The sequence below is a fragment of the Hydra vulgaris genome, chromosome 09 (assembly GCF_038396675.1).
Source record: "Hydra vulgaris chromosome 09, alternate assembly HydraT2T_AEP".
Lineage (NCBI taxonomy): Eukaryota > Metazoa > Cnidaria > Hydrozoa > Anthoathecata > Hydridae > Hydra > Hydra vulgaris.
Window position 1 is genome coordinate 35,253,792 of NC_088928.1, and position 60,948 is coordinate 35,314,739.

General features: G+C 28.7%; 2 protein-coding genes across 2 annotated transcripts; one reads left to right on the forward strand and one right to left on the reverse strand.

Annotated features, from left to right (window-relative positions):
• Positions 1-17,254: 17,254 nt before the first annotated feature.
• Positions 17,255-53,602, reverse strand: LOC100197924 (atypical kinase COQ8B, mitochondrial). The gene is made up of 13 exons (XM_065805518.1): positions 53,163-53,602; positions 52,713-52,779; positions 49,055-49,123; positions 36,931-37,047; positions 32,259-32,344; positions 25,593-25,733; positions 25,385-25,466; positions 24,875-24,968; positions 24,564-24,705; positions 20,493-20,600; positions 17,910-17,975; positions 17,738-17,824; positions 17,255-17,544 (listed from the first exon to the last, which is right to left on the reverse strand). Exons 1-13 carry the CDS (start codon positions 53,358-53,360, stop codon positions 17,272-17,274), a joined length of 1,530 nt encoding a protein of 509 aa, XP_065661590.1. The 5' UTR covers positions 53,361-53,602; the 3' UTR covers positions 17,255-17,271.
• LOC136084747 (uncharacterized) lies at positions 27,473-30,206 on the forward strand. Its single transcript, XM_065805519.1, has 4 exons — positions 27,473-27,523; positions 27,857-28,097; positions 28,775-29,780; positions 29,918-30,206. The coding sequence occupies exons 1-4, from the start codon at positions 27,507-27,509 to the stop codon at positions 30,175-30,177; spliced, it is 1,524 nt and encodes a 507-aa protein (XP_065661591.1). The 5' UTR covers positions 27,473-27,506; the 3' UTR covers positions 30,178-30,206.
• Positions 53,603-60,948: the final 7,346 nt, after the last annotated feature.

The window sequence follows — 60,948 nt, forward strand, 5'->3', positions numbered from 1 at the left end:
TCACTGATTATTTATTTTATCAAACATAATCACTTTATTCGTTTTGCTGTTTTGAACATAACCACTTTATTTGCTTTGTTGTTAACTATTTATTTGTCGAAACATAAGCACTGAGTTTTATTATTCGCTATAAAATCACTTGATGCAATGTATAGGGTAGATTAGGGTAATATGAGCACCTTAAGCGAAAATTGGAATATTTTCGAAAATAATTATGCTCGATCCAAAACTTTTGCGAATAAACAATTTTTAGGGATTTCTTTTTATGATATACCTAGATATTTGAACACCCGAAATTTTTTCTTAAAAACACAGAAGTTTTAAAAAAGTAGCATAAGTGCTCATATTACCCAGACCACTTGATAATATGAGCACTTTAAATTAGCTCAAAAAAATAACATTAATTAAGTAAAAAAATACCAGCCAGACAACTAGAACTAATTTTTGGAATATAATGATTCGTTATTAACAAAACTTTTAAAAACTTATAAAAACTTTTAAAAGATCAAATTTTAGGCCACTTTTTGTTAAAACAATGCTACCATGTTTTAACAAAAAGTGCAATTTTAACAAAAATTCGCGAAAAAAAAAATGAGTTCATTATTTTTTTCAATTTTATTAACTCAAACTTTTGAACGATAAAAATTCCAATTTTTTGAATTTAAATTACAGAAAAATATTTAGTATTGTTAAAATATTAAAATTTTTTACTATATTTTGTCTTTATTTAAAAATCAATTAAATCTACTACTATTTTAGGACTTTAAACTAGGTTATTTAATAATCATAAGAAATAGATCTATTTCTTATGACTATGGGAATTTCAATGAAAAATACTGGGTAATTTGAGCATGCTCTTATTACATAAAAATGACATCTTTAAATAAAGTCAAAACTAAATGTTTCTATGCATTGTTTTTTAAACAAAAATGGATTAGAGTTTTAGCTAACATATTTTTCTTAATGAAAAAATTAATTTTATTACTTTAGCACCAAAATTTCGCGCCACTTGTTTATTCATGCGTGGTGATATGATTTTAATAACGCAAAAAATTTAACAGCGTTTTAATTCGATGATAGCCGCCAAATACTGCAAATAAATTTACGCTAATTGTACTGATTCCTATTATCACCACATAAAGTCGATTCGAAAAATACAAAGCAACTTTAACTTCACTTCTTTCATCTAAGAAATTTTTATGTATGCTCATATTACCCTAATCTACCCTATCACATAATATAATCAATGAATACTACCATGAATATGTTAGGACATCTAAATACATTTCCAGGTTGTCAAAAAGATTTTGAAGAAAAAAACTAAAGAGCCACACGAATTACCAAACATTGGTGCGTTTATGCTTCCGACGACAAAAAAAAAACGCTAAACAACTGCCAAAGGATGGTTCACCTATATATATTTGTAGATTTCACCACCCACCCCGTACTTTTTTTCGTTTTTTTTTTTTCATTTTTTAATACTACATTTATATTAAAAAAAATTTTATTACAAAATTTAATGTATGTTTTATATTAAAAGTATATGTAAAGCTCGTAAAATAATGTTATAAAATGAAATAAAATAAAAACGAACATGGCAAATAATATTTAAAAAAGTAAATATAATAATTACAAAATTTAAATAGAAGAAATATACATTTTAATAAATAAGCTTGGTAAATAGTTGAATAATTATTCGGTTAGTGGAAGGTTTCATTAGTTGAGCATTTTAACAGTGTATTGTTTTTTGCGGCGAAAATATAAGATTTATATTTATTTTTGAATATTATCACAATTTAGTCTTCCCTCTTAAAGAATATAAATGTATAGTTCATTTAAAAAAAAAAATCTTAATACCAAAAATTGCGTTATTTTCAACACACCCAATCATCTCATCTTGGGAAAACTGTTTCCTAAGATGAGTTTTTTGTTAATGGATCTCAAAAAAACTCAAAATAACAAAAAAATAATCACAAAAAAAAATTAAATAACAATGTATCTTTAAGGACTATAATAAAGTAAATAGTAATTATCTCAAACTCTAAAAAAGTTTATACTATACTATACTATTTTTTGAAATACTATACTCTACGATACTATACTATACGATACTATTTTTTGAAAATTTTTTTGCCCTTGAAATACCAAAATAAAGCTCCGTCAAGAATAACTTTAAAAAAACGCGCTTTTCTTAATAAAAAGCCGCATCTCATCCTAAGCGTCTCAAAACATATCGTCGTTAGCGACTTCATTAAGTACTATCATAATTTAAAAAGCATGACAACAACTTATGTACTTTCTCATATAATCCATGGAATTAGCAGTAAATAAGCATAAAATGTTGAAAATGTAATAAATTTTTGATGATCTTGTTTTGTTCTGTCGTAATTACAAAACATTGAATAATGAAAAAATTATAGCGGAAATGGTTAATCTTTTTAACAATAAAACAATGAAAGGATATTAACTATACAACCGAGAAATTAAAATAAATAACACCTTCGAACGTGCATGAATATATATCGAGCAGCCGTGACGCAGTAGGGTGTTTCATTTCCGACAAGTTTTTGAAAATGGTTACGTTACCTGCATAACGGGGTAAATAATTGGTCAAAAAAAAGTCTGTAAATTTTTCAAAATTTTGAAATGTCTCGCGGTCGCCGTCTTGAAAAAGTAGCATTTTTTACCCTTTTTTCAACTTTAAATTACTTAAATAATAAGTTATTTCATGTTATGTTACTTGGTGTATGCAATAAAGATTATTGGATGAAAATTTGGTCAAATTTTCAAAAAAATTGGGTAATGTCTAGAGGTCGCCGTATTATAAAGTTTAATTTTTTTAACATATTTTTTTGCTAAAAAATTCCTTAAATGCTTTAAAAAACTTTAGATAAAATGAAAAAATTAAGTTTTGAGCATAATTGACCACTGAAAGTCGTTGCGTGATTAAACGGTTTGCAATATAAACATGGATGAGCAAATATTTTATTATAACGATGAACCTTAGAAAAAATAATCAAGATTGGTTAATTTGTTACCCTGAAACCAATAAATTATCAAGCTTCAGTCGCCTACGAACAAAAAACATGTGTTAGATAGATACTCTCATTTACATTTGAAGGCTCCAGGGGAAAAACGATGAGATTCCAAATTTGCCTGAAAAAATTTTGCTAGTGCCATCTAGTAGCATTTTTTGTCGCCTTTCAGAATATCGTCTTTCAAAAGGGAAAAAACAATGGCAATCCTACGATAAATTAACGTTAACGCATAACGATAAGTTAACGCACTTAATATACGCACACGTTTTTATCAGTTGTGAAAGTTTCTTTTGCTCATATCTCAAAATGAGATTTTCGGTTATCTTATCGTTTTTCCCCTGGAGCCTTCATTTATATTCAAGAGATATTTTTTAACTTGTTCTTGGTGAGCTTAAGGAAGTTTGGGAAAAGGCTGGAGTACCAATTTGATCAGATAATACTTGTCTTTCATTGCATACCAAATTGTTGGGGGAAAAGGTGAAAATAGACAAAATTGATCAAGCCAGTCGAAATGTTAAAGCTGGAAAAGAAAAAATTGTTAGATTTTGTAAAGAACTTGAGCAACTTTGCGACATTTCAGCAGTAAATGCATATGAACTGTTTTTAATATCACGTAGACCAAAATGGAAAGTTTTAAGAAGATCAAAAGAGTAGCAGAAAGTATCACATTACAGGTAGCATTTTAGAACGTCAAAAAGATAGACTAATCATGGATTTTCGGAGGTCAACCGAAAATCAAAAATATAGTGCCTTTGAAGTCAGTAAATTAGTTGAAAGTGCTGACGAAGAAGATCAAAAAGATACAGAGTTTACTCCTTTACCACCAAAGAAAAAAAGATGCCTTCAACAAATTCACTCAAAATATCAGCAAAGAAGCTCTCAGAAGTAACGGCATCTGGGACAGACCGATGTTGTTTATCAGTTCGCCAACAGCTTTTATTTCAATCCACTATCATCTGCAAAAGTGGAGGCAAACTTAATGATATGTCCATATTAGTATCAACGATGCATTGTCAAAGATAATATGCGCAGGAGAATATTGTTCTGTCGATTAAAGCTGACTGGGAGATAAACAAACCTAAAAAGGCCATTTTGCACTGGGATTTGAAGCTTTTTCATTTAGACATAGCTCATAATGAAGATAGATAATAGCAGTTCTTATTAGCGTATCTCTTAAGGTGGTAGTATGGTCAAAATTCTAAAATCGTTTTTTTTAACCAAACAATATTGATTTTTTAATACAATATTAAAAAAACTGCATAAAACAATTTTACATTTGGACCCAAGTTTTGGATCGCAAAACCTAAAAAAGTCAAAAGGCGCTGCGATAAATATTGAGACAATAGTAGGTGCAATAAAACTCAAATTTTCAGAGTTTACTAGTAATATATTAAAGAACTCATGTAAGCAAAATTATAAAATTAGCTTAAAGCACCAAGGAGATACAGTATATACAGCTAACAGGTCAAATTTTACCCCAAAACAGCCCCTTTTAAGAGCCCATAACTCTGCCAAAAAACAATATAAAAAAATATACTGCTTCAATAAGGTTATTATATATTATTGCTACTCTATAAACTTTTAAAGCACCATAACAAGTAGTTCTCAAGTTATTTATCACACCGTGCTCAAAAATGTCGTTCTGAGAAAACAGTAATTTTAAAAAAATAACATAGAAAAAAATAAGTTAAAACATAAAATAAGCTCTGATTTTATTTCTAAAAGTACCATAAAGAGGTTAGTATCCTTGTTAAGAAAAACATAAAAATTTCGAACTAAAAAAAAGTTCTTTTAAAAAAGTAAAAATTATGATAACCAAATTTAAATTTTCAAAACAAATCGTTATATCAATTGAAAAATCACTAAAAACATCCAGGGCCATAAGCTATTCTTTCACTTTCTTCATCTTGATCACTATAACCTTTTCGTTTTGCACTTATTTGTTTCAGACGTTGCTTTACTTTATCAGTCGATTTTTTTGTAATATTTTTAATTTTTTGACTATCTCTTTGATTGCAAAATGTAATACAGTTTTTGCCAGGATTTATACCAAGCTCTAAATAAACATTTAACATACCAGCTAATCCTTCATTAAAATTAATAACAGCTGATGCTGCACCTATTTCTAAAGCAGTTGCCCCACATAAACTTTCTTCGGACACCGTTTCCAAATTATTGCATTCAAGGCTTCATCATTGTTTTGAGTTATTCCATGAAGGCACTTTTTTAACAAGCATTTATCTGATAAATCTATGAATACTGGTTTAATTATGTCTCTGATAACAATAGGCAGTTCAGGTTTTTCTTTATAAACATTTGTTGATGATGCCTCAGAGCAATAAAATAATACAGCTCCTATAGCTTTTATTAGTTTATAAGCAGATTTCCCACAACATTGACGAATCGCAATTCCAAAATATTTTTGTAACTTGTTAATAATTTTGTCCATAAAACAACCAACACCCCCTAAGTTTTTACCATCACTTAATAAGCTTTTATTAGTTGCTTTTAATTTTCTTAGTCTTGCTCCAACTCTTTTTTGAATATGACCTACACATTCAGGCTTGGTTATTTCTTTTCCATTATATGTATTCTGTTTTTGAAAGTCTAAAAATTTTTCAGAGTCACCATCTCCAAGATAATTTATGCACCTTAATTTTATTCTAAAACAGAGGCATTATAACATTCAACAATTCCTGCTGCTTCCATAGATCCAGCAGATATGATTAAGGTGACAGTCCTTTTTATGTTTTTGCATAAACTCTTCATATTCATCAGAGTTAAACTTATCCTCCTAGAGTTCACAAGCTTTACATTTTTTTGTGCGAACATGATAGTCAAGGCATTTTCCTGTATCAACTGCAATAACAGTTACTTTACCATTTAAGAAGTTATGTCCTTGTTTCTGTCATTATGTCCATTGCAAGAAACAGTAATATCTGAAACTCCAGTATCATCTCTCATTTTAAACTCAAGAGCAGCATTAATCATTGATTGCGTTGCAGTATATTTATATGACAGCAATATTTTATTTTTAACATCATTAAATGTGGTATTTTGAATTGGAGGTGGTAAGTTTAAAAAAACTAAACAGTTTTTCTAATGCACTATGCCCTTTTCCAATTTCACGTATCACAACTACTGAACGTAAATTTATATCAAAAGACTTTTCAGAAATTTTGCTTGGAACTTTTTTACTAGTATGAACTTTGTTTTCTGTGAACACTTAGTGCAACTCAATAGCAACAAAGAGCTGAAACCTTTTTTATTTTTATGATCTATATTAATATTGATTGATTTGCTCTCACAGTAAGGACATGTTCCAAATAATGTAAGAATTTGTACAATTATATCAAGATCAATTAAAACATTATTAGACTCGATTTTATTACTTTGAGGTTGTAGAATAGGTTCATTATTGGCAATAACATTGCTAGTTGATGTAGTAAAGTTAGGTAAAATGCTTAAGTTATTTCTGTCAATTAACGACAATTCTTTGCTCGCAGAAGTATTTTCATTTTGGGGAAAAATTGCCAAACTTGATTTTTTTGAAGTGCTTTTTCTTTTTTTTTTAAACTCTTGAGACACCAATTTTTCTTCTTCTTAAAGCTTGAGTTTTCTTATTAATTGATTAGAAATAATAAATTTATTTTAATCTACAATAATTTAAAAACAATAATAAAAAATTATACTCTTTGAATATTAAACATCTGTAACTGAAATAGATAACATGTGCTTTTATTATGCAAGTCACTTAACAATCATAACCAGAATTTAGGTGATAACAGCTTATATAAGTGCTGGTTTTAAATAAAAGAAGCCAAATATCACTCAGTAATTTCTCAAAACTTACTATAGAAAATACTTGCTTCAGGCAGCTCAATAAGATTATATGCATGATGTTTACCTTTGTTGCTATGCCGTTGCTAAAGAGCAATATTTTCTGGTATTATTTTTTATATGAAAAAGAGACGGTTTTATATAAAATACTAAGGGTCTGCGTCTTGAAACTTTTCTCATTACGATACTATACGATAAGATATCGGAATGTGCGTATCGTAAGTTTTTTTATATTACGGTAATATCGTAACAAAAAAATTTGCACGATAAAGTTTTGATATTTATCGGTTCATTACGATATTTATCGTTCAATTACCATAAATATCGTAACTCGTATCGTAACTCAAACGATAACGATACTTATCGGTTCATTACGATATTACTTTTTCCGACTAAAAAAATGATTTTTTTAAAAACCTAAATAACTTTAATAAACTTACTGACAAGTGAACTATTTAATGTAAAAAAAGAAATAAACAAAACTTTATTTGCAATTTTGATTTTTTAATTTATTTAAGACTTAAGCTGAAGCAAAAAACAACAAAAAACAAAAAATAACAATGTTTAACTTGATAAATTGTTGGCTTGACATGTTTAACATGTTAAGGTTTGTGCTTGTGACAGTGTCCGGAAAAAAACAGTGTCCGGAAAACGAACATCCAAGTTTTCTACCAATTTTTGGTGAAACATTTGTGCTGTTGGTGATGCCCCACCAGCCTTGATGAAATCCAGGCATTTGTGCCTCAGTGTGTAAATGTTTGAGATAACGAGGTGAACGCTTATTTCTTCGTCAGCAGAGAAACATTCTGAAATCTTAGCAACTCTCCTCAGAATAGGCAAAACTTCATCATAAAGATTGAACTCATCTTCTGAAGGAATGACTGGAGCTAGTTTGGTGTCATCTTTTCCAGGAATGTCTCTAATGGAGCTGAGGATACGAAGCATTTTTACAATGCTTTCCAACATCATAAAAGTTGAATTCCAGCGTGTTTTCACGGGAGTGATGATTTTCACAAATTTTAACTTATCCTTGCCAACAACAGCACTGTCATCAAGCAACAGCTTTAGCAAAAAATTAAAATAGAATTATAAGAAACATAACATAAAAGGTGATTAGTACTATTTACTATTATTAAAAACTGATATTAACTATGTTATATGTTTTTACTTTTTAAGTGTTAACATTTTATCAGTTATTAATGATGGCTATCATTAGAAAAATTTTGTCACACAAAGTGTACTAAGAAGTTTATATTGCGCTTGTAATGTATTAAACTATAAACTAAATTGCTTTTAAAGCTAAAAAGGATGTTAAACTAAAAGCTAGTTACCTCTTTTTTAATTCTTTGCTCAGACAAAGATGACTTGTGGCATCTTGAACTTAATTCAGTTGTTCTTTGGATTGCTTCGTGAAGATCCAAACTGTCAAAACCTTTTGTTTCTTTGACAGTTGCTTCAACTGCCAAATTCAAAAGATGATCAGTACACAAAAGAGATGCATCTACAAAATTGCACTTGTTAATTGCCGCCTTCATATTAGCGGCTGAATCATGGACACACACAACGGACGAAACTCCATTATTTCCGGCCAACTATAAGACATTCCTGAAAAGCAAAGTAAAATTAGTTGTTTGCTTTTTGATATTTTAAAATACAAACTAATACTTTTGTTGTTATTTTAAATATAAATAAAAGTATTCATTTGTGCCATTAATTTTAAACTAAATGGCGGATTTTGCTTTTTTGTAAAAAAAAGTTATCATTATAAAAAAAAATTTATTAGGTTAAAATTTGTGTAAATTAAGTTAACCGTTTGAATTATCTAAATAATTCAAACGGTTAACTTAATTTACACAAATTTTAACCTAATAAAAATAAAATACTAAAACATACTTATCCAGACGAAGAGCAATGGCTTCAGCTGTATGTTGTTTGGAAAACGGAAAAACTCCAATCACAAACTTCTTTAACCGGAAGTCTTCGCTCACATAGTGCAATGTACTGGCTTGGTATGCATCATTGTTTCTGCTTTGCCAGAGGTCAGTTGAGATTGCAAATCCAGCGGTCTTTGGCAGTTCCTTCTTTAGAATGTCATCCACACAGATTTTCATATTTTTGTACAACAACGGCAACCTAAAATTAAAGTAAAAAATTAGTTATTATTGATATTTCTCGTTACATATCAATTTGGTTACCTATTAAGAAAACCAAAAAAAATTGGTGTGGATTGGTCTTTAAAAAGTAGCTTTTTAAAAATTTTTAGTTCTCATGGAACTCCCATTAAATTGACTCCCCACCCCAAAATAAAATTTATTTAAAACAATTAAAATTTTGCATACTTGAACCGGGAGTATGTTGTTGCAGCCTTCACATTCGTTTGTGGGTTCCAGTAGTGAACAAAATCTTTAAAAGCTTCATGTTCAACCAAAGAGAATGGAAAATTTTAACGGGCCAAAAACTTGACAATTTCAATGTTTCCTCTGAGCTGTTCACGGTCTTGTGGCTTGTATTTGACCCAATGTTTTATATTTTGGACCTTTTCTGCTGATGGTCCGGAAAGTCTGCCTTGTTTAACTTTACTGCCCAACACTAATGGCGTCTTATCATCTCGAACCTGCTCATAAGTCTTCATTGTAGGTCTAAAAATTAATATGAAACCTGTTAAAATACCTAATATTGAAACATTCTTCAGCATTTATTGAAAGTTATTGATATTTATTGTTATTTTATTATTTATCGTTAAATCTTGGTATTGTAATAGTAATAGTAACTAACACATATGAAAATAAAAGTTAATATTTAAATTAAAAAAGTAAAAACGTTTCTAAACTTTATTACACCTGTTCTAACTCATCAAAAGGAACATGGCGCTTTTTCTCCAGGGCTGCAAACTGAATAGGATGCTTCCTTGTCAAATGTGATCTCATGCCAGATGTATTTCTGTCTGTGAACTTGCAAATTGCAAAACAATACTTGCATTTTGCAGTAACAAGTCGCTCTTCATCAGGTGTAGTACTGACCTCTTCATCAAAGTGATTCCAAATTTCGGTCCTTGGCCTTGGCATTCTTCAAAATGTTGTTCAATTACAATTTTAATACTAATTCAAACTAAAATTTTAACATCTTTCCCTATAAAAAAAAATTTATTTTAAGAGCCTTATAATGTATATAGAGTTTTTAAAAACGTTTTTATTACAATTAGCTATTTAATTTTGGTTCAGTAGAACCGTAATTGAAACCGTAACCAAAACCAAACAAAAGTTATTTTTAAAAAAAGTAACCACGAAAAGAAATTAAACTATTCATTTGGTGATTTTAATTTTGATTATTTACAGTATCACGTCAAATACAACATTAAAGAGTTTTACAATGACTTATTTAAAAACGGAGCGTTTCTCTTAAAAAAAGGAATCATTTAATGCGATATCATTTAATGATTTTCCGATTTTTCCTCCATAAATACAGATCTGTATTTATCGAGAAAAAAATCTTTATTTATCGAGAAAAAAATCGGAAAATAGTATCTATACTAAATTAACACTAAATAAAAAAAATAGCTTTTGTAAACGCATTTATAGCAAAGCAAATTTAGCATCATTTAATGACCAATTATAAATGCTTCGTTGGCACTATATTGATCATTTTCAAGACGCCAACTTAACTTATAGCAATTTTCTTAAAACGTTCTATGATATTTATGACGCAAATTTTCCTAAAATTGAAATAAATCAAAAGCTTAAAAAAATAACATCCCCAAGGATTACCGATGTACTAAGAAAATCTTTCACAATTAAACAAAAATTACATATTAAGTAAATGAAACCTAAATCAGTTGAAAATGAAACCATTTACAAAAGTTATGCTAGAGAATTCGAAAGACAAAGAAAAAATTTCAAAAAAAAATACTATATTGACTTACTTGAAAAAAAAAAAAACAACTCAAAACGCACTTGGTAAGTTTTAAGAGAAATCACTGGTAAAGCTAAAACTAAATCAGGCGCTTTGCCTAATGGTATTAAAGTTAATGATAAAATTTTATATGCTTCAAGCAATATTGCAGTTGAATTAAATAAGCATTTTATTTTAGCAGGGCCTAACTTATCAAAAACTATTCCATTTACTGGTAATTCTTTTGAATTTTTACCTTAAAAAACAACAAATCTTAATTGCATTGAAATATCCTATAAGGAATTTGAAGCTGCTTTCAAAACGATTAAGCCAAATAAAGCAATAGGATTCGACGGTATCAACAGAAACGTTCATATAAGTTCATACAATATTCTATTTAAAATCTTTTCGTTTTGCTTTGGCCAAGGAGTTTTCCCTAATCAACTTAAAATTGCCAAAGTAACGGCAAAATTGCCAAAGTAAATAAATTTTGATAGTTGTTGCAAACAACTATCAAAATTATTAACATATATATATATATATATATATATATATATATATATATATATATATATATATATATATATATATATATATATATATATATATATATATATGATAATAATAACAATAATCTTCAAAAACTTCATAACTATGACATTTATTTATCATTCAAATTTGTTTGTATAAATAAAAATTTAAAAAAATAAAATAGATTTGTTTTTGTACTGATTTATGGGATATAAGGCATTTAAACGATCAGTATGTAACATGATTTGATAAAAAATAGAGCATGTGGAAATATTTTAATATTTGATGATCGCCCTAAGAATGATTTGAGAATAGTAACTTGATTCAATTGTCACGTGATTTCAAATTAAAATTACTACAATTATTGTAATTAAAAATTGATTTACCCACAATCGATTAAAACATCAAATGCTATGTGTGTTCTTGTACTGTTCTTGGAATGTTTTCTTCCATCAAAGTTCTAAATATAAGTCTTTGTTCCTTTAAATTCCATAATTGGACAGATTGTTTTAAAATTGCGGCGATATTGGCATTTAACACTTCGTTAGGGTGTGCAGTTTTAATTTTATTGCCCTCGATCATACATTGCAACATATTAATACCACATTGCTTGCATATTAGCCATATCTCACCAACAAATAAACTTTGGTTATTTATACATGGCAACTGAGTCATTATAATGGAGTAACATATGGGGTCATTAAGTAGCCTGATAAATAAGTTTAATTTGTTATGAATAAGAATGTTCGATACAGAGTCTACTTTGAAAAAAGAATGAAGGTAATTTTTACTATGCTTAAAAATATTAAAAAATGATTTTAAGACAGATCGTCCAACTTTATCAATATTCTGTTGAAACTTATTGTTGCAACCACCCAGTTCTAGTCCGTATAATAGCGTTGGAATAGCTAGGGAATTAAATAAATAAATAATCGTAGCAGGCTGGCAGAAGCGAATTCCGTTTCTTATAAGAGCTTTTGCAACAGATAAAAATTGCGTTATTCTTTCATTTATATTCGTTTTTTGGAGTGTTGCCGTATTGCATTTATGTATGCATTTGCCGTATGCATTTATGTATGCAATGCCGTATGCATTTGCCGTATGCAATGCCGTATGCAATGCCGTATGCATTTATGTATACAATGCCGTATGCATTTATATTCGTTTTTTGGAGTGTTGCCGTCATATTTTTGTTCTTATTATCCCAAAGGAAACCAAGATGTTTTAAATTGCTTTGAAACTTAATAGGAGCGTCGTTAACATAAATCACGTTATTGATGATCGAGCTTACTCCAGATATTAAAAATTCAGTTTTTTCTGCATTTAGTTTGATAAAGTTGGATATGAGATACTTTTGGACGATGTTAATAAGATTTTGAAGACCAGATATAGTTGAACTTTGCAAAATTATATCATCCGCATACGCAATGACACCAGTGTATACCCCATTTATTGAAGTTCCTACTTTGGATTCTGAGACAATTTTCTCTAATATATATCAAGTTAAAACAACAAAATTATTTCCGCAAATGTTTGTTTTATATATACGAAATTTGTCATTTCTTAAATTAGGACTTTCTTAAAGCATAGGACTTTGTTAGGTCACACCACGGTATGTTTTTATTTAAAAAACTTAACAGTTAGATTGTTCTCCTAACCGCCTGAGCCGTTTTTAACAGTTTAATCTAAAAAATGGCATTCAAAATTAGACGATTATTAATTTTTATCAATGCATATCGAAACCCAAACGAAATTTTATCGGAATCATATCGAAACATATCGGATCATAGCAATTCATATCGAAACCCGTTATCGTAAAAAATATCGGTTAGTTTCGATATTTCCATAACGATACGTAGATGCTTATAAAATACATTAAAAAATAAATAACGCTATTGTTTTCAGCATAAATGAAAATACCAAGAAAAGTTATATTCAAAAAATCAAAAAATTTGAAGTTTTTTACCATAATACATTAAAGGGTACTTATTTATTTATATAAATCCTATGTATATTTTTTATTTTTGTTTTTAAATAAACTAAGTTAACTTTTATTTGCAGGCCGAAACTTATTGGTGTACCTTTGACTAAAGATTCGACTGGTAAAATTCAATGTGATGCGACTGTGAAACTTGTGCAAGATTTGTACATTTTGGATAAACATTGTTGGTATATGCTTTGATACAACAGCAAGCAACACAGGTAATAAAAAGGAGCAGCAACTTTAGTTGAAATTGAGTTAAAGAGACCTCTCCTATGACTAGCATGTTGCCATCATCATAATGAGCTATACATCAAACATGCATTTACCGCATCACGAGGAGATAGCAAGAGTCCAAATGAACCCATTTTTAAACGTTTCCAAGCCGAATTTTCAAAAATTGATATTGATTACTCAAACTTTAATTTTTTTTAATGGCCTACTGATATCAAATCAAAAATATTTAATCAAGCAAGTTTAGTACTGAAATGGGCTTACCAATGCCTCGAAGAAAAAATATTTCCGCTAGAAGATTATTTTGAGGTAATTGAATTAACTATTATCTTCCTTGGGGAAAACTATCAGTGGACAGAATATTCAAAACTCACAAACCAGGTGCAATTTACAATCTGAGATTTATGTCACATTCTATATAAATTTTAAAAATGGAACTCTTATCTGATAAATTTATTATGTCCAATGATGAGCAAACTATGATCCACCGTATGGCTAAGTTTATTAGTCTTTTTTATTCAATGCAATTTCTTCGCTCGAGGATTTCCATATATTGTCAGAATTTACCAGAACAATAATGGCAAAGAGACTTTTTTCTACCCCAAGACCAAAAACTTTTTTAATTTGGGAAACCAAAATTTCGGACTTAAATTCTTCAACCTTTATTTATTTTTTTAATTGGACCACGGTCTTGGCTTCTTTTTGATTTATTAGGACTAATAAACAACCAGGAATGGCTCCAAATGAATCCACAAGAGTGGAAGTTTATCGTAGAATTGTACATCTATAATAATCAATTAATAATGTTTATCAAAGGGGAAGTCGTTCTCGAGAGATTTTTATCCTAGGTATTCCATTTAAGGTAACTCTTTCCTAAATATCTCTTCTCTAAATAGTTCTCATGTCGAACTTAAACTAGACATTAACTTTATAATAATGATTAGTACAGCTAAATATATAACAATATTATATATATATACAAAAAAAAAAAAATTTTTTTTAACATTGAGAAACTTAAAACCATTTTAGTTGAAGCATCAATAAAAAATTTTTTCGTTGGATTTGAAAGTTTTTGTTCAAGGTAAAACCTTGTTTCTTTAAAATCTTGTTTAAAATATCACTCTTCATTCAATACTATGACGATTTTTTAGAAACCAAATTTTAAACTACTTTATTATTTTATATACATCAATTAATGAAATCACACGCATTTTTTATTTTATTTATTACACATTGAAAAAAGTCCCCATTTTTTTGAATGGCTTAAATTATCACAAATACTACTGCAGATTAAAAAGAGCCTTGACACCAAACAACACTAATAAATATTACCTTTCTTTTGTTACCTACTTTTTTTCCATTTTTATAAATAGCAATTTCTATTATTTCAAATGAATGATCCCAATTTATTTACTCGTTAAATTACCTAGATAATCAAAACCGGCAGATGTTATTAAAACTTTTTAAAAACTACGTCAACCATTTTTTTCATAACTTAAATTTTTTTTAGCTGTTTAATTTAGCTAACTTTTTTTTAATAAAAAAAAGCATTGACACAAGTGAAGTTTTTATCAATGGTGTAAAAATCTATAAAACATCAAATAATATGTTTGGATTTTTTTTCAAGAACTTAAAATTTTTTAAGTACAGCATGAAATTACGGGGCTAAAGAAAAACATTACATTGAAAATGGGCATGTGAAGCTCCTTAGCCATGGAGAAGAATAAATCAGATACAAACCCCCAGTTGAATTACGAGTAAGGATGGAAGAAACTCGTTTTGCTTAAAGGTTTTTTAAAAAAACGCGCCTTCAGGCGACTCTGATAGGCTTCATTAGGTCGGGTGAATAAAAAGCAATTGCTCGGAGTAAATTAAAGCCAAAATGCAAGCGCTCACGGCAAAAGTAATTGCTCAAAAATATGTGAATTAAGTTTTGCTTCTCCTCGTATGGAGTTGCCTATAAATAAGTCACGCGATTTTTGACATTTTTTGACCCCTCCCTTGAAACACATTGTAACATTTCATTGACCCCCCCCCAAAAAAAAAATTATGCATTAACTTTGTCCCCTCCCCCCCCCCCCCCTTAAAATAAAAAAAAATTTTTTAAACGATTTCAAATATAATAGTCTTAAATTTTTTTAGTTTCTTTGAGTTAATTAGTTAGTACTTTTCAGTCCGTTTGATTTTTTTTTCCATCCCAATAGTAAAATTATATAAATTAACAGCGCTATCTTTAACATGATCCCAATTTTAAATAGCTATTTTTTCGGATATGTACATGCAAAAATATTATTTTATAAATTTAATTTTCTCACCTCTAACAGTGGTAGCGTGGCCGACTGAATCCCGCTAAGGTTCGTCTCTCGGTGTCGGAAGTTTTTTTTTAGTTAGCGCACAAAGCTTGTTTTTTTTGTTGCTGCACATTTTTGTGCACCTACTGACTAAAGTTCTGCACTCGGACCATATAAAGTCAAAGTGCAGAACGTGTACTGCACATAGACTGTTACAGCCGTAACAGTCCGTTACGGACTTCCCTCAGTTGATGTAGCCGTAACAGTCTATGTGCAGTGCACATTCTGCGCTTTGATTTTATATGGTCCAGTCGTAACAGTCAGTTACCACTACTATTACAGCTGTAACAGTCCGTTAACAGGTTGTAACTACTCCATTAACGGAGTGTACCCATCGACTAAGTAAAATTTAGGCACAGTTGATTTTACAATCAACATGTAGATACATCAACTGAGGGTTGTGGTTTGGTCAGATATTCTTTTAATTCAAGGAAAGACTATCTAGATTTAAAACTGAATAAAAAATGTTGCGTCATAAAATCGGAGACCCCATCCCCTTTGCAACAAAACGTCACAAAATTGCCTCCCCTCCCTCTCAAAAAAAAAAAAAAAGACTGACGTAATTTATGGACAATTATTAAGTCATTGCTTTCGCTAAGGAGTAAATGTTTATGCCGCTACCAATAGAAGCCGTTTGATTTTACTTCTGTTTAAAAAATGGCTTTTTTACAAAATGTTTTTTATCTCGGTTCACACTGGAGAAAAATATATTGTATTAAAAAAGATTTAAAGAAAAAAGTTTTGTTTCGTTTTTAATGTTATAAACTGTATAAAACAGCAACAAAACAACATACAGCATTTTACAAGAATAATTTTATACGCTTTCAAAATAAAACGTGTTTTTACGTCAGTATGAACGGAGTATTAGCTATAGATTTTTAATTCACGCGCTTTTCTCATGTGACCGCAATCGCTCAACATTTTGAGCAACTGCTCACGAGTAAAGCCTTTTGCGCAAAAATGAGCAATCGCTCAAAACTTTTATATTCCTAAAGTTGAGCAATTACTCCAAAAATGCTGAGTAAAAGCATTTGTTTTTTTTATTTACTTGACCTATAATCTAATAATTTTAGAAACTTAAATTTAATATCAAAAAAGTTTAATTTGCAAAATGTTAAACTTTGTTTACAAAATAAAATATAAAACTAATCAATCTATATTTTATCAATATTGTGTATATATATATATATACATATATATATATATATATATATATATATATATATATATATATATATATATATATATATATATATATATATATATATATATGTATGTGTGTCAATGTGTGACAAGAATATTAAGTATATATAATAAACGTAACTTTTTTCTTGGTTAAACAAAAACAAAAAAAAATTCTAGCTATAAAGAAAAACATTGCTATAACAATATAAAAACAAACCGAAGTTTATTTAAAATTGTAAGAGTCATAAATATCTCGAAATATGTTATAACAATTGATTTTTGCATTTAGCTTTGTGCACAACAGAAAAGCGCCGGAAAGTTTTCGGTGAAGCGAGTAGCTTTCTTCTGGTGGTGAAGTAAGACGATGACGCAACATTGTTGGTATGAGCTCTTTTATTTTATAAGTAATATCTTGCTTAGAGAAATCAAATACTTCATCATTTGCAAATGGTTTTCCGAGCGCCATAACGGCCTCGACATTTGCACTTATTAGAGCCTAAAAAATGAAATGAAATTAAAAAAATTTATTGCAATCAGTTTTAGTTTAAAAGAGATTTGTTTACTTAATTAGGTTTACTTTTATTCAGATATAAAAGGTTATTTATATGTTTACTTATATTTAGATATGACCATGAAGGTATTATAACTATTTTTAAGTCTTTAATAAAATAAAGTTTAAGAAAAAAAACCTTCGATTCAAATCCTGTTTGAAAACCCAATTTCGTAAGAAGTGATTCAACAACACGAGTATCATAACGAGCGGCTCCATCAATAACCTGTTCAAAATTATAAAACCGTCATGAGAAAAAAAAAAAAAAAAAAAATACTCTAAAGAAAAAATAAATATTAAAAAAAAATTACTTTTATGTAAACGTCCACAAAGCTTTTATTATACGCACGAGATGCACCAAAGTCTAACAAACATAACTAAAAATAAAAAACTAAAAATAATGCAAAATAAAAAAAATAAGTGGATCTGGGATTTCCCAGAATTTAAATCAATCAATAAGATTTCCGAGTATATAAATTTTTTCAAATTTTGCACTTGCCTTCTGCAAGCCACATAATTGTCTAAACCTGTTAAAACTTTAAATAAATAAAAACTTTTTAAAAAGAATTTAATTTTTTTTTCTTTATTTCGTTAAGTGCTCCAATGAGTCTTATCGCATAACAACGCGGAATAGCATTTAACCAGGAATTTCACGCCTCCTTCCTTACCAATGATGCATATATGGCTAGAGCCAGCTTCGAACCACGAACCTCCAATTCTGAAGCCAGAACTCTAACCACTACATCACTGCTGCTGTAAAAGAGAATTCACTAAACCATAAGCAGGAAACATAAAGATAGAAAGGTTTGTGATCTTTCCTCTAAAAACATTACGGAGAAACAATAAAACATAAAACAGAAGAGATAATAAATAGAAAAATGAAACATTTCTGCATTGTATAGTTTCCTAATCAGCTTATTTGGGTAAATTATGTTAACATGGCCGCTGAAGCAAAATAAAAACTCTTTTTTCTTTAGAATATTTTTTTTCTCTTCTCTAAAAGATCAAAATTTAAAGTCATATATTTTGAGTGAAAATCATTTGCAATCAACAGTTATATCCAGACAGCCAGAAATGTAAGCTTTTAAATGTAGTTTATAAATGTTTTATTCCAATTAGGATAACTCATAGCAGTTACTGTTAGAATAAATATATCCTAGTAGAATCTCTAAATATTATTAAATATTTATTATTGAATATTTAATCTAAATATTTATTATTAAATATTTATTATTAAATATTTATTATTAAATATTTATTATTAAATATTCAATCTAAATATTTATTATTAAAATGAACTTTTATGTTTATTTTTATTATTATATCAAAATAACAAAATTTTTTTTTGGTACTCTTTTTTTATGCAAATTTTTTTTTTTAACTTCATACAAACAAAACTTTGCCCTTCATTGATGCCATAAAACCAACTTTATAATATACTCTAATATGTGTAGTAAAACATTATAGAAAGATTGACTGTTAAAATTTGCTACTCTAATTATCAGAATAGATGTAAAAATTATTGAATGTCATCAGATGTCTTTCTTCACATATTGAAAATATTTATTAGTTTTCTTACAAGTAAAGAAAATGGGACTTTAGGAATCCCCTTGAAGCTCTGCTAGGTAGTAGCAAACTGGTTAAAGTGATCAGAGCTCAATTTAGTTGCAAGAATTAAACTCTGACCATTCTAGGATGCATTGTTTGCACAATCGATTCTTGTTTGAAATTATTAACTTTATTTATCAAAAGAAATGTTTATTATAAAAGAAATTTTTTTAATTTGGTTTATTTGAAGAAATAAACCAAATTTAAAAAATTAGTTTTAAATATGTTTAGATTTAAAGAAAATGTATTACAGTTATTCCTGTTAAGTTGAACACAGGTTAACTCGAACTTTTGTTATCTCGAACTGTTTTCTATAGTCCCGTGAAAGCAAGAACAATTGTTTTATTTCACTTCAGTCTAACATTCATTAAGTCGCACCATTTTCCCTTGTCCCTTGGAGGTTTGAGTTAACAGGAATTTACTGTAAAAGTCATAAATAAGTTTTGTACAAAAATTTTCAGTTCCCTAAACCTTGAGGAAAAACAAGCTACAAAGAAACAAGTTATAAATATGACACAAAATAAAAGCGAAACATAAAATTTGTTACTTTGTTAATTACCACAAACACGATAATAAAAAAATATATATATGAAAAACAGATACCGAAATAAAAAGTTGGATAAAAAGATGGTTTATTTTGAAAAATCAATAAAAGAAAATTTCAATTAAAAAAAAAAGAGGAAAATTATTAATTATATGGAATAGTAGGCCTAAAGAGGTTTTAATCTGAAGTGAAATGAAATCCGCCATGGGCTTAGTTAGAAAAAGAACCTTAGGTGCTGACAAAGAAATTGGAACCCAATAGGTTTTTTTCTAAAGAATGTAAAAATAGACTACTATTAAGACTTCATAGTCTCAAGAAATGCTTCATTTATTCAATTTTATTCAAAAAATATTGACTTGCAAATTATTGATTTTTGGAACTAAAATGAAGACTGTCACACAAAATCTCTGGAATAAAAAAATAGATTTATGCTTTGTCTCTTTTATACCTGATCAAATTATGCAAACAAAGATAATATATTGCAGTAATTTTAAAGCATAAATTTATAATAAAAAGCATTTACAACACATTTTTGAAAATATTTCAATATTATTTAGTGACTTCTTAAGAAATTTTATTGTGTTACCATATGTATGACTGTGTGTCAGAAGTAAGAGTTAATGAAGAAAATCGAAAAAACTCAAATAATAAATCAATCTCATCGTAGCTTTCTTTTTAATTTACAAAATCACAAATTTATCTATGATGAAACTTAAAAAATAACAGTTTAAAAATGCCAAACCTGATCTGTCTCTTTATTGTAAAAAAAGTTGGACCAATTTGGATCAGTCTGCATATAATTAAATTCAAATAACTCACGCAAACAAAGTCTAAGAACCATTATTGATACCTAAAACAAATAAAAACTAGATTTACGGATAACTTTACAATACTGATATAATGGTATTCCAGTTTATGAAGGCAGTGCTGTACTCAGTGTTAGCTTGGAGGATAATGTTTATGCAAATTGTTATTCCCCTCCCCAAGTTCTACTGCCCCTTACCCAGTGCAGCTCACCATGAATGTGTGTGGATTTTAAAAAGCAGTGAATATATATTTTTAGGAGGTAATTCAATTCTTCTTTTTGTACAGTTTCAAAATCTATTGATGATTGATTCCCTCATTATCAAGTTTATTTAGATCAACAACACCAAATGTAAATAGTAAGTGGTAACTTATCTAAAGATAGCACAGATGCAAACTTTTTCTGCTCTGAATGTTGTTCTGCTCTCAAGTCTTTTAAGAATAATAATCTGTTTCTAAAAACCAAATTGTACTTATTGTTAATTCTATGACAATCTTTAATAATGGTTTTACATTATTAATTAACAATAATATCCTAATATAAATTAGTCAATGTCAAAAACTAAAAAAAGAGTCTGAAACATTTTTGGCAGAAGAAATTAATTGCACCTTTGAAGCCACAAAATTCATGATAATTTTTGATTTATTTCACTTACTTTGCACTGGTACCATCCTTACTATATAAGTCTTACTATATTGTCCATTACATACAATAAAATGATTAATATAGTCTTTTTCACAAATATTCTGTTTTTTTAATTCTGATAAATGTATTTCATCATCTGAGCTTGCATTATTATGCAGTAATATGATACCAATGGAATCAATGTTTTTTTGTTTGTTTTTTGGTTTTAATCTTCTTAATAACACTTTTTTGAGGTTGTTTTTTTGTTTCTTGCTCTTCGATTTTTTTTTTTTAATGGAGTATCTGTGATTATAGCTAGGGCCATTTTATGATCTTTAGATTTTAAATTCATTCTAGGTCCTGATTTTAAAAAAGACCTTACAATTTCAGAGCTAACGAGATTAAGATTTGAGTTTCCACGAGCATCTGTATGAGCAGTACTGAGTCCTGGTGTTAAGGGTCTCAAGGTTTGTGCTGGTTAGCTTTTTAAAGAATGTGTTAACATTTGTCTTGTTAAAACTTATTGCTTTGGACAGAGTAGTGTTTTCAGTCTTTCTGACCGACAAATCTTTGTGTCTTGTCATAAAGCCACGAAGCCATTTCACAGATGCTATTTTATCATACTTCCAAGTTCTACAAGAGATATTATTCAGGGTGGCCAGGTTTTTGATATCATTTTCCTTGACTATAATCAAATTTCCCTGACTTACTGATGTAAATTTAACAAATGTAGCAATAAAAAGGCAACAAATAAAACTCTCACAACAAACACAACAAAATATTAGAATTTCTCATAAAAATTTATGAGAAATTCTAATATTCTCATAAAATATGAAGTAAAAAAATAAATTTATTTTTAGTCTCAATTAAGCATTTGTTACTGGGTCCATCAAATTTCTCTGTCATTTCCATGACTTTTGCAAAATTAGTAAATTCCCGGACTTTTCCCTGACTTTTTAACATAGTTTAGAATTTCCCTGACTTTTCCAGGTTGCTGGCCACCCTGTTATTTGTCTCTGCATACTGAAAAGCTAGTTCCCTTGTTTATTTTTTTGTCAAACCGTGGCACATTTTAGATGTAGTTTTAAGATACAAAACTATAAAAACTTCTTGAGGTCTAGAAAAAATGTGCTTGTTACCTATCTTGGACAATGCACGTACTTATCCTTAATATTCTTAACCTTTTTAATCACTTTTGCTAAATAGGTTCTTGATATTCCAAACAATAGTGCTGTTTTATTGATGGACTGGTTGCCAGCATTCACTTTCCTTATAGCCTTTTCTATTGCTAAAGTTGTGGGGCTTTTTAGTAGTTGATACTTACGAAGACATGTTTTTTTCTTAAAGATAAAAAAAATATGAAATGAAAATGAGAAAAACTGAAATATTAACATACACTAGTCAAATGTTGTTGTTTAGCTTGAAAATTTGATTACTTTAAAAAATTTAATTGCATGATATGAAGGACTAATAAGCAGGCTGTTATACCAAGAGAACAAATTGTTTGGTTTACATCCTGACAATAAATGATCTCTATGATTATAAGGCATTTCACATATATTAACTATGATAGTGATGAGTGAATATAATAATACAAAATAAGTTTTGAAAAAATATGATGAAGTTTGAAACAAAAATGAATTATTTATAATTATTTAAGCTTTATTAAAAACATTGATTTTTTAATATTTGAATATTTTTTTGAAAAAATTAAATAATTTTCTTATTGTTTAAGAAAGTTAATAAACAGTATAGAGGAAAAATTTGCCTCAATTTCCTAAAAAGTTGTCTTGTCAGGATGAACACCAAACAATTCATTCTCTCTTCATAGATCAGACTATTTATTAGTCCTTAATATCATGCAATTAAAACTTTTGAATTGATCAAATTATCAACCTAAACCTACTACATTTGACTAGTGCGTAGAACCTATGATATCGATGTATTCAAATAATCAGTAATCATGCAATAAAAGAGCCAGTTCTTTCATAGCAAAGACAGTTTGCTCTTTTAAAATATAGTACGGTTAAATATATAACCTTAAACTAAACACATTTTACCAAAACGGTAATCCAATATTATATGGGGAAAAAAAAGGCAAATATATATATAACAATACAGCACATATCTTTTATCAAATAATAAAATAGACTTTATCTTAAAAATAAATAAGTAAACACAAAAAAACTTTTTATCTTAAAAATTTTCAGGGCACCTATACGATGCTATTAATTTTAGTAGAACTGTAAATTTTTGTGGGTGACAGATATCCAGTGTTGCCATACAAAGAGTAAAACATAATTATGATCAGATGCCAGTAAGTTAGAGATCTCACCAGCTCTTTTAAAGCCTGGCTCCTTCACACACACTTTCCCTTACATAAAACTACAATCAAAAAATCCTTGCTCAACATTAGCAACATGTGATCAATAACGATAGTTTAAAAGCTTTATTGAAGAAAAATGATTTCAATTTATGAAAAGCTTATCATAAACTTCAGTTAAAGAAACCATACATTCTTTTTTCTGTGTACCAATGTTGTTGTTCTACAACTTACCAGATCTAACTTCACTGGGTACAACTTATTTCTTTTCTCTGTTGTAATTCCATTGCTTTTTTAAATTCTTAAAAAAAAAACGTAGTACTTTTTGATAGAATTCAACTAAAGCTGCAGCCGATTTTGTTTTGCCCTTAAAAAATGATGGATGTGTAAAACTTGTTAAAAATTACTTACCTTCCTTTATCTCTGATGTTAACAGTCCATATTTACACTAAATATTATAACTGTTGTTGTAACTAACTTTATAGTTACATTCGTAATTTTAAATTAAATTTGTAATTAACTATATAAGTTATAATTACACTCATAATTATAAAGTTAATTTTCAACTTACTTTATAATTTATAATTGTACTCATAATTATAAAATTACTTTCAACAACAACCATTTTAATACATTAATAAATAAAAGAAAACAATTATTTACTATTTTCCTTTATTTCTAATGTTAAATTTTAATTCTAAATTTTAATTCTAATTGTTAATCCTATCTTAATTCTAAATGTTAAATTTCAAAACTATATATATTTTCCTTTATTTCTAAATGTTAAATTTTAAGATTTATGTTCAAGGGAATTTTTATTTTGGGCCCTAATACCGGTCAAATGGTATGGGATTATGTCTGGGTGCAGTACTGGACATTATACAGTATTATACAGCACATTTTTTAAAAATACCTGTATAATACTGGTTTTAAAAAAAATAAATACTGTATTTTGTAACTAGCATTTTTGCAATTCCAATTGAGAATATATTAAATATGATAAATAGAAATAAAAAAGATAAATAAAAGTAATTCAATAAAATATTTAATTCTACAAACACCCTATTTCTTGTATTTTGATCCATAAAAGCAACTTCATCAAGTGGCACTCCTTGAAGAAGTTCAGTAGTGAGAATTCTCTTTGTTGACAGATGAGGAAAACAATCAGCAATAAAATAGTCATCATCACCATCTAACAGTTCTCTGAAAGTTGATAAATTTATAATATAAATGAAAGGATTTAGATTATCATTAACTATAAATTTATTGTCAATATTGATTATTTCAGTTTAGTTCAGGCATAAAGACATAATGTATATAGAATGCATAATATATTAAAAACATTTATTAAAAAGTAACCATTTAATAATACTTGAATTTTGCAGATGACTGAGCTTCCCGCTTATAATCCACTTCCCAAGAAAGTTCTCTTCTAGCAACATCGGCTGCTTGCTCCAAAAACAAACCTGTAAAAAATTAGTGAAGAACTAGAATATGACAATAGAAGAAAAATAGGATGCAAGTGATTACAATTTGAAAATCTTTTAAAAGAAAATTGAAGAAAAATAGGATGCAAGTGATTACAATTTGAAAATCTTTTAAAAGAAAATTGAAGAAAAATAGGATGCAAGTGATTACAATTTGAAAATCTTTTAAAAGAAAATCGTCAAATAATAAATTGAACATAAATATATAATATATAACAAAGTAAAATATATAGTAATATGTAATATATAACATGTATATAAAATCATAAATATTTAATATATAAAAATATAAAATATATAGGAATATATAATATAGAACATGCATGTAAAAGTATAAATAAGGTCTACACCTTATTTATTTAAGTCCTGCTTAAATTTGAAAATTATTTAAATACCTTCAGGAAGTATTTTAGAGAAATTTAATATGGAAAGAAGTGTGTCTATATCACTGTCAATACTTTCAGCAACACCAGGATACTAAAGTAATAAATAAATGGTTACTTATAACTAGAAATGACAAAAACATGGCCTAAAGTGGCAGTGAGACAATAAAATAGATTACAATAATTTAATAGACAATAACAATGACACTTTCAAAATTACCTGAATTTTAACAGCAACTGGTATATTGTTGAGAGTAACTGCTTGATGAACTTGACCAATAGATGCAGCAGCAAACGGCATCATATTAAACTCTTTAAATAAACTTTTCCAATCATTTCCTAGCTCTGAAGACAACAATCGCTATTGATAAAAAAAAGCATATAATAAAAAAATTGCGCAATTGTATACATTGTATAATATAAAAAAGTACAATATAAAAATGTATATATTGTACATACACACACACATATATATATATATATGTGTGTGTATATATATATATAAATATATATATATATATATATATAAACATATATATATATATATATATAATATATATATATATATATATATATATATATATATATATATATATATATATATATATATATATATATATATATATATATATATATATATATATAAATTGTTGCATATGGGAGTGCGTTAAGGTAAAAAATGATTCTTTTGCCAACAAATATGTCACTTTTAACTACTTTTGACTTTCATCCAACATTTCCGTGTTGTCAGTTAAAACCATTAATTTAATTACAAAATAATTGTCTTTTATGAAAACCACAAAAACGCAAATTTAATTGACCAGAATGTCTTTAAAAACATTCTGAATATTTTTAATAATATAAACAATGTTTTTATTTTTATTTTTTTTTTATAAAATGTTTTTATTTTTATTTTTTTTACTGTCAATCATGCGCAGAGTTTTGCTACATTGACTATCTTATAGCCTGACTTGCAATGGAGTGCTGCTACATATACTGACAAATAGGCTGATTCGCAATGGAGTGCTGCTACATCGACTGAGAATTTGGTTGGGGCAGGCAGTCTATCAAGTAATAAAAAAAAAATTCCGATCTTGCATTTTAATTTTTTTTGTGTCAACAAAAAACGGAAAAACTTTCTGACAACCAGTTAGGAGTATATATAACTCCTAATAAGGACTGAAGTTCCCGAAAAATGGTTCTTCGGTATTTTTCGGGGAATCGAAAGGAATCGAAGGTTTCGGTTCTTTATCAGAATAGTAATCGAAAAGAACCGAAGTTATCGGTTCCTTATAAAAAAAGGAATCGCAAAGAACCGAAGTTATCGGTTCCTTATCAAAATAGGAATCGAAAAGAACCGAAGTTATCGGTTCTTTTTCAGAATAGGAATCGAAAAGAACCGTAAATTGATTACTCACCTTTTTTTTAATAATATACTTCCGTTATAATCAATATTTTCAATTCTTTTCAATATTTTCAATTATTTCGGTAATTTCGATTCTTTGTAATAAAAACGGTAAATTTCAATTACTAATTAAAAAATCGTTTTTATTGTAAAGAATCGTTTTTATTACAAATACGTTTTAATAATGGCGTGCGAAATTAAATTCAAATTCATTCAAATTTAATTTACTTCCCCTAAGGGATTAATTAAAAAATCGTTTTTATTGTAAAGAATCGTTTTAATTACGAATACGTTTTAATAATGGCGTGCGAAATTAAATTCAAATTCATTCAAATTTAATTTACTTCCCCTAAGGGATTAATTAAAAAATCGTTTTTATTGTAAAGAATCGTTTTTATTACGAATACGTTTTAATAATAGCGTGCGAAATTAAATTCAAATTCATTCAAATTTAATTTCCCTCCCCTAAGGGATTCCCCTTTACCAGTATAAATAGTGGGGTTTTGTGAAAATCTAATCAGTTACAATTTATTGTTTCACAAACAACTCTTACAAACAACAACAACATTACAATTTACAACAATGTCTCAAGTTAATAATGCAATTTGGAATTACTTTACCAAACTACCAGAAGTGACAGTGAATTCTGTCACCAAAAAGAAAACTTATAAATCAAGTTGTAATCAATGTTAAGCAGTGTTAACTTGCTGCCGTGGAAGTACATCAGGAATGAGTAAACATTTAGGGTAAGTAATGTTTTTTCAATTTTTTCGGTAATTTCGATTCTTTTTAATATTTTCAGAACTTGTGCAATTTAAGTTAATATTAAGTAAAGATTTACTTTATAAAAAAATAAAAAAATAACAATAGTTCTGAATAATTAAATAAACATAAGCACTGATTATTATTTATTATACAGTAACAGCTAACAGTAATACTGTTTGTTACATTTAATTTAATATAGCGCCATCTATAGGAGTTATTTCAATTTTTTTCGATTCTTTTCAATATTTTCAATTATTTCGGTAATTTCGATTCCTATCCCTATAATTATTTGATTTAAATCTTTTTTTATACAGATCTCAGCATCCCATTCAAGCCAAAGCTTATCTTAAGGCAAAGAATGACAAGGTAGTGCAACTGGCTGCTGACAGGGAGGAAGTTGAAAAGGAGCTTGATAGATCTTCAAGTTTGAGAGGTTTCTTTCCAGCAACAACCACTAGTAAAAAAAGGGTGGATAACCTTAGTAAAAAGTCTCCACCATTCAGTCAGCAAGGTGGTCATGAAAAACTTCAAGTAACTCTGGATGAGTATGTTAAGGTGAGAAAAATATTGTAATTTTTTAGTAGCTTAAATAATTGTTTTTATAACATTTTACCGTTTTTATTTGTAAATATTCGAATCAAAATCAAGCCCAAATTGGTAAATTGAGAAAAAATATTTCTTCAAAAGAAACTCGGATCTTTTGGGTGCTGTTTAGGCCATGCAGAAAATTTTTTTTTTCTCAATTTACCAATTCGGGCTTGATTTTGCTGAAACTAATGTTAGAAATCTATTTTTATATTCAATTAGAAACTTTTGAGCTGTTTTCCAAATTTATAATATACTTTAAAGTTTAATAACTCTGTAAATTAATAAAAAGTTAAATTTCCACACTAGACAACAATTTAATGATTCAAAATTAATGTCCTTTTTGCTCTAAACTCATTATTAACAAAGTTATTGAGGTTTAAAGTTTTTGATTTGACCTGTCACCTAACACGTGCATGTAGATTTAGTAAACACGTGTTTTTCAAACGTTTCAAAACTTTAAAGGCTTTTAACTTTAAACTTCTTTGTTTTAATAGATAGAGTGATTAGCACTGTCTCTAGAAACTGCAACAACTTACCCATATATATTAGGTTGTCAGGTCTTGTTTAACGTAATTTCGATTCCTTGCGGTAATTTCGATAATTTCGATTCCTTTCGATATTTTACGTTTTTTTTATTATTTCAGATAACTAAATGGGATTCACAAAGCAGCTGTCAGCTTGATTTTGATACAGTTCTCACTCTGGCCTGCATCATGTCAAATCTTCCTTTCAATATTGTGGAAACTCCAGGAATGAAGTTGCTCTTGAATTATTTGGCACCAAAAGCAATCATAAAAACACCAAAAACACTTGCTACAACAAAGCTTGACATGATTCATCATAATGTTGAAAAGGCAATAACCAATCAACTTGAGGAAGAAGTACCAGAATGTGAAAGTGTAGCTTTTACATCAGATGGTTGGACTGCAAAAAATGGTGATCTTTTTGAATCTCTCACACTCCATTACATCAACAGTGATTTTGAGTTGAAAAAGTACAGTTTGAACTGCCAGGCTCATTTAAATAGGAAAACAGGTCCTTTACTTGCCAAAGGATTAGACACTATGATTTCAAAATATGAAGTCTTGGCAAGGCCTGACCTAAAAATAACATGTGTGACTGATGGTGCAGCTAACATGAAGGCAGCTGTCAGTTTATCAACTTTATTAGACAAGCAATTGGTGTGTGTTGATCACATGTTGAACAATTGTTTGAAAGACACATTAGAAAATGGTGAGGTTAAGGTAATTGTTGATAAGTGCAAGAGACTTGCTCAAAGGACACATCAAAGCACTAAGGATTGGTATGAAATCAAACAAGAATATGAATCTCTAGGGTGCAATCCAATCAAGCTAATCCAACCAGTGCAAACAAGATGGAATTCAAATGCAATGCTGTTCAAGTCAGTGTTAAGAAATGAGCAAGGTTTGAAGTCTGTCAGAGATAACAGCCTGAATGCAAACTTGACAATACTTATACCAAGTGATGAAGATTTTCAAGTAATTGCAGAACTTCATCCTTTCTTGGCAAAATGTCAAGAATACTCAGAGATTTGGTCCTCAGATAAAACACCTACAGTTCACAAGATCCAGCAACACCTCTTTTCATTGATTACTATGTGCCATAGGACAGTTACACAAAATACTTCAGGTAAAAAATATTTTTTTGTGATTCTTTCGATTCTTACTAATAATTTCGATAATTATCAACAAATTTCGATTCTTTCGAATAATTATCAACAAATTATGCAATTTTGATTATTTATATATCTTTTTTTTCTTTTCCAGGTTCAAGAATTGCTAAAGATGCAATGACCAGGTTTATAGAATACTTGGAAACTAGGATTCCAGATAAAGGCACTGAAGTTAATGACTTTAATCTTGCAAGTGTGTTTGATCCATTTTATAGAGGTTATTCTATCACATTAATCAAGGGCAACAAAGATCATTTAGATGGAATAATAGACCAACTGGTAGACAATCATCCAACTACCAGAGAATACAATGAGGCTTATGAGGCTTCATTACCTTCTGCACAGCCAAACTAAGATGAAGATATGGATGATTTTGAGAGAATGGCCATGGAAAATGATGGAAATGATGCACCAACTTTGGCAGGACCATCAGAGCCTCCTCTAAAGGTAGATATTCATTTTTATTAATAATAATTTCGATTCTTATAAATATTTCCGATACTTATAAATATTTTTTCGATTCTTTGCGGTAAATTCAAATTCAATTTTTTTTTTTAAATGGAATTTAGGAGGTACTTGTCTATGCAAAAGCCAGCTAAGGATGTGAAGGTTTTGGAATGGTGGAAGGTCAATCAAAAGGAACTGCTATTACTAGCTGCTATGGCAAGGAAGTACTTGTGTCCACCAGTGACTTCATGCTCTTCAGAAAGGCTATTTTCATTAGGAGGAAATATTATTAGTGATAAAAGACACAATATGAAGCCAGAGACCCTTCAAAAAATAATGTTCATAAAAGAAAACTTTCCACTAGTCAAATCAAAAATAAGGTCCTGGGACAAAAAATGCCCTGGTGAACCAGGCTATCAGTCTCCACCTCTACCATCCACCTCTCAAGATCAACCTCTACCATCCACCTCTCAAGATCAACCTCTACCATCAACTTTACAGACTCAACCTCTGCCATCACTTTCTCAGACTCAACCTCAACCATCTCCATCTACACCAACCCAATCAACCAAACAGACAAAAATGAAAAGTTTTTTGAAACCAAATGAATCACAGTCTCAAAGTCTACTACAAAGAGCTAAAAAAAGGAAACTTGTACTTGAATCACCAATGAAAAAATCACCAATGAAAAAAAACCCTATATATGATGCATCTAAAGATTTATTTAATACTGAAGCTAGTGATAGTTCTACTAGCGTAGCTTATAGCAGTGCTAGTAGTAGTCGCAAGGGCAGCAAGGACAGTGTCACTGATCTCACTGATAGTGATTTAGAATAACTGTATTTTTCAACTGTATTTCAACTGTATTTTTGAAAATAAAAATTAAAAAAATTCAAGTTTTTCAATTCTTAGTAACAATTTCGATTCTTTGTAGCATTTTCGATTTTTTGCAATATTTCCCGCTAAGAACTGAAATTGGAACCAAAATTTACGGTAATTTCGATTATTGCTTAAAATTAGGAATCGAAAAGAACCGAAGTTATTGGTTCTTTATCAGAATCGGAATCGAAATTTACCGTAATTTCGATTCTTTCTTAAAATAAGGAATCGAAATTTACCGAAATTTCGAATCTTGCCTAAAATAAGGAATCGAAAAGAACCGAAGTTATCGGTTCCTTATCGAATTAGGAACCGAAATTTACCGAAGGAACCGTTTTTCGGTAATTCCAGTCTCTAACTCCTAACTGGTTGTCAGAAAGTTTTGTTGACAAAAAGTAAAAGTTTAAATGCAAGACCGGAATTTTTTTTTTTTTACTTGATAGACTGCCTGCCCCAACCAAACCCTCAGGCGATGTAGCAGCACTCCCTTGCAGGTCAGGCTATAAGATAGTCGATGTAGCAACACTCCATGCATGATTTACAGTAAAAAAAATAAAAATAAAAACATTTTATTAAAAAAAATAAAAATAAAAACATTGTTTATATTATTAAAAACATTCAGAGTGTTTTAAAAGACATTCTGTTCAATTAAATTTGTGTTTTTGCGGTTTAAAAAAAAAATTAATTTGTAATTAAATTAATGGTTTTTACTTTCTGACAACACGCAAATGTTGGACGAAAGTCAAAAGTAATTAAAAGTGACGTATTTGTTGGCATAAGAATCATTTTTTTTCCTTCTGTACTCCCTAATGCAACAATCTATATATATATATATATATATATATATATATATATATATATATATATATATATATATATATATATATATATATATATATATATATATATATCAGACTAATTGCGCTAAAATTTTTCATTTTCTTCATGAGTATGAAAATTTGTATAGATTATACAGTAAAACCTCAAGAAAACAGCATAAAAGTTTTTGTAAAAACTCTTACTAGTCAATGGAAAACTTTATTTTAGTTAATGCAATATTAATGCGTTTAAAAAAATCTAAACAGATTTGTTACATAATTAATACTTACTTCTGTTTGCCATTGAGGCATAAAGTCAGCATTGGCCCGAACCCTATCAAACAATTGTTGTACCTCTTTTGGAATAAAATTGTTGTCTAAATGCAAAAAAAACATTGTCTCATGTAATTAATTCAAAATTCTTTTAAGTTTTTTTATTAATATATTTATTAAAATTTACTTCAAAGAAAATCATAAATACATTTGATGTCTGGTAACTTGTCATTGGGATCTATTTAGTAACAGTTTTATTACAACATTGTTTTATATCTGATAATGGTTTATTCTATTTAGATCAAAATATAACAAAGAAATAAAGAAAATAGTACACTGCTGTTATTTGATGATCAATGATGATTATATAATGAATTAAATGACAAAAATTTTAACCAAGCTATTTAGGTTTTACTATCATTTAACAAAAAGTTTGATTTATCTAAAGAAATTTGCAAAAAGAGAATAAAAAATGGTTCAACTAAAACTTGAGTTAACCAAGGAACTGCTTAAACAAAGAAGTTTATTATTAATAATTAATTAAACAATATCAAGTGACTAAAAAAGTTCGGTTAAGAAAATAAGAAGTTTAAGTTAATAGGTCTCAACTTACTGGTATTTAACTGTATATGGCATAATGGTGTAGTGGCAGAGGGTACTCTTTGTAAGGGAGAAGTATAAAGAGAGAAATATAAAGAAGTAGAGAGTTTAATCTCCACCACTACATCTATTGTAGTATCCATATATATATATATATATATATATATATATATATATATATATATATATATATATATATATATATATATATATATATATATATATATATATATATTAGGGATATGACTTTTTTGCAACCTACTAGGCCTGTATCGTAATTCAATGAACTTTTATGTAAAAAGAACGAATAGATGTTTCATTTTGACATATTTTGAAAAAAGGTCACCCCAAAACCAAAAAATCGAATTTTCAATAGGTACACTTTTGTACAGTAAATTGAATATTAAAGGCTGAAGATGTTGTAAGAGTCATACTCCTGTTGTTATTTTATTTATTTATGCAACATGTACTGTGATATAACAAAAAACATTATGTGATATATAATTATACAAGTATTACAAAACTAACAGTATCAAAGCGTCTAGTACAACAATATACATAACTGTCTGTGTCTATAGGCCTACTGTGTTTAGTACATGGGTCACATGATGCTCACGTCTCATAAAGAGTCTAGCGCTTATTACTTAGAATGAATCGAAGTTGCAGTTTGTCTTTCTTTCTGCAGGAAGCATACAGGTCTTGCATCACCTTGATTGCACGTTCAGCTATCTGATTACTTCGTGGTATGTCGATGACGGATGGCTCTTTCTTCCAGTGATTTTTGAATGACTGCAATGCCTTTTTGTAAGGCTTCAATACATCAGATAAATTCTTGAAGTCATTGTCATTGTATTTGACTACTAAACCAATGTTCTGCCCACTCATATGAAATGAACCTGCAAACCTTCTCCAAATTCTTTCTCGCTTCAGGCATAAGAATGAACGCCAGAATGGCGAGAATGGCTCTTGAGTTCCATCTGGCATTGCTCATATTAGGAATGTTCTGAAAGTGAATCAGAGGGAAGTTTCTTTGTTCTTCATAGAACCTAAACACTCTTGTTAAATGGTACAAAAACTTCATATCGTCTCTCCACCCTGATTTATCAAGAATTTCTACAGTTCCATTCACAAACTTATCCTTCAGTTCATCATACTTATTCAACAGTTCAGACACAAATGGGTATTCAATGTTTGGAGATTTGGTATCACCCCCAAGTTCTTCGTCCATCACCAGACGGAGAATCCTGTCTAGTACGTGATGCTGACAACCGATAAATTGTGGTATTGTGACACCCTTTAATTTAAACATACGTTGCAACTTCACAACAACTCCATTTCTCTTCCCAGTATTGACGTTTGTTGTATTAGTAATGATCATCTTAATTGAATTCCACAAATTGTATTCATCAATAAGTTTGGCAATTTTTTCAGCAACAGTTTCAGCTTTGCCATCTTTTAAACGCAGTGCATCAAGTTTCACGTCAGTTCTTTCATTCTGAAGTACAACTACCTGATATTCCTTATCATCTATTCGTTTGCCGTCAAAGTGTAAGGACCACTGTTCTATTTTAAGTTGTTGTATCATTTCTTTTTTTAATTTACCTGCCTCTTTGAATATGGACTTGTAAATTGCTGATTGACTTGGAGTTGGAATATCAATACCTTGTTGTGATAATACATTGCATATTTTAGCAGCTTTCTTTGTGGAAACTCCACTTGATGTAACCATACTTACAGCAAATTTACTTTTGTAGTGCTTTCTAGTTTTTTTCTGAGTGTCCTCATCATCGTCTTTATCACCGTCGTCGTCTTCATCATCTTCACTCTTACTTTTGCAGTTTTCAGATTCAGTACCACTGTCTGTGGTAGACAGGACTTGTGATGTGGAAGGTATTGCTGTTCCAGACTGGACTTTCCTTCTCTTGGAAGGGTGAATGGTTTCTTTACTTGCCACTTGTCCTGTTGAGTACCCCACCTGTCCTTTACTTTCTTTTTGTAGGTGGTATAGACGTTTATCTTCCGAGGATAACCACTGGCCATTCACTTTCGTGATGTCAAATAATGCATTGAGAACATCATATTTTCCACGCTTGACACATTCATCATAGACCTTCAGCACCTTCATAAGCTTTGCTCTTATCACTTGATCAGACACACGTGGAAAATTCAGTTTATTGTCCCACAATTTTGTAATTTCCTTAGAAATTTGGTCTATTCGTTCTTTTCTTCCTTTAACATATGCTCCGAGAAACTGGTATCTTCCTACGATCTGCAATTGAAGTGGTATTCTGGATTTTTCATCGAGTGAATGTTCTTCTACAGCCACGCTTCCTCTTCTTCTGTGTGACTCTTGAAATCTCACCAAATTTTTAGTCCAAGTCTTCTTGTTCTTTGTTACTGTGGTATGACTTTTCTTGTGAGACATCATATAATATTGTTACGACTTTACGGATAGCTGAGCGTAAATATCCGTTTAATAAAGTCGTTTAATTAATAAAATACTTTAACTGTATAGTAATCCAATTATAGTTCGATAATCCAGTCAATGTTGATAACAGTTCGATAATCCAGTCCGTATCCTAACGATAATGCTACAACTACTTATACTTCGTACACTTACAGCGTCTTTAGTTCGCTACAGTAGTTCCTTATTAGCTCAGTTACACGCAGAGTACTTCATAGAACTATTCACATTATCAACACTGAGCTCTGACAGCAGCTCGCTTATATAATTATTTAGAGCTTCCAGAATGTTCTACTAAGTTCTATAATCTTCTACAGTCTGTTACAGTCGTCTATATCACCGTGGTAACACAATGACGTCATCACATAACAATTCCAAGTATTTGCCGGCACACGGCCGTTTCGTTGCCATGGTAACGTGTGGCGTTATATTTATAAATTCATAACAAAATAATGAAATAAATAGAATTAAGCTGAGAATTAAGCTTAAGATTAAAACATCGGTCAAAAATGAATGTATAAAAATGGTAAATCAAATTTTTATTTTGGGGGTGACCTTTTTTTGTTGCAGAAAGCTATTTGGGCCTTTTTTCATGATTTTAGGTAAAAGTTCATCGATTTATGATACAGGAAACATTTTATTTGAAAAAAAATTAAAAAGTCATATCCCTAATATATATACATACATAAATACACACACACATACACACAAAAAGACATAAAGAAATATATATATATATATATATATATATATATATATATATATATATATATGTATGTATATGTATATATGTGTGTATATATATATATATATATATATATATATATATATATATATATATATATATATAAAATTGTTTTTATTTAGTGTTGGCTTAATGATATTAACGAAGTATTCAGATGTTCTATATGGTGATGTGTTGATTATTGATTCAACAGGATACATGTTCAAATGAAAGGAAAATGGGCCAGTTTGAGTACTACTGAACATTCCAAATCATGCCAAGGTAGGTTTGACTGGTTCCATTCCAAAATCACATCAATTGTTCCAGAATATCATATTCAAAAAATTTGAGAATTGCTTGAAATAAACAAAGTTAAAGTTTGTAAAGAGTTGGGAAGTGGCGAAAAAGTTCTTTATTGGGATGGTAGTGATAACAAAAGCTTCGGGGCCATTATTTAGATTATTTGACGTCAACATTTAAAAATCTATTTTTGTATTTTGTTATGCTATTTTTAATGTTATCTTTTTAATAGTTTGTTTTTATTATAACAATTTTCTTTGTAACAATTTTAATTTACTGTACCTGATGAAATATTGAACAATATATAATAAAATAAAAAAAAATATATATTCTTTCAAAAAAAGTTTATACGCAGCCCTATTTATCGAACTTTACATACATTTAATCGTATAATGAGAAAATGACTTTCAAAGATTTCAAATAATTAAGATTTATATTTAAATGTATGATAATAGTTATATCATTATTATTATAATTAAGAAAGTACAGAAATTGTAATAACTATGATAACACATCCTACAAATGTACTCAGATTTATGCAAGTTATTTTGTAAAAGATTTATTATGATTAACTGTCCAAAAATTTTATAAAATAAATGTACCTTGTATACTTAACATTTGTCCGAACTTTAAAGCTGCACCTCTAACTTTGCACAATGTTGATACAATTCTTTCAATGTTAGCTTCAGACAAAAATGAACTATCTGAATATGTATTGGCTGAAATAAAACATTAAAAAGGTATAAGGAAAACAAAATTCAACTTAATTTCTTTAAATTTATAATTATAATAAATGTTTTTAATCCTAAAGTATGCGATATGGGTGCCTTCCCTAGCCAAAACCCTCAGTGAATGTATATACACTATTATTCCTAACAAATCAGTTGTTGTATACAGGGTTGAATTTACCTTTTAGGGTTTAGGGTGCTTAAGAGTTTTTTTTATAAATATCTAGGTTAGGATTACTCTTTTGTGTAATTTCATACAAAAGAAATTTTTTTATTTTTTATTGTAGTTTCTTTGAAAAAATATGTTAAATTTAAATCTATACATTAAAGTAAATATTTAAACTTAAACGGAAAATTACTATATAAGTTTCTTTCTGCACTTTTTAATAAAAATTCATCAATCAAAGAATTTCCTCAATAAGTACTCTTCTAATGAATAATTTTAGATGAAAATCTTTGCCCATCAAATATTGTTATTTGTGTTGAAAATAGTTAAAAAAAATTAAAATATCTTATCAAGTTAGCATTTGAACCTGCAATTGTAACTACAATTATAAAAGAGTTAATAGAGAGTTGTAACCATAATAATAATAATTAAAAAAAAGCCTTCTTGACTGTAGTGTCCCCTCTACCATGGGGAATAAAATATAAAATATAAAAATAATAAATCCTAATAATTACATCTTAATGGACAATCAATATTGATATTCACATTATGGTATTTAAAATCCGGAAAAAACAAATTTTTTTAATTTAATTAATCATTCCCTAAATTTTTGACTAGATGCATCACAAATAGCAAACAAATCTTCTTTGTTCTTAAAAAATTCTCATGATTTTATGGAAGAACTTTTATGTAACCATAAATTTGCACAATTTCACCTAACAGTGAATCATCACTATTTCTATGACATTGCTTGACGAATTAAACATTTTATCTTTCAAGTTTCATTGCAAATTAAAGTAAGAATCAAAAATCCATAAAAATGGATTTTTGAATAGTGCATCTAAAAAATATTTTAATATTTTCTAAAAAATGGCTTTCACAAATTATAGCTGACATCTTTGAAAAAATTGTGCTTTTCAAACACAATTTGTTGTGCGAAATTCCTCCACTAATATTTAAAAAAAATATTTTGTCTGGCAAAAAATATTCTTTTAAAATGAAGGAATTTGATGTGTAAAGGTTTTTTCTTGCTGATGTGTCTACGTTTTTGTCATTAAGAATACTTATAAATCCATATATATATAGTTCTTCATTTTTTCAATTGTTGATGATTTGTTTGAGCATCTAAATGCAAGAATTTTTTGAACTAATGTGCAAATAGCTTCAGTACTATTGCGTCTTCCACTAAGTGATTATCTAATTTATTGTTACTTTTCAAACCAAATAAGCCATTAAAGCCTCCTAATGCTCAGGTGAATTTTCAAAGCTTTTGAATAAAAAAACTTTTCCAATCTTTCAAACCATTAGTGGTAAATTAGTAATTAAAATTTTCAAAAAATTTATGCATGTAGCAATAAATACTATATTTTAAGGATAAGTATATTAGCAATTTATGATTATATTTCTCACCATTTTCTCTTTGTCCAAAACAGAAGTATTTAGGGCAGAATCAATGATGTTTTTAATTTTTTTTTCTTTCTCTGAAAAAACTGTATGGATTTAAATCATCATTTTAAAGCTTAGAATGTGTAAACTAAAATTGGACAGAGCCAACCTAAATCAACAAGTGTATACACACAGATATATATAATATAATATAATATATAATATATATATATATATATATATATATATATATATATATATATATATATATATATATATATATATATATATATATATATATATATATATTAGATTCCACTCTATCTTTTCTACTTTGATTTTGAGATAACTATCTATTTTCAATTATCAATTTTGCACCATTGTAAAAACTACTTTAAGCATACCCGCCCGTTTAACAAATGATGCTAGAAAGTGCAACTAATGCGCAATTTGTATGAACATGACTCGATGCAAGTTGGCACATGTTATCATACTCAAAATAAAGTAAAAATTTATTTTTTAGTGTTTTAGAAGCCAATGTTCGAGTTATCAGGATATTCTATTACATGAACTTTTGCCGTTAAGTAAAAACAATTCGAATTATCAAAATTTTTATCAAAAATTTTTTCTTTATTTTTGATCCATTTTGACAATGTATTTTTTGGAATGCCATATTTCATAGCAACCTAAGACTTTCACCTCCTTCATCAATTTCCCTTAAAGCAGCGTACTTTTCTTTAATTGATTTTGTGCTCATTTTTCTCTTTACAGCAACATTAGCCATTATAAAATGTAAACACAACAAATTTTATTATAATATTGCAATGCACATTAGTATAACTTACACTATAAACTACCAACTATTTTTATCATACAATGCAAGGGCTTCATTGCGGGTTTTTTTTTATGTTTTTTATTATCATTTACATTACAATGCAAGGGCTTCATTGCGGGGTTTTTTAAATGTTTTTTATTATCATTTACATTACAATGCAAGGGCTTCATTGCAGTTTTTTTTTATGTTTTTTATTATCATTTACATTACAATGCAATGGCTTCATTGCTGTTTTTTTGTATGTTTTTTATTATCATTTACATTACAATGCAAGGGCTTCATTGCAGTTTTTTTTTATGTTTTTTATTATCATTTACATTACAATGCAAAGGCTTGATTGCAGTTTTTTTTACGTTTTTATTCTAAAGTTCTAGTTATTGGAAAAATATTGCCATGGAAACAGATAAAATGGTTCAACTTAGCAATGGTTCAAGCTAATGGGTGTTGGAGTTATTGAGTTGTTTTTATGTGAAAGTATTAGTGAGGGTTCAAGAGGAACTCAAAAGTAGTTTGAGTTACTGGAAGTTCCAGATATCCGTGATTCAAGATATCAGGATTTCACTGTAGTTGCATTCTACCTGATATAGCCGACAAACAGGTTGATCCATTGCTTGACATTTGTGTCACTCCAGCTTCTGTATCTAAAGTGATTTCTACTGCTTGTGGTCCGGACAACATACCTGTTATAGTCTTGCAGAAGTGTTCTCCAGACAGCTCCAGAGCTGTCGTCTATACTTTCAAACTATTTAACAGAGACTTGTTTTCCAGCCTGCTGGAAAGCGGCATCTGTTATCCCTATAGCAATCTGACTCGTCTAACTACTGTCCCATTAGTCTTCTTCTCATCATAAGCGTGGTTTTTGAGTTTGTAATTAACAAACACTTAATCTCTTATCTTGAATCTAATAACTTACTTTCTGATCATCAATATGGATTTCGTTCTTCTTGTTCTACAGCTGACTTGCTAACAGTAATAACCGATAGGTTTTATAAAAAAAAAAAAACTGGTTTTAAAAAATATTTAAATAAAAAGTACTTTGATGGTCCCCAAGGCCCTTGAACATACATTGAGTTCCAAATATTATAAAAAAAAAAAAAGTTCTTTAAAAGTGTATCATGTTGAGTCTCAAATGAAGCAAAATTATGAAAATTTTAAAAATGATAACTATATTATATAAAAATAAATATTTTAGATTTAACAGCATAAAAAATTAAGTTTATTAAATAAAGAAGAAAAAAATGCATTTCTATCCATTTTTTGACAATTTTTTTTTTAAATATGTTTTTAATAGTATAATTATCATTTTTGAAATTTTTATATAATTTTGCTTCATTTAAGACCCAACGTAATTGAAAAAAGATTTTTTTTTTTTTTGATAATAGGAACATATTTGAAGAACTTTTTTTTTAAATAATAATAGGAACTCGTTATATGTTCAAGAGCCTTGGGGGATCCCTTAAAACATATTTTATTCAAAAGTTTTTTAAAACTAATGTTTTTTTTATCTTATAGATCACATAAAGGGGTGCCAGCATATGTTTTTCAAAAATGTTGTTTTTTGGGACACCCTAATATATATGCATTTCCCAAATTTTTTTGCTGACCTAAGTCCATTCAGTTTTTTTTTTAAAAAGAAGAAAAAATCAAAGGATAATGAAAAAAGTTATTTCTACTCCAGCCCAAACCTTCAGTTGATCTATGTACTGAAACCTTCGGCAACTACTTATTTCAGTATGATGTTAGAGTGCCAATCTGAAATAACAACACCTCTTAACTACTAGAGTTTTATCTATAATTTGTCACTTAGATTAATACATTAGAAAAAAATGAATAATGCAAATAATTATAACAATTCTCAGGAGAGATATAAAGTCATAACAAGTTATGATTCATAACATTCCTCCAAATAACAAAATTATTGTCCTTTGAGTTTCAATGTTAGATTTTGGTTCAGGCAAACTTTCTTTTTTTGTAATTAAAGGTTTGTCAAGTTGTAAGCTATACTCTGTGTGAATAATACTATTGCCAGCATTTTCAGTATCTAAATGAGGAGGTTTACTACCTCCTAATGGTATCAAATCTTTAATGGATACAGTAGATTCTCCTCCATTCGGAAATTTGGTGTGAGTACTCTGGTTCTGCTTCTATAAGATCAACTTTTTCTAATGGGGGACCATATTTACTGGATAGTATATGTTTATTTACAAATACTTTCCTTTATTACAGATTGGGGTAGATTGTCCACTTGTAGATCTCTGTAGAAAATTAAAGAACCTCTAGTGTGGTGTTGCATTTAATGCAGTACAAAGTAAAGAGCATATTGAGTATAAATCATTCTGTAACACAATTTCCCAGTTTTCACCTGGTGGCTTTTTTGATTTGAGAGCTAATGTCAATGATTTCCAGATTATTCCATTAAAGCATTCGATTTGTTTATTTTCTTTGGGATTATAAGGCAACACTCTGCTTGTGGCAACATCTCAGATATGCAAGAAAGTAGCTACTTTTGATATCAGAAGGTTGCCTTGTCAGAATGGACATAAACAGGTATGCTTATGTCCATTCAAAAAGAACCAATTCTTAAAACACTTTAATGCCAAAAAATAAATATCAAAGCAGGGAAAAGCAAATAGGAATTGCAACTATTTGTCAATAACTGATATATAATAATAAGATATAAAAATAAATATAATGAGATATAAAAAATTTTAGTTGATGTTGGGAGTGGGCCTTTAAAATTGATGTTGATGCCTTTTAAAATCTATGTTGAGCAATAGGTGGTTTGTAGAAACAAGGTTTCAGTTCACAAGCAATACATTGATTTATAACAATTTTAATTTCTCCTATGGAATATAGTAGATTTGGACTGCGGAAAAAATGGATCCTCTTTGTAACACCTGCGTGACAGAGAGCATTTTTTGATATCTTTTATTTCAGTAAAGCAGAACTCAAGGAAAGCAATCAGCTGCTTGATTATACTTACCATGTTTCTTTTTGAACATATACGAAACAGCCTGTTTATTGGTCACAAGGTAAAATGGCATCTGGTCAAATAATGTTTTAAATTTCAAAGGGCTTTTTCAGCATATGCTTCTTTTTTGATAGCAGGTTGGTGTATTTCCAGTTTGCTTAGCGATTTTAAGAAAAAAGCTGCTGGATGTCTATTTCGGTTTTAATGTAACAGCTAACTAAAAATCAGATTAAGTGTAAATTAGTAAAGAGTCCCGGCTCTAGTCCTGGCTGAAAATGGGACTTTTTACAAACCAAGCCCCAGAAAAATTTTAAGATCTAGCAGGGGTTGATAGCTGGGGCTAGAAAATTATAATACTTTATATATTATAAATTTATGGATACATTTACTATTTACTAAATACTGGCACCCCCACCTAACTCCATCCCTTTGCTGCTCAGTGGTAAGGGGGGTTGCGTTAGTATAAAATTGTATCTTTTGTACATTAGTTAGTAATTGTTATTTTTTCAACATGATATTTCTCATATTTAAATGTTATCTTATAATATTTTCGTTGACAGGCTTTAAAATATCATAAGTTACTGTTATAATTTACAGCTTAAGTTATAATTTAAAGTTTAAATTGCAGATATAGTGTAATGCTATATATATATATATATATATATATATATATATATATATATATATATATATATATATATATATATATATATATGTATATATATATGTGTATACATATATATATATATGTATATAAATTAGTAAAAACACTTATTTAATTTCTTCTACACTCTGTTTCACCATCAGTAGATTCATCAGGAAGAATCCATATATATAGGTGTGTGTATATATATATATATATATATATATATATATATATATATATATATATATATATATATATATATATATACACACACACACACATATATATATGGCGTAGCACGCTGTAACTGACCACGCTTATACTTTTTTTCTTTCAAATTCAACCGCGGCTGTTTTGATGTTTTAACAAATTAAATGCAATAAAAATAATGTTAGATTATGAATAACTTTTAATTGTTGATCTTTTATATAGATTTTATTTTTTGCGAAGGGTTTAAATAAAATGAAAAATTAATTATAATGTTTGTTTAAAATAAATGCATTTTGTGTAAACCAAATTTTATATTAAAATTTTTTTTAGTAGGCATATTTTTTATGATAAATTAGAAATAAAAATTAAAAATTTAAATGTAAATTTTAAATTTTTTTCCTAGCTTAAGTTTAGCTTAAGTTTAGCATTTTTTTTTCAGCGTATGAGTCAGGAAAACATGAAGATAGGTAAGAGTTTTGAGATTTTGTTGATGTGCCAGTAACAAACTAAATAAGCAAAAAATTTTAAAGCATGGAGGTACAGATACAGTAAAAGGATGAAAATTTATTGAATGACTAACCAAGCAAGAATGAGTTTGGTTGAACGAACTAGAGATAATAGCTCTATTGAGCAGCGACTATGATAATACTTATTGAAAAAAGAAAAAGATGCAACTTTACAATGATGGGAGAGTGGCTCAAACTTGGCAGATAAAGCAGGTCCAACTACATTTATATGATCTCCCAGAAATTCTTGCATCTAAGGTTGCATTGTTCGCTGATGATCCTACAAGTTATTCTTGATAAGAAGCCAACACTCTCTGATTGCTTGGAGGGGGCATTTGTGCTTGAAAAGGATCTCACTTCTGCAACAGCATGGGGCTCTAAGTGGCTGGTGAACTTTTACTCAGATAAAACTCAGTTTTTTTAGCTAACCGTTATTGCAACAACCTAGATCTTCCTATATTTATGACTGGTAGTGTACTTGATGAGTAATCTATCCTTTGTCTTCTAGGATTAACTCTTAATTGCCATCTTTATTGGAAACCATATACCAAATCCATTGCAAAATTAGTATCTGCTAATGTTGCATCTATTTATTGTGCTTACCACTTTTTTACTCTTCTATTCTATTTTTATCTCTATAAATCTCAAATTTGCCCTGGTATGGAATACTCCGGATATTGCCATATATAAAGCAGATCTTGGAATGATACCTTTCTCTTTTAGACAAGGTGCAAAAACGCATTGTAACCATAGTTGGAAGTGCTCTTGCAGCCAACCTTCAAACCTTGTCACATCGTTGTAATATTGCTTCTATTTCTCTTTCCTATAAATACTATGATGGGCGCTTCTCAAAACAGCTAGTGTCTCTTTATCAAGACAAGAGTAAAAAGTTGAGTTGTCACCAAATAAATCACCAGTTGTTGCCAGATGTAAGATTGTCAAACAGATTATTATTGCATATAGGAAACAATACAGGAGCAAAGATAGAACCTTGTATTAGTCCTAAAGTTACTGGAAGAGTGTAGGCCTTCGAGAATGATTTAAATACTGCAGTTAGAAAGAAATGATTTGATAATCTTGAAACTCTTATATGAAGAAACTAATACTAGAGAGAAGACTAATCAGAGTATAGTTGGAGAGGAGTGTTTTCTAGAGTTTTTAAATATTGGAACAACTTATTTAGCACTTAATAATAGTTTAGCGACAATTGAAGAGAATTCCAGAGGATACTTTTGTAAGGCTATGATGGAAATCTGTCTGAACCGCAAGCATAGAGGAATAAAATTGAAAATCAACTTTAGCATCAATAGCTGAAAAATGTGGAGTAGAATGAGGCTTGATTTAAAACCTAAAAGTTTCTATACCTGCTTGGATCCAGGAGGTTAAGTAAGATTTATGCATACATAATATGTATATATATGGATATAAACATATATGTTTGCTATTTATTTAAATGCTGGCATACAATATGTTTACATATTTGTAAAAACTTTAGTATTTATATGGTATAGCACTTGCCAAAAAAGAAGATGATGATCAGACATTGTATCAAATAACATTTGTTATAAGATTAAAGTGGTTTGGGTATCAGGATGTAAAGAGATAAGAGCTTCAGAAGAAAACGGTAGAAGTAAGAAAAATTGGAGAGAATACATTACATATGGTATGAAACAAGCTTTAGTTAACCCTTTACTGGGCAAATGGTGATATTTCTATTCAAAAAAACATTGTTTTGCCAAAATGCCAAAAATAATCAGAAATGTAGCATTAATATAGGATCATACAAACCGCCATTATAACTTTATCAATTTTAGAAATGCTTTATAACATGTGAAAATCATGAAACATTAAAAATTTAAAATCTTATATTTTGTTCACATATGGCAATAAGGCCAAATTTTGAATTTAAAAAATATATTTTAGGGTGTATCAATGTTTATGCGGCCCTGGTTACAAACCCGACCCCATTTTATATTAAACCCAGCATCCGCCCTGGTCAAATTTTAACCTCACTCACTTACTAAACCTGATAATCTCTTTCAACAGCATATGGGATGCATCTGTTTTGACAGCAAATGAATCTATCAATGGTTTTTATGACAGCTAGTAGTTTAAGTGTTTGCAGCTTGATTGCTGATTGAGTGGAAATGCTGAACACTGTATTAATGGATGTACTTTTTCAGAGTAATTAAATATAAACTTTAAGTAGTAGGAGAGATGTCTACATGTCTTTGCAATATTTTACAAATTAAGAAGGGGTTCCAATCAACCTGGGTCTGACTTGATGCTGTTATGAGATTGATTATTGAGTTGTGCATTAGCAATAAGCATTGATGAACATTTCATCACCAAACAAAAAGACATAATATCCACATAAAGCATATCATCACCTAAAAATTTTCACTTTAAAATGCAAGATAAAAATGTAATACTTATTTGTTTAACTACACGTTTCATTTGTCAGGGTTAAAAAAGGGTTGAATAAAAACAAAAATAATCCTACTCAAATCAATTGAAGATAGTGCATTCCCAAAAATTTATTACCAAAACTACAATTATCTTACTGACACCAATATACTACCTTAATAAAAAAATCCATATTAAAATAAAAAAAATGCTTAGAAGTTAATCCTATTCTCTAGGATCTGTAGGTTTCAAAATAGCTAGCTTGAAGTTTTTTCCTCTTTATTTGTTTGAAATCCGATCAATTCTGTAAAAGTCTTAAAACATGTTTCTCACCTTGTTTAACAAGATGAGAAAAATGTTGTGAGACTTTTACAGAATTACTTTTACATGAGACATGTTTCGGAGTTTAGGGTTGTAAAAGAGTAGCAAATAAAAAACTCAGGAACTTTGGGACAGAAAATAAATTAAAAAATACATTTTATCTCAAATAATTGACAGATTTCAAAAAGCTGAAAATCTCCTCTATTTTTAAGTTTTAAAATTGTTATTTATGTCTACAAGTATTTCTAGCATTCATTTTTATTGATCAATTTTTATATCCTGAGTGTAAATATGATTTATATACTTATACAAATTTTTTCTTTTTTATGCAAAATTATTTAGCTTGAAAAATTTATAACATTATTGTCATTTTTAACTTTACATTTTGTGAGCATCTTATTAAATTGCTTTATATTTTATAAAATTTTGTTTTATTTAAACTTTATTGTAATTTCAAAGTTATTTTATCATAAGACATTTATTTAAAGTAATATTCTAATACGAATTAGCTTATTTTGTATATATAATTGAAAATAAAATAAATTCACATATATATTGCAGTGGATGAAATGGATAAAATTGCCAAGTGCAATATTTTGCACTAAAAATACTGAAATACACTATCAACGGGCGCGATTATGCGTGTTCGGCACCAAGTCTTTGATAGCGATATTCAGAGTTAGAAATTGGTTGCCATGGGACCATCTATAAACTACATAAGCAAGTATGGGAGGGGTCGCTCAGTTAAATTAACATGCTTGATTGCAGACATTTTTCCTTTTTTAAATTCACCTCCCCAAGGCCGAGAAGGCCACTACAGGCGAGGAGGCTACTTAAAGGTGGTTTTAACCCTCTCTCAACTCTATAACTCCGAAACACGAACCTTGACAAACAAGGCCATTGCTCAGAGAAACTAGTTGAACGTGGTATTACCAGGAACGTGGTGGGGATTGAACTCGGAACCCCTCGCTTATGAAGCGAGCGCTCTAAACTACAAATGTATACATTTTAAACAACAGAAACATTTTTAATTTAATTTAAAATAAATAGTAGTTAAAAATAAAAAATATTAAAAACATTAAGAATATTTCTTTTATTTACAAAAGATGTGTGAAAAATTAAAAAGAATAAAACAAAAGAATCTTACATTTTTATAAAATCTTGTGAAATAAAACTTTTGATTTTTCAAAATTCAATCAAGTTTTAATTTTTTAATTTAATTTTTCTATTCTCACTCGGACGAACATGTTTTGAAAATAGTAAACATTCCATTCTATCTGTAAGCAGTAATAACTTCATAACTTTTCATTCATTTTTTGTACAAAATAGAAAACTGCTTTCTAATTCAAACTGAATGCGCCATTAAGTGAATTATATTTTATATACTTGATTATATACTTAATAAATATATAATAGACTTATACTAATATAATATATTAGTATAAGAATATATATATTTATGCAAATATAGTATATAAATAATTTATATACTGGCATATATTTTAAGAAATGCTTTTGTGAAACTGGTGACGTAACATTTTTTCCTTTGTTGTTTGTGAGCATGTTTCGAAAAGTTACAATTCAAAGTTATATAACAAATATATTTACTATACAGTAATATTGCTTATTGAAACTTTCTTCTTTTAATTTTAAGTTGCATTTAGCTTTAACTTTTTAATAAATAGACTTTAAAATAAGTTTAACTGATTTGAAGATACCAGTAAAAATATTTAGTTTATTAACTTATAATCGACAAAAATATTTGATATTCCAACGTTCTGATGTTATTGAATTTTAAATATAATAGTCATTAATTAATAGAATGTGATCAAACCTGTTTGAAATCAAAGTGTTAAGTGAAGTTTTAGTTTGATAAACATTATAAGCTAGATATATATAAAATATTTATAAACATAACTTCTTTATTTAACAACAACAATTGCAAACTCTACTGTTTAAACATATTTTGACTTCAATAAAAAAATCTTACTAAAAGTATTTTCTACAAAATCAACTCATAATTTTCTCCCTTCCAAGTTCTTCAGACGAGCACAATTTTTTACTCTCGAAAACTAGCGAGGCCTTATTGTCGTGCCCGGAAGGTGCGTTTTACATGCGTTGAGCGATCGCTCCCGCTTCTTCAAAAGGCCTGTATTGTATAATTTTCATATAATGTATAATCAGTATCAAATTAAAATTTAATAAAATTAAAAAGGGAAAAATATATTTCCACCCAAACCATTATACAGTTTTGTCAAAACATCTTTTATTATACAATAATAGATTTATAACAAACTTATGTTTTATAACAAAAAAAACTTTGCTTATGTTTAAACTCTGGATAATTTGGAAGTTTTGAAACAAACATTAATACAGAGACTTGAGGAAAAAAGAGGTCAATTTAGTTATTAAATAACTAGAGGTTAATACTATACAATATTGTATTGTTATTACTTTCTTTTTGAATATAATAAATGTGATTTTAATATTAAACATTTTTAGATTACATCCATCGCTCTGAACTACTTTTATATATAAGAAAGAAAATTACCAGCACTCAGTCCTATTTGTTTCCTTAATGACTCACTAAGAGCACCAAGCCCCAAACCAGCAACCAATCCTTAAAAATAATTTTAAAAAAAATCATATTCAAATCCTAAACATGTTGACATTTTATATAAAATAATTAAAAAAGTAAATTATTTTCAACAATTTATAAAATCAAATAAGTAATAGATTGATTTGTAGTTCATTATAAAACTATTGATAAAATTAGTATTAAATGAAATATAATATGCCTCAAGACATTGCCTTATGTTGAAACAGCCTTAAAATAATGTTTTAAAGGTATTAAACTTTGATTAGACCATGTTTTAAGCCTTTGTTCTAAAAGTCCATTTTTGCCAAATGGCACTTCAATTCAGTATTAGGGATCGTCCAAAAAGTATGTATGCTTATTGAAAAAAGTGAGTAGTAAACAATTTTTAATAAATTTAGCATTAAAGCATGATACGCTTGAAGAAATATCCATACTGTCTGAAGCACTTCCAAAAAGAAGCGCTACTATTGCTTTTTTAAACATCTTCACTTCCAACAAGGCTGCAATCAACCACTAATTAGAGTTGGAAGTTACTGGAGGAGAAAGTATGAAGATTGTAGAGCAAGATAACGATTGACAGACAACTTAAAAGATTGCAAATTATATGAATCAGGAAAGCAAGATGAAGGAAGTGAATTCCAAAGAACTGATGTTCGAGGAAAAAAACTTGACAAATAAGAGTTTTTGGAGCACTTAGAAACAGTCACAAAAAAAGGATGAGACTTGATTGAATGACGAGTAACACGAGAATGAATTTTAGTAGATGACACAAGAGACACTAGCTCTTTAGAGCAGTGCCCATTATAGTATTTGTAGAAAAGAGAAAGAGAAGCAACATTACTATGATGTGATAATGGTTGGAGGTTAGTTGCAAGAGCAGGTCCAACTATGTTTACAATGCATTTTTGCACCTTGTCTAAAAGAGCAGAGGGCATCATTATAAGATCCGCCCCAGATATGGCAACAGTATTTCATACAAGGAAGGATTTATAGAGATAGAGAAAAAAATCCGGAGTAAGAAAGTGTTGAGCTCGATAAAGATGCAATCTTAGCAGATGCTAATTTTGATAATGGATTTGATATATGGTTTCCAAGAAATATTGGAAGAGTTAATCCTAGAATATGAAGGGTAGATTGAGTACATTACCGTTCATAAATATAGGAAGATATAAATTATTGCGATAACGATTGACTGAAAAAGTGAGTTATATCTGAATTAAAGTTCGCCAACCACTTTGAGCCCCATGCTGGAGCAGAAGTGAGATCCTTTTCAAGCTCAAATGCCCCCTCCAATCAGAGAGTGTTGGCTTCTTATCATGACAAGAATAAATCATCATCGAACAATGTCACCTAAGATGTGAGAATTTCCGGAAGATCATTAATGCATATTAAAAAGAGTATAGGGCCAAGGACTGAACCTTGAGGAACCCCTGAAGTTACAGAATATGAAGAAGAGTGCTGTCCATCGAGGACAACTTTTATACTACGATTGGAAAGGAAGGATTCAATAATCTTAAAGACGTTGCCAGATACACCGTAAGAAGAAAGCTTATGTAGAAGACCAGCATGCCAAACTTTATCAAAAGCTTTAGAAATGTCAAGAGCGATGGCCTTAACCTCTCCACCTTTATCTAATGTATGATAAAACTTATCAATTATTACTGTAAGCAAATCAGCTGTAGAACAAGAAGATCGAAATCCAAATTGGTGATCAGAAAGTAAGTTATTAGATTTAAGATGAGAAATTAGGTGTCTGTTAATTAAAGATTCAAAAACCTTGTTTATGATAGGAAGAAGACTAAGGTAATCACTTTAGATACAGAGTGATACGAATGTCAAGCAATAGAAGCAACCTGTTTGGCGGCTACATCAGGTAGAAAGTAACTAGGGGAATCAAGAGATGTATTGATGAAAAGTTCTTGGCAAACAATTTAGCTTTGTCTTTAGGTGAGGTGACAAAGTCTGAACCATACAAGAGAGGTGGAACAACAAATTTGCCCTTATTATTAATACTATTAAAGATTCTTTACGCTGACAAATTAATAAATCATTCAATTTGGTTCTTAGATTTATTAAAAAATCCTGAAGTTTTCTCCGGAGCTGTCGTCTATACTTTCAAAACTATTTAACAAGTACTTATCAGAGTCTTGTTTTTCAACCTGCTGGAAAGCGTCATCTGTTATCCCTATCTTCAAAAATTCTAGAGAGCAATCTGATTTGTCTAACTACCGTTCTAAAGGCATGTGAAACAATGACTTTTGATTCTATACCTATAATTATTAATAATAAAAAGTGCCAATTATCAATAGGAATCAATTTCTAATGAGTCTCATGATTAATATGAGAAGGTTAATTACTGATCACAAAGAACTGAAACCAAGTATTTTTACCAAACTACGAATCTTAGAACTGAAAGAATGGCCGACTAATATTGACTCTGCCAATTTTGGGAGACCGGAAATTGTGACTTGATGTGAAAGGTTTCATTTGGAATATTCAACATGTTTAAATGCATTCAGGGATTATATAGAAATTGGTAACCAAAAAGTACCGGCTGACTTGGAAGATTTGTTGTTGTGTTTAAAAATCCTTCTATGCAGTTCAGCTGAATGTGAAAGAGGATTCAGTGCCATAAATCAAATATTAAGCAACACAAGAAATAAACTTCTCATTACAAATGTTTCTAATTTATTACTTTTGAAAGTATCTCCACTTAAACTGTTTAAACCAGAAGAATATGTAAAGACTTGGCTAAAGGCTCATCGATCAGCTGAAGATAGCAGAGTAAAAAAATTTAAAAAAAATAATGAATCACCCAGCATATTATGGGTAATATTGTAAATATTATTAAGTTTAGATTTTAAGATTAAAGTATACTACATATATTAGAATTATGAATTTTTGTTTTTTCTTTAATTAAATTTATATAAAAATTTGACTTTTCCTTTATATTATATATATAGAGAGTGAGCCGGAATAGCTCAGTTGGTTAAAGCGCTGCTAAAAGTTCGGATTGATTATTGACGGTAGCAGCAGGATTGCAGGTTGAAATCCCGGCCCCGCTTACTCAGCGTATGAGTAGTACTTCGGTACGAAGGGAACTCATCTTGATTAGCTCTGCTATTACGATGTTTCCTTCTCGACTAGTAAATAAATAATCTAGTCGAGTAATCTAGTCAAGTAAATGAAAATTATCGTTTATATATATATATATATATATATATATATATATATATATATATATATATATATATATATATATATATATATATATATATATATTATTCGACCATTCCGGCACTTTTATTTTTTAAACTTTAAAAAATAAAAGTGCTTTGAAAACAGCAGGTGCCAAAAGCCGAGAGAAATTTTGAGCACCAAATTATTGACGAACTTAATGTTTATAGTAGCTATCTAATAACTTTTTTATTTCTTTAATACAAAGTCAAGTCATTTGAATTTCTTTGTAGACAACTCTGTAACTTTTTCATGTCAAACAATTGAATAAAAAAATTAAAGGTTCTAGTTAAAATTAGTTAAAATACTAAAAGGAAAACATTTTTAATAAAAAATATCCTCTGAATCAAATAATTTAAAATTAATATTTTACCTCCATAGTTAAGCATACGTGAAACTCTGCTTGAAGGAACTGCCCTCTCTTTTGACTTGTCTGATAGCTGTAACAACATATTCCTTTTATTATTTATAATAAAAAACATATTATATTTGCAAAGACACAAAACTATTCTCACACAAACGCAAATTTATTAGGCTAATTTCAATTACAACATACAAACTTTTATTTGTTGACGTTGTTTAAACATTGTATATTGCTTGGTAAATAAGTAATAGTTATATAGAGATACCTCATAAGTATGAGGTACCCCTGTATAAGAAATAAGTATGCAATTACCTTTTTTTTATATTTCTAAAATGCAATACTTTTGTATTTTTTATGGATTGTTTTGTGTAGTCAGAGTAATTATAAAAAAGTTTCGTTTTATTAGAACAATTTTTTTACCAAGTCTAAAAATTGTATATGCATGCAAATCAAAATTACCTTTTGAGAGATGACATCTGTAGTCGGTTTTTTCTTAGCTCTCACTCTTGCCTTAATGTCAGGTTTTGGTTTATCTATTGAACTATTATTGTTCTCAGAAGCTATCTCTACAGTGGAATAATATATATTTGGTCCATGTAATAAGTAATTACTATTAATTATTTTCACAAAATTGCACCTGCAACAACTTTTAAACATTATTAGTAAATTTAACCTAAAAAAAGATTTCTCTTTTGTTACTAATTTTGAAAAAACGATGATCGTACAAAGTTATGTAATACTCAGTTCCATGTGACACTACAATGTTAGGTTAGTGCAATTTCTGATCACTTTTTCTTATTGAAAATTAAAAAAATGAAAGAAGTGTAAGGGTTGTATTTTTAGCAACGAAAAATAATTTTTTCAATCGCAAGCTTCCTTTAAGTAAAAAAAACACGAACATTTATAAGTACTGAATACACTTTAATAGCTTCGCGCAATTTTAAAATAAACAGTTTGACGTGGTTTTTACTTACACTTTCAATACGTCACGATCGAGCCCAGAAAAAATTATAAATTATATATAACTTAATATTATTATTACTACTTTTTTTTTCTTTCTGCGTTTTAACATAAAATAAAACTTTTACAACATCATAATATATAATTAAAAAAATGATTAAAACAGAGAGGGGCTCAAAGAAGATAAGGATGGCCCTACGTCATCGCAATCTTTTCATACATTAACAAAATTTTAAAAAAGTATCGTAGTTTGTTGAAATATACCTAATAAATTTTCAATAAAATGCCGTAATAAAATGAATAGTGCGCTAATAATATTAAGCAACAAACAAAAAGTCAAAATAATATAAGAACAGATTTAGCAACAATTATTCAGAGTAAATGTAACCAAAAACCTCAAGTATTAAAAATTTCTTTTTTTGTTGTAAACTTAAATGAACTTAATCCCCTTGAATCCTTTTTAAAAGGTATTCCATACTTTTGGCCCTCGATATGAAATTATAAATTAAATTTAAATTAGAAATTAAATCTAAACTTTCTACAAATTGCAAAGCCGACGACACCGGGGAAGAAGCATTTTTTTGCTAAAGTACCTTATTTATTTATTTTATTTATTTGAGAAATTTTTAAATATAGAGGACTTTTTTAAATAATTGAAGTTTGTACCCCTTTACTTTTAAACCCGTGTCGTCATCCCTGAATTGGAATTTAAAGTTTGTTGAAATTTAAACTTTCTGTAGGAATTTAAACTGCTGCAAATTAAAATTTTGATATAGCGTTCTTTTTTCATAATATTGTGCAAGCACGATTAAAAAGCTTTTTATAATGCAAATTTCAAACAATTTTTAGGGAAGCTGCTTAAATGTAAACTTTAACTGCAAACTTGTTACAGAAATTTGCTTAAGCATGAACCTACATTAGAACGAACTGAGATGAAAGTACCAAAGTAACACCACTAACCCTTTTGAATTTCTCAATTTTTTACTCAGATAGTAAACTTTATGACTCGTTTTCAAGACAACCCTAATTACTCACCTTCATTCGTGATTTTCCATGTGATGTTCCGTGACTGATGTCTTTCGTCTCTTTACTGATAGTTGCGCTTTCCACGTAATCTCCTGGATCATTATCTCCAGGCAGGTAAAAAAAATTCTTTTACGTTTCTTTCAAATCAAGTCTCATTCACCCATGATTATCACCATGGTTATCACCATCTTGTGAAGCTGCTATTTCTAATTGTAAGCATTTTTTTTTTCTTTTTTTACAAAAACAAACTTCTTGAGAAGAAACTATTTATTATTGCAAGAAATCAATGTATAAAGGTGCTGTCTGACGCTAAGTTCTAATATTCTTAATTTGTTCATCTTGTATTTTTCTCAGAAGTTAGGCTTTAATGACTTTTGGAAAATCTTTAACAATGTCATTAACAAAGTTAAGTCTAACATTCCATCTTTAATTTAAAAGTCTGATCTTATTACATCTCCCAAAGATAAAACAGAACTGTTAGCAAAAAAATTTTCCTTTTATTCGACTCTTGAATCTAATGGCTACACTCTTCCAATTATTCCAGAGAAATAGGTTAATCCATTGTTAGACATCCAAATCACTTCAGCTTTCGTCGCTAAAAGGTTAATTCATTGTTAGAAATCAAAATCAATTCAGCTTTCGTTCGTATCAAATTAATCCATTGTTAGACATCCAAGTCACTTCATCTTCCGTCGGCAGGACCGGTGCAAGGGCTATGCAACATATGCGGTCGCATAGGGCGCTGGCTTTTCTGGGGCGCCGCGCTGGCGTAGCTAACGTTTTTTTTTTTCGTTTTTTTTTTTAAGTTTTGATTTGGATTTAAAAAAGTAAAAGTTAAAAATAATATTTGGCGTCTTTAATGTGTACTAGTAGAGTGTTGTTTACATATTAGGGGCGCCAAAGTTAATATGCTAGACTAATGATCTTGTAAATATTTGCTCAGCACTTCAATGAAAAAATAATTAAATCAAAAAGTAGTAGTTAGATGATTGTTTGAAAGAATAAATTTGTTAGTTTATTGTTTATTTAAATCGTGTTTTTGTGTGTTAAATGTTTATTGTAATTGTATATTTACATATTCGGGGCGCCAAAGCTTATATTTTAAACTATTGATTTTGTAAGTATTTGCTCAGCACTTAAATGAAAAAACAATTACAGCTAAAAGTAATCGTTAGTTAAATATTTGAAAAAATAGGTGGGTGAGTTATTATGGTGAAAAAAAAGAAGCCTACGGGTTTCTTTAATAGAAAACGCAAACCAGATATGGAGAGAGAAGACAAAAAACAAGCAAAGGCATTGAGTAAATTTTTCTCTATATTAGAAAAACAAGATGTAAACAATAATCAGCATCATTTTCAGGTAAGAAATAATACAAGAGTGCATTTATTATTATCAAGTTAGTTAATAAATAAAGTAATAATAATAATTTAGAGAGATAATAGACCGTTATATAAGCCTTAATAACCATTGTGTGCTATTTTCACAACACTTTTTTTATTGGTATTGGGTGTTGGGTGTACTTTCAACCATATTTACAAGTCATAACACAAAAAATAATAAAATAACTTGTACTCTAGGAGCAGAAGATGTTAGAAGAAAATCCACTGTCTCAAGTTTTAAAAGACATTCCTGTAGAAGCAGTTGAATCTTTTTCTCTAAGAGAACGCTTACCAACCAAGTACGAGTACGTCAAGTTCACCATCTTCATTTAAGGTTTGTGCTTGATTTTGAATTTGTTAGTTTATATGCATTTTGTTGAAAAAAATTATATACAGATACAGTCAAAGGCCTTCGAAAGTACCAAGTCTTGTTTTAAAATAAAAACTTTAATTTCAACTCCTCTCCAACGAAATCGAATTTGAATTTAGTTAAAAAAATCTGCCGCCAATTTATAAATATTTTTAAAAATACAAGTAAATAATGCCAAGGTATTTTTTCTTTTTTTCCATTTATTTATGTTTATTGCTTAAACAATAGTTTTATAAAATATATAAGCTAAATAAAATCAACAAATTAAACTCTTCACACAAATAAGTGAGTTAAAAAAAACTAAATCAAAATACAGCTGTATATTTGTATGCATATAAATATATATTACAATTCTGGAAATTAGTAAACAAAATAAAATAAATGATAATAAACACGGCAAATTAATTTTTTTGGGTGTAAAAATAAAAAACAAACAAAAATACAAAAATAAAAGATAAAATATAAAAAAATACTTTTAACAAATTTTACAAACAAAAGATTTCTATGCCATTTTAAAAAAGTGAAAAAAGTAGGGTTATGTAAGTTGGAAAAAATCAACTAAAAACCTTTGTAATAATTATCCTTCATCCACTATTAAAAATGAACTTTAAAAATACTGTTGTTTTTGTATAAAACCTCATATCGTAAAATAATCACCGTTATTGTTTCAGAACTCTGGTGCCGAGTAAAATGCGGTCACTTCGTCACTATCATGGGACTTGCTTGAAAACTGCGGAATGTGGCCAGCCAGAATCACAGATAACATTCGTCAAGTGTTTGTTGTAAAAGGACCAGTGCAGGTTAAAAACATTAACTTTCCTATTGACAGTAGTTCAGGCAGACGGTTCACAGTTGTCAATTACAAAACTAAGTTGCCAACGAGATTGCAATTAGGCAACACTATTGATTCCCAACATCAACGTATGATTCAAGCTGAAACTGACCATTGGTATGCAGTTTTAAAACGACTTGTTTGTATTGTGCAATATTTAAGCAAACAAATTCAAAATGAGTTTATTATTCTTATTTCCTGTAAAGTTACAGAGCATATCGTGTGTGAACTAAAAAAGCTTTGTATTATTCTATAATTCTTGACTGCACTCTAAGATCAGAAGTAAACGTAAGGGAACATTTTCTTGGATTTGTTCAGGTCTCAGATACATCTGGGCAAGGGTTGACAGCTTGCTTGTTAGACGAGCTTTCAAAAAAAAGGAATATCTTTACAAAATACGCGTGGCCAAGGTTATGATAATGGATCAAATATGAAGGGAAAGAATATAGGAGTACAAAAAAGGATCCTTGACCTTAACCCACGAGCTTTTTTGTTCCTTGTGGAAGTCATTCATTAAACCTTGTTGTCAATGATGCAGCACTTTCCTGCACTTTAACTGTAAACTTTTTAAACAATATACAGAAACTTTATAACTTTTTTTCTGGATCAAACCATAGATAGAATATATTAACAAACCATGTAACTAACTTGACTGTAAAACCTTTAAGTGAAACCCGTTGGGAGAGCAGGATAAACGCTCTCGAACCTTTGCGATACCACATAGATGAGATTTATGACGCTGTCTATGAACCAACGTTAGATTCTAAGATTGATGCTTTTGGAAAATGTACCGCTATGGGAAACATCGTAAATTAACTATAAAAGTTATTTTACGATGTTTATTATTTTATGTCACTTTGTATTATTAATCTACCTAAAAAATATACTGTTAGAGTTATTTATATGTTCATAAAAAGTATATATTTACTATTCCATTGGATAGTTTTATTGACAACATGTTTATATATATATATATATATATATATATATATATATATATATATATATATATATATATATATATATATATATATATATATATATATATATATATATATATATATATATATATATATATATATATATATATATATATTAATATACCTTTTTGTTAATTTCTTTGTTTAAAAATTAATTTTACGGCGCTTTCAATTATGTATTCAGTTTCTAAGAAATGTACGGTAAACATTTAATAGGATATTATGTTTGTAATGTATTCTAGGGGTTTTAATAAGTATGCGCAGTTTACCGAAAACGGATTTTATGATAAGTTAATGCCTACGCATACCATTGTATTTTGATTATTTTATTACAATTGTCGTGAAAAATTATTGGTTTATTTATATAACCTACTCTATTAAAATATATTTGTTTGTTCATTTAATTTTTAAGAAACAATTACATACAAATATACTCATCTTATTATTTAAAAACTTAAAAAAATATTAAACCCTAAAAATACTTTTTAGAGTTTTAAATGACTACACTTTTTTTTATAATAAGAGGCGCCAAACCTTGGTCTTGCATATACAAAAAAAAAAAATCGTTAAACCGGCGCTGTCCGTCGGTAACAGATTAATCCATTGTTAGACATCCAAATGACTTAAGCTTCCGTCGGTAAAAAATTAATTCATTGTTAAAATTTTTTTCTTTTCAACTTATCTTATAGTCCAGATAACGTTTCTGTCATAATCTTATAAAAGTGTTTTCCATAACTCTCTTCAATTCTCTCCAAAATATTTAATAAGTGTTTAACTGAATCTTGTTTTCCTGCCTGCTGGAAAATTGTATCTGTGATTCCAATTGTTAAAAAATTTTGGCAAACAATCTGGCTCCCCTATCTATCATCCTATCAATCTTCTTTTTATTATTAGCATGGTCTTTGAGTCTTTAATTAGCAAATTTCTAATATCTAATATCACATTTTAGTCTAACAACTTCAGTATGGATTTCTATCCTCTCGTTCTACAAATGACTTGTTAACTGTAATGATAAAAAGATTTTATTGTGCTTTAGATAGTGGTTTCCAGGGACTACTAAAACAACGGGACGCGAAACTCTTTTTTCATGTAGTTTCGACAACAGGGCCGATAAAAAAATCCGAAACACTTCTATTGTTAAACAATAATATAATTATCAATAGAAAAATAATAAAAAAGAATTTATGGCTCAATTACACTGATAAACAAATAAAATTTTATTGTGCATATCTTGTTAACTAGGTGGTTTTTTAAAACAAATTAAATATGCTGATTTCAAATATACAAACCATTTTTCACCATCACGTCAAGTTGTAAAGATATTTGGGTTCAAATCTTTAGTATTTAAGTTAAAGTTCCAAATATTGTCGAAAAAAAAGTTATTCAAAAGTATGTCAACCCGGGTCTCAAAAGAAGCGTATTTTCATAGAGATTATAGAAAACATAAATATTTTTTCTTAAAGTTTATTGACAAAAAAAATATGTGAAAAAATGATAAAGACTCTTAAAAAAATTTCAACAGAATGATATTCAGCAATAATACAAAAAATACTTATTTTTATTAGAAAACATTTTTAAAATCTCTATGAAAATACGCTTCTTTTGAGACCCAGGTTGACATACTTTGGAATAACTTTTTTTTCGACAATATTAGGGACTTTACCTTAAATACTAAAGATTTGAACCCAAATATCTTTACAACTTGACGTGATGGTGAAAAATGGTTTGCATATTTGAAATCAGCATATTTAATTTATTTTAAAAAACTACCTAGTTAACAAGATATGCATAATAAAATTTTATTTGTTTATCAGTGTTATTTATCACTATTTTCAAATAAAAATTAAATTGTGTTGATGAAGTTTAAAAAATAAAACAACTTTTTACAAAGAAACTGTAAATAACTCTAAATTTGCTGTAAATAATCATTTTTAAAGACATTGGTAATTAACTAATCATTATTTATCATATATTATATTCATACCATAATCATAAATATATAATTATAAATAAATTTTAAATCAAATAAATAAGTAAAACCATATATACATTTCAAAACTTTATTAATTAGATCATCAACAAAAACTAAAAGAACAGACCACTAAGTATTGAGTTTCTTTCTTTTTCTGTCCTCTATGTTTAATGAAACAATATCAGATGTATCATCAAGGGTCGTAACACCTTTCAAGAAACAGTTTGTTATTATTGAGATAACTTTTGTAATATCTATATTGTCTGTTTCTAAATCAAATGGTAACGTTGAATGCAAGAATAAAAATAATTTCTTCAAGTAAAGAACACATTGAAAACATTTCTTATACTTTAGAACGCTGTTAAACAGTAAATAACAAAAACAAATAAACTGGAAAAGAGTATCACCAGAATAATGCAATTTACCACGTGAAACATAATCTGTAAATTCAGAACTAGCAGACTGTGATGTTGTTGTATCAAGTATACGCTGCGGATCGATCTTGTGCTGTACATAATCAGCCATATAAAAAAGGGCAGCACTCTCCTGATCGTTAATAGATTCATTGTCTGCATTAATTAAACATTCTAAACAAATAATATCCTCTTCCATTAGATCCATTGTGCCACAGTCTGAATGAATGCGTGAACAATGAATGTCAGTTTCATCCAAAGAAACTAGTTTGCTGAATAATTTTAATCGTTGAAAGTGCAAACTGTTCAATAC

Coding starts and splice junctions, on each gene's coding strand:
- LOC100197924 (XM_065805518.1), bottom strand. CDS start 53,360: ATGTTTAAAAGTTGTTGCAGGTGCAATTTTGTGAAAATAATTAATAGT. Junction 32,345..36,930: donor ACAAATGTTAAGTATACAAG/GTACATTTATTT, acceptor TTTTGCATTTAG/ACAACAATTTTATTCCAAAA. Junction 17,545..17,737: donor AAACAGGATTTGAATCGAAG/GTTTTTTTTCTT, acceptor TTCATTTTTTAG/GCTCTAATAAGTGCAAATGT.
- LOC136084747 (XM_065805519.1), top strand. Junction 28,098..28,774: donor CTCTGGATGAGTATGTTAAG/GTGAGAAAAATA, acceptor TTATTATTTCAG/ATAACTAAATGGGATTCACA. Junction 29,781..29,917: donor AGTTACACAAAATACTTCAG/GTAAAAAATATT, acceptor TTTCTTTTCCAG/GTTCAAGAATTGCTAAAGAT.